Source organism: Aphelocoma coerulescens, chromosome 4A (assembly GCF_041296385.1).
Source record: "Aphelocoma coerulescens isolate FSJ_1873_10779 chromosome 4A, UR_Acoe_1.0, whole genome shotgun sequence".
In the NCBI taxonomy this organism is placed as follows: domain Eukaryota; kingdom Metazoa; phylum Chordata; class Aves; order Passeriformes; family Corvidae; genus Aphelocoma; species Aphelocoma coerulescens.
Genome location: NC_091018.1, coordinates 10,551 through 79,755, shown reverse-complemented (window position 1 = coordinate 79,755; position 69,205 = coordinate 10,551). Strand labels below are relative to the sequence as shown.

Here is a 69,205-nt window from a genome sequence, read left to right as displayed (position 1 = left end):
ATACCAGGTTCCAAAATACCAAAATAATTCCATTTCAAAATGTCAGAATATTAAGTTCCAAAAATATCAAAATGGCCCAATTTCAAGTATCAGCTTCCAAAATACCACTTTTCAGCTGTCTTAGATGTGCAAGATTCCCAAACCCAAAAGAGGGCATTACTGTCAAAATGGGATCTGTGCTACCAAAATGGATATTTTCTCTTCCAAAAAAGCTTTCCCCCCATGACCATCAATACTTGTATTTATTTTGATCATTTAGCCAGATGTAATAAGAATTTTACTTTAAAAGTCAACACTTGTAGCAGTTTTCTGCTTAGTTTGTGTCTGTGAGAACCGGCATTTGGGCAGGAGAGCTGTAGTCAGGAGCAAAGGGTGGAATAATCTGCTCCCTGGATGGACAGGGAAAGACTGAGTAGCAGGCAAAGGGAATATTTATAAACTATATCAATATTTCACTGAAGTTCAGGGTAGACCAGAGATGGGGCGCTCAGGTTCGGTTGGGGCCTGTCAGGATTAGCCATAAAAAACCCAGCCAAACCTTCAAGGGATGTGTCAAACACTTCCACAGAAACACAATTCAGTAATTGCAGAAGAAAAATTACTGGTGATCGCTTATGATCTGAGGGAAATTTCCTTGGTAATTACAAAGCTAGGACATAGGGAATTTTGGAGGCAGAATCCCAATTTTGGCCACGGGCACCCGGATGAGAAGGCCTGTTCTTTTCCACAGAAAGGAAAGCCCAGTACCCCAGTGTTCCAGCGGCAGACGATGGCCTGTGTATGGGAGGGAATGACCGGCAGGGCCTTTCTCCACCTCACCCCCGGCTCCAAGGCACAGCAGGTCCAGGCATGACCAGCTGCTTTCAGAGGGTTACCCGGGCACACCTGCACAGGGAGCTACTAGTTCAGAGGGGCTGATGAGGGTATCCCAAGTGTCCCTCCAGGAACAGCAGTTGGAGCATCCTAGCAGGAGCTAGGGAGCAGCCAGGTGCACCTGGGCACCTGAGCACGCCAGGCAGCATGTGGGGTGCCATGGGGAAACTTTTATCTTGTCAGTCCCTCCCCAGAGCCCCCAGAAAAGAGAGGTATTATTAGGAGAAAAGGGGCTTAAATTGAGGGAAAAAACTTCCTTTTCCATAATTGTCTCCATCAAAATTGAGGGGGAATCCCCTTCCCCTGCAATTTTAATAGTATCATTTGAAGGAAACCCCACCCCTTCTATGCTGTTAGGGCTATCAATTGACAGCAAATCCCCATTTCCCATTATTTTCTAGTTTAAATGGAAAGGGAAAACCTTGACTGTGCTATTTTATGGGTTTGAATTAAGGGTAACTCCTGCATTTTCATCATCCAAATGTGTAAATGGAGGGGGAAGCCCAGTTGTCCCCCCTTTTTAAGGGTTTGAGCTGAGGGAAAAATTACTCTTTCTGTATCATTTGAGAGATTTAAAGTGAGAAAACCCCCTCTTTTCCAAATATTTTAAGGGATTAAATTAAAGGGGAGAAGCCATTTATTTGCCATTGTATTAGCTTAAGTGGAGGTAAACACCCCATTTCCTTATTTTAGGGGTTCAGTTAAAGGAAGTGCTCCCTTTTTCAGCATTTTAAGGGTTTAAATCTGCATGTCAGGGCTCTTCTACCCATGCCCCGGTACCAAATATCTCATATGGGAGTAAGCCCAGCACATACGTAACCCTAACAGCACCCAGGAGTCTATTAGTTTTGTTATATTTATTTATAATGTATCTAGCCCTAATTAGAGGTCCCAATGAGAGCTTCACCATTCATATAATTACTATTCTTCTCCACCCTACTTAGTCACATGTGAAGTACTACTTACTAATCACTACAGAGCAACTGTGTAAATTAACAGCTAGTTATCCCACTTAGCTATCTACACTGCCAAAATACAAAGTCTTATTTCTTACCTGGTCTCTGCCCTTTTGCTCGATGTAGCTGTAGTAAAAAAGAAGGTATCATCAATTCCCTGAAGAGCTTTTTTTCCTCCTCTCCAGCCCTTTACTCATTTTGAACTTAAATCAGAGGAGGCAAGTAGCTATAGCTCCTTTGACAGCTTTTATACCTTGTGGTAATTACCTCCTCCCTTTTCTGGGGCATGATGGGAATGAGAGGCAGACCCGGCCAGGGGTATATTAACCCCAGCCTTTGCCAAAGGGATTCATTTCCTCCCTGGGATTGACTGGGTGGGAGATCTGCTCTCATTTTAATGAAGAGGGCCTTTCAGCTTATATCAGGTTGTTTTTTTTTTTTCCCCAGTAGATGCTTTTAGCCTCTAAAGCAACAGAGGTTTTGAAGACATTGTGAAGAAGATAGTGTTGAACACAGGGAGTATTTAGGCTCATAATTTTGGCTTGAGTGTTCAGGGGTGGTAAGGTGCTTTTCTAATTTCAGTTTTTCTTCTTGTTTTTTTTTTTTTTTTAGGAGCATTGTAACTTCCAGGTTGTATTGAGTATGAAGCTTCAAATTTTTTTAGTGCATTCATTGTGTTATAAAAGGGACCTTACCCATATCAAAGATGATATCCAAAATTGTGGCTTCCGATAGGTAAATTATGGATTGCAGCTGGGAGAGTGTGAGCAGGGTAGCTGGCTTAGGAAGTGCCAAAAGGGGTTTTGGAGGCCATAGGGTGGGAAAAGGTGTCTATTTGGGGCTACCTAAGGCTTTTTCCCAAGCACAGCAGATACATTTATACATCTTAAAGCACACAAATGCATCCACTGCACTCACAGAAATACCATATAACTTTGCCCCTTGCTGTCTCACGTGTCTATTGAAATAATGGCCACAGCTTTTGATTCTGGGTGAAGCCAGAGACCCGAGGACCTGGATGTGCTTAGGAGGTGGTGAGTAGCCAAATTGTGGGCATTTGGCCTATATGCCACTAGATTTGTGCATTGATCTTGATTTTTTTTTTTTTTAATTGTAGCTGACTAAGAGGCTAACCCGGCTATTATGGGGCCTTCCGAGACGACTGAGGAGGACTCATTTCACATCCAATGTGGCTTTATATTGCCAGTCATCCAAAAGATAAGTCAGGGGCTATGACCTGGAGGTGGGATGGCAGCATGGTAGTGAGTTGGAAATTCCTGGGAAAAACTTAATAATTAGTGCAGGGGTAAGGGATGCTCTCTAAGGGGCCTCTTAGGACAGCTAAAGGGAGAGGCTCCACATTTGATTGCAACCGTAGGGTATGCAGTGCAGAGCAGTTCCAGTCTGTTGTGTTGTCTGGTGTGTTGTGTTGTCTAGCGTGTCTTCAGGATCCCTTGGATCAGCTATGTCTGCCTTTTATCCTTAAGGACCTTATGGCAAGTGTCAGCCATCATCTCTAGGTTCTCAAACATTTGTACTTCTCGGCATATCACCGATATCATTTGTTCTCTTACCAATGGGCTCAGCCGTGTCTTGGAATCGCATCTCAGAAATGTTGAGTCAGATGTCTTTTGAGGCCTCATTCCCGGCTGTATTGCCATACATCCTTTCCAGCCGTGAGTTGTGATGTCCTGGGGCTTATAACATTGTAAGGATACAGGGAGCATTCTGAACATAGCATTGTTTTGTAGCCGTCTTGATCATCGTGACTGACAGTTCTTATAATAGGTCACTCTATTAAAGTCTTTTCTTCTGCTCCTTAGAGCCGCTTCTGTCTACTGTCACTATGCCATCGGTCATCTCTTTTGGCGTCATCTCGGTCCTCACCGTCATTCTTCTCTCCGAGAGCTTTTTTTATCATCCTTGCGTCCCACTGTTTGTAGCATAATGTGTTGTTTGAGTTTGTGTTTAGCCTGGAACTGCTCTGCCCTGTGGAATAGACTGGGGGGTAGGTGGAATAGAAAGAAGGCTTTACGGGTAACCTTTACCTTTGCATAACCACCTGAGCCACACCTCAGACGGAGCAACCACGGCCGGTCCATGCGGGGTTCGGCGGGAGTGGTATGGCGGCATCTTGCAGTTTTCTAGTCCCAAGTTATCATGCAGCCCTTTAACTTTTGTCATCACTTCCTTTCAGATGCAGATGGGTTAAATCGGTGGCAGAGTGCCCCATACCGGGTGAGAGGGCTTGCACAGGAAGGTCAGTCGCCATTTGTCTTTGCAGGCAAGTGTAAATGGTGACTGTGTTCCAGCATTGTTCTTTGTCTTTATTTTTAGGAGGGAAAGCTAGATCTCAGCAGTCAAGGTCAAGTGAGCAAGGTAAGCAGTGACCGGTGGAAAGAAAAAGTTGTTATTCCTTGGGTGTCAAGTTCTGGTACAGCTCTAAGCATCCACTGTCATTTGTGTGTTTTAGAGGGTCCACTTGTATTATACTGAGCCCCCTCACCGACTGGCCGATGTACCTGGCTCACTGCCCTCATGAGCCCTCCCAAAGCATTATGGGACTCTGCAATGAAGCCTTTACCTTTTCCATGCGAAGATACCATCCGGGCAGACTTTGGCAACGGCCGAGAAGTTGGGGCGAGTTGGGGAGGGAGGGGGGAGGAGCGAGGGTCTGCTCAAGTCTCAGCAATGCTGCATCACCTTGTCTCCTCTTAACCCTACGATGACGGTGCCATCCTTGGAGCGCAGCCAAAGTGTGTGGCCCCAGGACCCCGGGCTTCTTAGGAGATGGTGAGTAGTGGAATTGTTGGGTTTTGGCTAACATGCCACTAAGTTGAAGCCTTGATATTTGGTTTTCTTTATTGTAGCTGACTAAGAGACAACAGGCTGGCAATGGTAGGAGCTTCCTGGATGGCAAGGTGGCCCTCTTTTGCACCCAAAGAGGATTCACATCCCTGGATGTCTGAGAGATAAGTCAATGGGATGAAAGCGGGGTGTTGGGTAGGGGGTTGCTGGGAGCAATTTTTAAGTCAGCTTTGGAGACGGGGCTACCCCTTAGGCCACATAAAGGGAAAGTCTCACTTTTGATCACAGTGCTGAGGTGTGCAGGGCAGAGCAGTCCCAGTGCATGTTGTGTCACTTCTCTATTGTGTGTTCTGTGTCTTTTGGGCATCTTGTGTCTCATGTCTTTTGCTTTAGCCCTTTGATGTGCTTGTGGTCATTCTTCTTGCCGAGAGTTTTCTCTTCTCGTTGTGTCCCCTCCTTTGTCATCTGCTGCATGCAAATCCTGCATGGGATTTGGCCCGGAGCTGCTCTGCCCTACTGCACAGTCTGGCCTATAGGTGTAATAGGGCAAGGCTTGGAGACTTGGAATTTGTTTCGTAGGGTGTAGTTTGGCCTCTAGATGATATTCCTAGATTGACACAGGATGCCTGGAGCTGTTAAGTTCTCACGCAGCACTTTGACTTTTGTCATCACTTTCTTTCAGATGCAGTCGGGTTAAATCTGGGGCAGAGTGCCCCACACCGGGTGAGGGGGTTCCTGCAGGAAGGTCAGTCACCATTTGTGTTTGCAGGGCAAGTGTGAATGGTGACTGTGTTCCAGCATTGTTCTTTGTCTTTATTTTTAGGAGGGAAAGCTAGATCTCAGCAGTCAAGATCAAGTGGGTGAGGTAAGCAGTGACTGGTAGACAGAATGACTTGTTATTGCTTGGGTATCAATTTCTGGTGCATCCATTGTTATTTGTGTGCTTTAGGGGGTCCACTTGTATTATGCTCAACCTCCTCACCAACCGGCAGACAGACCCAGTTTGCTGCCCTCGTGAATCCTCCGGAAGCATTACAGGACTCTGCAATGAAGTCTTTACATTTTCTATTCGAAGCTACCATCCTGTTGCCTTTGGCAACGGCAGAGGAGTTGCAGCAAGTTGGGGATGGAGGGAGGAGGATTGAGGGTCCGCTCAAGTTTCAGCCATGCCACATTACCTTGTCTCCTCTTAACCCCAGTATACCCCGCAACAATGGTGTCAACCTCGGAGTGTGGCTGAAGTGTGCGGCCCGAGAACCCCGGCCTACGTAGGAGACGGTGAGTGGCAGAATTGTTGGGTTCTGGCCGAGGTGCCACTAACTTTGTGCACTGTTGTTTGGTTTGGTTTTGTTTATTGTAGCTGACTGAGAGAACAGCCCGGTGATGGCAGGAGCTTCCTGGATGGTGAGGCCGCCTTCTCTTATGCCTGAGGTAGATTTGCATCCCTGGATGTCCAAGAGATAAGTTGAGGGGGTGAAAGCAGAGTGTCAGGTCAGGGCTTGCCGGGAGGGAACATTGAGCCAGCTTCAGAGATGGGGATGTCTAAGAAGGGGCCCCTTAGGCCCCATAAAGGGGAAGTATCACTTTTGATTAAAACACTTATGTGTGCAGAGCAGTCCTGGTGCATGTTATGTCACTCGTCTGTTGTGCGTTCTGTCTCGTTTGGGCATCTTGTGTCTCATGTATTTAGTCTTAGCCCTTCAATGTGTTTGCAGTCATTCTTCTTGCCGAGAGTTTTCTCTCCTTGTTGTGTCCCCTTGTTTGTCATCTCCTGTGTCACGGGTGCCTGCATGGGTTTGGCCCAGAACTGCTGTGCCCTGCTGCATAGCCTGGCCTATAGGTGTAATAGGACAGGGCCCTGGGACTTGAGATTTGTTATGTAGGGTGTAGTTTGACCTCAAGATGTTATTCCTAGATTGACACAGGATGGCTGGAGCTGTTAAGTTATCATGCAGCCCTTTGACTTTTGTCATCACTTTCTTTCAGATGCAGATGGGTTAAATCCATGGCAGAGCGCCCCCCACCGGTTGAGGGGGTTCCCGCAGGAAGGTGAGTCACTGTTTGTGTTTGCAGGGCAAGTGTAAATGGTGGCAATGTTCCAGCATTGTTCTTTGTCTTTGTTTTTAGGAGGTAAAGCCAGATAGCAGCAGTCAAAGTGAAGTGAGCGAGGTAAGCAGTGACTGGTGGAAAGAAAAAGTTGTTATTCCTTGGGTGCCAAGTTCTGGTACACCTCTAAGCATCCACAATCATTTCTGTGTTTTAGGGGGTCCACTTGTATTATGCTGAAGCACCTCCATGACTGGCCAACAGACCCGGTCTGCCACCCTTGTGAGCCCTCCAGAAGTGTTACGGGACTCTGCGACGGAGCCTTTACCTTTTCCATTCAAAGCTGCTGTCCGGGCACCCTTTAGCAACGGCTGGGTAGTTGTGGTGAGTCAGGGAGGGAGGAAGAGTGAGGGTCTGCTCGAATTTGAGCAATGCTGCATCACCTTGTCTCCTCTTAACCCAGGAATACGTGGCGACGATGGCGTCGGCCTTGGAGCACGGCCAAAGCGTGTGGCCTGAGAACCCTGGCCTTCTTAGGGGATGGTGAGCGGCGGAATTGTTGGGTTCTGGCCGAGGTGTCACTAAGTTCGTGCACTGATGTTTGGTTTGGTTTTCTTTATTGTAGCTGACTGAGAGAACAGCCTGGCGATGGCAGGAGCTTCCTGGATGGCGAGGTGGCCTTTTTGTGTGCCTGAGGAGGATTTGCATCCCTGCACATCTGAGAGATAAGTTGAGGGGATGAAAGCGGAGTGTCGGGTTGGGGCTCACTGGGAGGGAATATTGAGTCTGCTTCAGAGATGGGGATGTCTAAGAAGGGGCCCCTTAGGCCCCATGAAAGGAAAGTCTCACTTTTGATCACAAGGTCAAGGTGCGCCAGGCAGAGCAGACCCAGTGCATGTCATGTCACTTGTCTATTGTGCGCCCTGTCTCTTTTGGGCATCTCATGTCTTCTGTCTTAGTTCTTCAATGTGCTTGCAGTCATTCTTCTCACTGAGAGTTTTCTCTCCTCATCCCTTCACCTCGTTTGTGATCTGCTGTGTCACAGGTGCCTGCATGGGTTTGGTCTGGAGCTGCTCTGCCCGGCTGCACAGTCTGGCATATAGTTGTAATAGGACAGGGCCCTGGGACTTGAGATTTGTGATGTAGGGTGTAGTTTGGCCTCTAGATGTTATTCCTAGATTGACACAGGATGGCTGGAGGTGCGAAGTTCTCATGCAGCACTTTAACTTTTGTCATCACTTTTTCAGATGCAGACGGGTTAAATCTGTGGCAGAGCGTCCCCCACCGGTTGAAGGGGATTCCCGCAAGAAGGTGAGTCACTGTTTGTGTTTGCAGGGCAAGTGTAAATGGTGGCAATGTTCCAGCATTGTTCTTTGTCTTTATTTTTAGGAGGTAAAGCTGGGTAGCAGCAGTCAAGGTAAAGTGAGCGTGGTAAGCGGTGACCGGTGGAAAGAAAGTTATTCCTTGGGTGTCAAGTTCTGGTACAGCTCCAAGCATCCATTGTCATTTGTGTGTTTAAGGTGGTCTGCTTGTGTTCTCCGAACCTCCATGACTGGCAGACCCGGCTCGCCACCCTTGTGAGCCCTCTGAAAGTATTATGGGACTCTTTGACCAAGCCTTCACCTTTTCCATTTGAAGGGTCTTTCTGAGCAGCCTTTAGCAATGGCTGGGGAGCTGCAGCATGTTGGGGAGGGAGGAGGAACGAGGGTCTGCTCGAGTCTCAGCAATGCCATATCACCTTGTCTCCTCCTAATCCAGGTAAACCCTGCAATGCCAGTGTCAGCCTTGGACCATGGCTAAAGCGTGTGGCCCAAGGACCCTGGCCCTATTAGGAGACGGTGAGTAGCAGAATTGTCGGGTTTTGGCTGAGGCGCCACTAAGCTAATGTACTGATGTTGGGTTTGGTTTTTTTTTTGTAGCTGACTGAGAGAGAACAGCCCAGTGACAGCAGGAGCTTCCTGGATGGCAAGGCGGCCTTCTTTTGCGTCCAAGGCAGATTCACATCCCCAGGCGTCTGAGAGATAAGTCGAGGCTTGTGACTCACAGAGGGGGTGACATCAGGTTGTTGAGTTGGGACTCACCAGGAGGTATTTTTGAGTCAGATTTGGAGGTGGGGATACCCAAGAAGGGGCCCCTTAGGACCTATAAAGCAAAAGTTTTGCTTTTGATCACAGAGCTGAGAGGTGCTGGGCAGAGCAGGCCTGGTACATGTCACCTGTCTATTGTGCGTTCTCGTTCTTTTGTGCATCTCATGTCACAGGTCTTTTGCCTTAGCCCTTTGAGATGCTTATTGCAAACTCTGGGCATTATTCTTAGCATCTCTCTTCTTGGTGTTCCTCAGTGTGGTGCCGATACCATTGATCCTTTGACTCGTGAGCTTGGAGCTGCATCAGAATCACATCTCTTTAGCAATGTTGAGTCAGGTGTCTTTTCAGGTCTTGTTCTGAGCTGCATTGACGGCTGTGCACCACAACAATCCACTAAAGGGGATGAGGACTTGTGAAAATGAGAAGATAGCTAGAGGATTCCACCCGTACAACTCAGGCATCCATTTTTGCGGTTCTTGGATAAAGCCTTTGTGTTAGCATCCTCTTCTGCCGGGGTTCTTGGAGCCCTGTCGGCTCACTGTCGGTCTCACCTAAGTTGTCTCATTCCTCATTCTCTTGGTCCTTGTGATCATCTAGCCCAGAGTTTTCCCTCCTTGTTGTGTCCCCTTGTTTGTCATCTGCTGTGTCACGGGTGCCTGAGTGGGTTTGGCCCAGAGCTGCTCTGCCCTGCAGCATACTGTGGAGTATGGGTGTAATAGGACAAGGCCTGGGGATGTGGAATTTGTGATGTAGGGTGTAGTTTGGCCTCAAGATGGTATTCTGAGATTGACAACAGATGGCTGGAGCTGTTAAGTTCTCATGCAGCACTTCAAATTTTGTCCTCAGTTTCTTTCCGATGCAGAGGGATTAAGTCTGTGGCTGAGGGCCCCCGTACCAATTAAGGGGGTTCCTGCAGGAAGGTCAGTCACTGTTTGTCTTTGCAGAGCAAGTGTAAATGGTGGCTGTGTTACAGCATTGTTCTTTGTCTTTGTTCTTAGGAGGTAAAGCCAGATCTCAGCAGTCAAAGTCAAGTTAGTAAGGTAAGTGGTGACCGGTTTACTGAACAGGTTGTTACTGTTTCGATGCCAAGTTCTGGCACTCTAAGCTTTAAGCATCCATTGTCATTTGTGTACTTTAGGCAGTCCCCATGTATTATGCTGAAACTCCTTGCCAGCTGGCTGATGGACCTGGCTCGCTGCTGTCGTTAGCCCGCTGGAAGTATTATGGGACTCTGCGACAAAGCCTTTACCTTTTCCATTTGAACGTGCCATCCAGGTTGCCTTCGGCAACGGCCGGGTAGTTGCAGTGAGTTGCGGAGGGAGGGAAGAGTGAGGGCCCCCTCAAGTTTTGGCAGTGCCGCATCACCTCGTCTCCTCTTAACCCAGGTATACCCTGTGACGATGACGATGGCGTTGCCCTCAGAGCGTGGCCAAAGCGTGCGGCCTGAGGAGGCCAGCCTTTTTAGGAGACGGTGAGTGGCAGAATTGACAGGTTTTGGCTGAGGTGCCGCTAAGTTCATGCACTGATGTTTGTCTGGTTTTCTTTATTGTAGCTGACTAAGAGCGAACGAGCCCGGTGAAGGCACGAGCTTCCCGCATGGTGATGCAGCCTTCTTTTGCACCCGAGGCAGATTGACATCCCCAGACATCCAAGAGATAAGTTGAGACCTGTGACCCACAGTAGGGGTGAAAGCGGGGTGTTGAGTTGGGACTCACCAGGAGGTATTTTTGAGTCAGACTTGGAGGTGGGGATACCCAAGAAGGGGCCCCTTAGGCTCCATAAAGCTTAAGCCTTGCTTTTGATCACAGTGCCGAGGTGCGCAGGGCAGAGCAGTCCTGGTATGTGTCACTTGTCTATTGTGCGCTCTGTCTTTTGTGCATCTCATGTCACAGGTCTTTTGCCTTAGCCCTTTGAGATGCTTATTGCAAACTCTGGGCATTATTCTTAGCATCTCTGTTCTCGGTGTTCCTCAGTGTGGTGCCGATACCATTGATACTTTGACTTGTGAGCTTGGAGGTGCATCAGGATCATGTCTGTCTTCAGCGATGTTGAGTTGGGTGTCTTTTCAGGTCTTGTTCTGAGCTGCATTGTCAGCTGTGCACTGCAATGATCCATTATAGAGGATGAGGACTCTTAAGAATGTGAAGATAGCTAGAGGATTCCACCCGTCCAATTCTTGGGCATCCATCTTTGCGGTTCTTGGAATAAGCCCTTCTGTTATCATCCTCCTCTGCCAGGGTTCGTGCAGCCTCGTTGGCTCACCGTCGGTCTCGCCGTGGTCATCTCATTGCTCATTTGCTCGGTCCTTGTGATCATCTAGCCCAGAGTTTTCCCTCCTTGTTGTGTCCCCTTGTTTGTCATCTGCTGTGTCACGGGTGCCTGAGTGGGTTTGGCCCAGAGCTGCTCTGCCTTGTTGCATATACTCTGGCATATAGGTGTAATAAAACAAGGCCCAAGGCCTTTAAATCTGTAATGTAGGGTGCAGTTTGTCCTCTAGATGATATTCTGAGATTGACACAAGATGGCTGGAGCTGTGAAGTTCTCATGCAGCACTTTGACTTTTGTCATCACTTTCTTGCAGATGCAGACGGATTAAATCCATGGCAGAGCGCCCCATACTGGGTGAGGGGGTTCGTGCAGGAAGGTCGGACACCGTTTGTGTTTGCAGAGCAAGTGTAAGTGGTGGCTGTGTTACAGCATTGTTCTTTGTCTTTGTTCTTAGGAGGTAAAGCAAGATCTCAGCAGTCAAGGTCAAGTGTACGAGGTAAGAAGTCACTGGTGGAAAGAACCACTTGTTATTCCTTGGGTGCCAAGTTCTGGTACAGCTCTAAGCATCCATTGACATTTGTGTGTTTCAGGCGCTCCTCTTGTATTACACTGAACCCCTCACCGACTGGCCGACAGACCCGTCTTGCCGCCCTCTGCAAGTATCATGGGACTCTGACGAAGCCTTTTCCATGTGAAGGTACCCATCCAGGTAGCTTTTGGCAACGGCCGAGGAGTTGCGGCAAGTCGGGGAGGGAGGGAGGAGGAGCAAAGGTCCACTCAAGTTTCAGCAATGCCGCATAACCTTGTCTCCACTCAACCCAGGTATACCCTGCGATGATGGCGCCAGCCTGGAAGTGTGGCCTGAGGATCCGGGCCCTCTTAGGAGTCGGTGAGTAGTGGAATTGTTGCATTTTGGCTGATGTGCCACTAAGCCTGTGTACCGATGTCTGGTTTTCTTTATTGTAGCTGACTGAGAGACAACAGCCTGGCAATGGCAGCAGCTTCTGGGATGGCGAGAGGTGGCCTTCTTTTGCGCCCCAGGAAGATTCACATCCCTAGATGTCCGAGAGATAAGTTGAGGGCTGCGACCCATGGAGGGAATGAAAGCGGGGTGTCGGGTCGGGGTTGCTGGGGGGGAGTTTTGAGTCAGCTTTGGAGATGGGAATACCCAAGAAGGGGCCCCTTAGCCCGCATAATGGACAAGTCTCACACTTGATCGCAATGCTGAGGTGCGCAGGGCAGAGCAATCAGAGTGCATGATGTGTCACTTGTTTATTGTGCATGCAGTGTCTTTTGGGCATCTTGTGTCACAGGTCTTTTGCCTTAGCCCTTTGATGTGCTTGCAGTCATGCTTTCTGTGGAATGTTCCCTCTCCTTGTTGCATCCCCTTGTTTGTGTCTTCTGTGTCGCGGGTGCCTGCATGGGTTTGGCCCAGAGCTGCTCTGCCCTGCTGCATACTCTGGCATATAGGTGTAATACAACAAGGCCCAAGGCCTTTAAATCTGTAATGTTGGGTGTATTTTTGCCTCTAGATAATATGCCTAGATTGTCACAAGATGGTTGGAGTTGTGAAGTTCTCATGCAGCACTTTGACTTTTGTCATCACTTTCTTGCAGATGCAGACGGATTAAATCCATGGCAGAGCGCCCCATACCAGGTGAGGGGGTTCCTGCATTAAGGTCGGTCGCTGTTTGTCTTTGCAGAGCAAGTGTAAATGGTTTCTGTGTTACAGCGTTGTTCTTTGTCTTTGTTCTTAGGAGGTAAAGCCAGATGTCAGCAGTCAAGGTCAAGTGAACAAGGTAAGAAGTCACTGGTGGAAAGAACCACTTGTTATTCCTTGGGTGCCAAGTTCTGGTACAGCTCTAAGCATCCACTGTCATTTGTGTGTTTCAGGCGCTCCCCTTGTATTACGCTGAAACTCCTCACCAACCGGCTGATGGACCTGTCTTGCCGCCCTCGTGAGTCCTCTGCAAGTATCATGGGACTCTGCGATGAAGCCTTTACCTTTTCCATGTGAAGGTACCATCCGGGTAGCCTTCGGCAACGGCCAAGGAGTTGCGGCAAGTCAGGGAGGGAGGAGGAGTGAGCATCCCCTCAAGTTTCAGCAATGCTGCATAACCGCATTTCCACTCAAGACAGGCATACCCTGCGATGATGGTGTTGGCCTCGGAGCACGGCCAGAGTGTGCGGCCCGAGGACCTGGGCCCTCTTAGGAATCGGTGAGTAGTGGAATTGTTGTGTTTTGGCTGACATGTCACTAAGCTCGTGTACTGATGTTCGGTTGTCTTTATTGTAGCTGACTGAGAGACAACAGCCTGGCAATGGCAGCTGCTTCTGGGATGGCAAGAGGTGGCCTTCTTTTGCGCCCCAGGAAGATTCACATTCCCAGACGTCTGAGAGATAAGTTGAGGGGCTGCGACCCACGGAGGGAATGAAAGCGGGGTGTTGGGTCGGGGCTCTCTGGGAGGGAGTTTTGAGTCATCTTTGGAGATGGGGATACCCAAGAAGGGGTGCCTTAGCCCACATAATGGAAAAGTCTCTCACTTGATCGCAATGCTGAGGTGCGCAGGGCAGAGCAATCGCAGTGCATGTTGCGTCACTTGTCTATTGTGCATGCCGTGTCTTTTGGGCATCTTGTGTCACAGGTCTTTTGCCTTAGCCCTTTGATGTGCTTGCAGTCATGCTTTTTGCTGAGAGTTCTCTCTCCTCATTGCATCCCCTCTTTTGTCGTCTCCTGTGTCACGGGTGCCTGCATGGGTTTGGCCCAGAGCTGCTCTGCCCTGCTGCATACTCTGGCATATAGGTGTAATAGAACAAGGCCCAAGTCCTTTAAATCCGTAATGTATGGTGTAGTCTGGCCTCTAGATGATATTCCTAGATTGTCCCAAGATGGCTGGAGCTGTGAAGTTCTCATGCAGCCCTTTGACTTTTGTCATCACTTTCTTGCAGATGCAGACAGATTAAATCCATGGCAGAGCGCCCCATACCAGGTGAGGGGGTTTCCTGCAGGAAGGTCAGTCACCGTTTGTTTGTGGGGCAAGTGTAATTGGTGGCTGTGTTACAGCATCGTTCTTTGTCTTTGTTTTTAGGAGGTAAAGCCACATCTCAGCAGTCAAAGTCGAGTTAGTGAGGTAAGTGGTGACCGGTGTACTGAACCGGTTGTTATTGTTTCGATGCCAAGTTCTGTCACTCTAAGCTTTAAGCATCCATTGTCATTTGTGTGCTTCAGGCAGTCCCCATGTATTATGGTGAAACTCCTTGCCAACTGGCTGATGGACCTGGCTCGCTGCTGTCGTTAGGCCGCCGGAAGTATTACAGGACTCCGTGACAAAGCCTTTACCTTTTCCATTTGAACGTGCCGTCCAGGTTGCCTTCGGCAACGGCCGGGTAGTTGCAGTGAGTTGCGGAGGGAGGGAGGAGCGAGGGCCCCCTGAAGTTTCGGCAATGCCGCATCACCTCGTCTCCTCTTAACCCAGGTATACTCTGTGACGATGACGATGGCGTTGTCCTCAGAGCGTGGCCAAAGCGTGCGGCCTGAGGAGGCCAGCCTTTTTAGGAGACGGTGAGTGGCAGAATTGACAGGTTTTGGCTGAGGTGCCACTAAGTTCATGCACTGATGTTTGTCTGTTTTTCTTTATTGTAGCTGACTAAGAGAGAACCAGCCCGGTGAAGGCACGAGCTTCCCGCATGGTGATGCAGCCTTCTTTTGCGCCCGAGGCAGATTGACATCCCCAGACATCCAAGAGATAAGTTGAGACCTGTGACCCACAGAGGGGGTGAAAGCGGGGTGTTGAGTTGGGACTCACTGGAAGATATTTTTGAGTCAGATTTGGAGGTGGGGGATACCCAAGAAGGGGCCCCTTAGGCCCCATAAAGCTTAAGTCTCTCTTTTGATCACAGTGCCGAGGTGCGCAGGGCAGAGCAGTCCTGGTACATGTCACCTGTCTATTGTGCGTTCTCTGTCTTTTGTGCATCTCATGTCACAGGTCTTTTGCCTTAGCCCTTTGAGATGCTTATCGCAAACGCTGGGCATTATTCTTAGCATCTCTGTTCTTGGTGTTCCTCAGTGTGGTGCCGATACCATTGATCCTTTGACTTGTGAGCTTGGAGGTGCATCAGGATCACGTCTCTCTTCAGCGAGGTTGAGTCGGGTGTCTTTTCAGGTCTTGTTCTGAGCTGCATTGTCAGCTGTGCACTGCAATGATCCATTATAGAGGATGAAGGCTTGTAAGAATGTGAAGATAGCTAGAGCATTCCACCCGTCCAATTCTCGGGCATCCATCTTTGCGGTTCTTGGAATAAGCCCTTCTGTTATCATCCTCCTCTGCCAGGGTTCTTGCAGCCTCGTTGGCTCACCGTCGGTCTCGCCGTGGTCATCTCATTCCTCATTTGCTCGGTCCTTGTGATCATCTAGCCTAGAGTTTTCTCTCCTTGTTGTGTCCCCTTGTTTGTCATCTTCTGTGTCACGGGTGCCTGAGTGGGTTAGGCCCAGAGCTGCTGTGCCCTGCAGCATACTGTGGAGTATGGGTGTAATAGGACAAGGCCTGGGGATGTGGAATTTGTGGTGTAGGTTGTAGCGTGGCCTCAAGATGGTATTCCTAGCCTCATACAGGATGGCTGGAGCTGTGAAGTTCTAATGCAGCTCTTTGACCTTTGTCATCACTTTCTTGCAGATGCAGATGGATTAAATCTGCGGCAGAGCGCCCCATACCGTGTGAGGGGGTTCCCACCTGAAGGTCGGTCACTGTTTGTCTTTGCAGGGCAAACATAAATGGTGGCTGTGTTATAGGATTGTTCTTTGTCTTTGTTCTTAGGAGGTAAAGCCAGATCTCAGCAGTCAAGGTCAAGTGAACAAGGTAAGAAGTCACTGGTGGAAAGAACCACTTGGTATTCCTTGGGTGCCAAGTTCTGGTACAGCTCTAAGCATCCATTGTCATTTGTGTGTTTCAGGTAGTCCCCTTGTATTACACCGAACTCCTCGCCGACTGGCTGACAGACTTGTCTTGCCGCCCTCGTGAGTCCTCTGCACGTATCACGGGACTCTGCGATGAAGCCTTTACCTTTTCCATGTGAAGGTACCATCCCGGTAGCCTTTGGCAACGGCCAAGGAGTTGCGGCAAGTCGGGGTGGGAGCTGGGGGAGCGAGGGTCCGCTCAAGTTTCCGCAGTCCTGCATCACCTCCTCTCCTTTTAACTCAGGTATACCCTGCGATGACGGTATCAGCCTTGGGGCGCGGCCAAAGCATGGGGCCCAAGGACCCCGGCCTTCTTAGGAGATGGTGAGTAGTGGAACTGTTGGGGGCTTGGCCAATGTGCCACGAAGTCCGTGTACTCATGTTTGGTTTTCTTTATTGTAGCCATCTAAAAGACAAAAGCCTGGCGATGGTAGGAGCTTCCAGGATGGTGAGGCGGTCTTCTTTTGTGTCCCAGGTGGATTCACATCTCAGGACGTCTGAGAGATAAGTCAAGGGGATGAAAGCGGAGTATCGAGTCGGGCCTCGCCGGGAGGGATTTTTGCGTCAGCTTTGGCGATGGGGATACCCAAGAAGGGGCGCCTTAGCCCGCATAAAGTGAAAGTCTCACATTTGATGACAATGCTGAGGTGCGCAGGGCAGAGCAATCCGAGTGCATGTTGTGTCACTTGTCTATAGTGCATGCCGTGTCTTTTGGGTGTCCTGTGTCACAGGTCTTTTGCCTTAGCCCTTTGATGTGCTTGCAGTCATGCTTTCCACCCTGAGTTCTCTCTGCTTGTTGTATCCTCTCGTTTGTCATCTCCTCTGTCATGGGTGCCTGCATGGGTTTGGCCCAGAGCTGCTCTGCCCTGCTGCATACCCTGGCATATAGGTGTAATAGAACAAGGCTTGGGGACTTGAAATTTGTAATGGAGGGTGCAGTTTGTCCTCTAGATGATATTTCTAGATTGTCAGAAGATGGCTGGAGCTGTGAAGTTCGCATGCAGCCCTTTGACTTTTGTCATCACTTTCTTGCAGATGCAGACAGATTAAATCCGTGCCAGAGCGCCCTATACCGGGTGAGGGGGTTCCCCCAGGAAGGTCAGTCACTGTTTGTGTTTCCTCAGCAAGTGTAACTGGTGGCTTTGTTACAGCATTGTTCTTTGTCTTTGTTCTTAGGAGGTAAAGCCAGATCTCGGCAGTCAAGGTCAAGTGAATGAGGTAAAAAGTCACTGGTGGAAAGAACCACTTGGTATTCCTTGGGTGCCAAGTTCTGGTACAGCTCTAAGCATCCACTGTCATTTGTGTGTTTCAGGCAGTCCCCTTGTATTACACTGAAAACCCTCACCGACTGGCTGATGGACCTGGCTCGCTGCCCTCGTGAGTCCTCTGCAAGTATCACGGGACTCTGCGATGAAGCCTTTACCTTTTCCATGCAAAGGTACCGTCTGGGTAGCCTTCAGCAACGGCCGAGGAGTTGCAGCATGTCGGGGAGGGAGGAGGAACAAGGGTCCCCTAAAGTTTCAGCAATGCTGCATAACCTCGTCTCCACTCAACCCAGGTATACCCTGCGATGATGGCGTCGGCCTTGGAGCGCGGCCAGAGCGTGCGGCCTGAGGACCCGGGCTCTCTTAGTGGATGGTGAGTAGTGGAATTGTTGGGTTTTGGCTGACATGCCACTAAGCTCATATACTGATGTTTGGTTGTCTTTATTGTAGCTGACTGAGAGACAACAGCCTGGCAATGGCAGGAGCTTCTGGGCCGGCGAGAGGCCGCCTTCTTTTGCGCCCCAGGAAGATTCACATTCCCCAGATGTCCGAGAGATAAGTTGAGGGATATGACCCATGGAGGGAATGAAAGCGTGGTGTCGGGCTGGGTCTCTCGGGGAGGGAGTTTTGAGTCAGCTTTGGAGATGGGGATGCCCAAGAAGGGGCCCCTTAGCCCGCCTAATGGGAAAGCCTCACATTTGATCGCAATGCTGAGGTGCGCAGGGCAGAGCAATCGCAGTGCATGTTGCGTCACTTGTCTATTGTGCATGCCGTGTCTTTTGGGCATCTTGTCACAGGTCTTTTGCCTTAGCCCTTTGATGTGCTTGCAGTCATGCTTTTCGCTGAGAGTTCTCTCTCCTCATTGCATCCCCTCTTTTGTCGTCTCCTGTGTCACGGGTGCCTGCATGGGTTTGGCCCAGAGCTGCTCTGCCCTGCTGCATACTCTGGCATATAGGTGTAATAGAACAAGGCCCAAGGCCTTTAAATCTGTAATGTATGGTGTAGTCTGGCCTCTAGATGATATTCCTAGATTGTCCCAAGATGGCTGGAGCTGTGAAGTTCGCATGCAGCCCTTTGACTTTTGTCATCACTTTCTTGCAGATGCAGACAGATTAAATCCGTGGCAGAGCGCCCCATACCGGGTGAGGGGGTTTCCTGCAGGAAGGTCAGTCACCGTTTGTTTGTGGGGCAAGTGTAATTGGTGGCTGTGTTACAGCATCGTTCTTTGTCTTTGTTTTTAGGAGGTAAAGCCACATCTCAGCAGTCAAAGTCGAGTTAGTGAGGTAAGTGGTGACCGGTGTACTGAACCGGTTGTTATTGTTTCGATGCCAAGTTCTGTCACTCTAAGCTTTAAGCATCCATTGTCATTTGTGTGCTTCAGGCAGTCCCCATGTATTATGGTGAAACTCCTTGCCAACTGGCTGATGGACCTGGCTCGCCGCTGTCGTTAGCCCACCGGAAGTATTACAGGACTCTGTGACGAAGCCTTTACCTTTTCCATTTGAACGTGCCGTCCAGGTTGCCTTCGGCAACGGCCGGGTAGTTGCAGTGAGTTGTGGAGGGAGGGAGGAGCGAGGGCCCACTCAAGTTTCGGCAATGCCGCATCACCTCGTCTCCTCTTAACCCAGGTATACTCTGTGACGATGACGATGGCGTTGTCCTCAGAGCGTGGCCAAAGCGTGCGGCCTGAGGAGGCCAGCCTTTTTAGGAGACGGTGAGTGGCAGAATTGACAGGTTTTGGCTGAGGTGCCACTAAGTTCATGCACTGATGTTTGTCTGTTTTTCTTTATTGTAGCTGACTAAGAGAGAACCAGCCCGGTGAAGGCACGAGCTTCCCGCATGGTGATGCAGCCTTCTTTTGCACCCGAGGCAGATTGACATCCCCAGACATCCAAGAGATAAGTTGAGACCTGTGACCCACAGTAGGGGTGAAAGCGGGGTGTTGAGTTGGGACTCACCAGGAGGTATTTTTGAGTCAGACTTGGAGGTGGGGATACCCAAGAAGGGACCCCTTAGGCCCCATAAAGCTTAAGCCTTGCTTTTGATCACAGTGCCGAGGTGCGCAGGGCAGAGCAGGCCTGGTACATGTCACCTGTCTATTGTGCGTTCTCTGTCTTTTGTGCATCTCGTGTCACAGGTCTTTTGCCTTAGCCCTTTGAGATGCTTATCGCAAAGGCTGGGCATTATTCTTAGCATCTCTGTTCTTGGTGTTCCTCAGTGTGGTGCCGATACCATTGATCCTTTGACTCGTGATCTTGGAGGTGCGTCAGGATCACGTCTCTCTTCAACGATGTTGAGTCGAGTGTCCTTTCAGGTCTTGTTCTGAGCTGCATTGTCAGCTGTGCACTGCAATGATCCATTAGAGAGGATGAAGGCTATGTGAAGCTAGCTCGAGGATTCCACCCGTCCAGTTCTTGGGCATCCATCTTTGCGGTTCATGGAATATGTCCTTCTCTTATCATCCTCTTCTGCCAGGGTTCTTGCAGCCTCGTTGGCTCACTGTCGGTCTCGCTGCCGTCATCTCATTGCTCATTTGCTCGGTCCTTGTGATCATCTAGCCCAGAGTTTTCCCTCCTTGTTGTGTCCCCTTGTTTGTCATCTGCTGTGTCACGGGTGCCTGAGTGGGTTTGGCCCAGAGCTGCTCTGCCCTGCTGCATGGTCTGGCATATAGGTGTAATAGGGCAAGGCCAAGGGACTTGTAATTTGTAATGTAGGGTGTAGTTTGGCCTCTAGATGATAGTCCTAGATTGACACAAGATGGCTGGAGCTGTGAAGTTCTCATGCAGCACTTTGACTTTTGTCACCCCTTTTTTGCAGATGCAGACGGATTAAATCTGCGGCAGAGCGCCCCATACCGTGTGAGGGGGTTCCTACAGGAAGGTCGGTCACTGTTTGTCTTTGCAGGGCAAGTGTAACTGGTGGCTGTGTTACAGCTTTGTTCTTTGTCTTTGTTCTTAGGAGGTAAAGCCAGATCTCAGCAGTCAAAGTCAAGTGAACGAGGTAAGAAGTCACTGGTGGAAAGAACCACTTGTTATTCCTTGGGTGCCAAGTTCTGGTACAGCTCTAAGCATCCATTGTCATTTGTGTGTTTCAGGCGCTCCCCTTGTGTTACGCTGAAACTCCTCACCAACCGGCCGACGGACCCGTCTTGGCGCCCTCGTGAGTCCTCTGCACGTATCAGGGGGCTCTGCGATGAAGCCTTTACCTTTTCCATGTGAAGGTACCATCTGGGTAGCCTTCGGCAACGGCCAAGGAGTTGCGGCAAGTCAGGGAGGGAGGAGGAGTGAGCGTCCCCTCAAGTTTCAGCAATGCTGCATAACCGCATTTCCACTCAAGACAGGCATACCCTGCGATGATGGTGTTGGCCTCGGAGCACGGCCAGAGTGTGCGGCCCGAGGACCTGGGCCCTCTTAGGAATCGGTGAGTAGTGGAATTGTTGTGTTTTGGCTGACATGTCACTAAGCTCGTGTACTGATGTTCGGTTGTCTTTATTGTAGCTGACTGAGAGACAACAGCCTGGCAATGGCAGGAGCTTCTGGGCCGGCAAGAGGTGGCCTTCTTTTGCGCCCCAGGAAGATTCACATTCCCAGACGTCTGAGAGATAAGTTGAGGGGCTGCGACCCACGGAGGGAATGAAAGCGGGGTGTTGGGTCGGGGCTCTCTGGGAGGGAGTTTTGAGTCATCTTTGGAGATGGGGATACCCAAGAAGGGGTGCCTTAGCCCACATAATGGAAAAGTCTCTCACTTGATCGCAATGCTGAGGTGCGCAGGGCAGAGCAATCGCAGTGCATGTTGCGTCACTTGTCTATTGTGCATGCCGTGTCTTTTGGGCATCTTGTGTCACAGGTCTTTTGCCTTAGCCCTTTGATGTGCTTGCAGTCATGCTTTTTGCTGAGAGTTCTCTCTCCTCATTGCATCCCCTCTTTTGTCGTCTCCTGTGTCACGGGTGCCTGCATGGGTTTGGCCCAGAGCTGCTCTGCCCTGCTGCATACCCTGGCATATAGGTGTAATAGAACAAGGCCCAAGTCCTTTAAATCCGTAATGTATGGTGTAGTCTGGCCTCTAGATGATATTCCTAGATTGTCCCAAGATGGCTGGAGCTGTGAAGTTCTCATGCAGCCCTTTGACTTTTGTCATCACTTTCTTGCAGATGCAGACAGATTAAATCCATGGCAGAGCGCCCCATACCAGGTGAGGGGGTTTCCTGCAGGAAGGTCAGTCACCGTTTGTTTGTGGGGCAAGTGTAATTGGTGGCTGTGTTACAGCATCGTTCTTTGTCTTTGTTTTTAGGAGGTAAAGCCACATCTCAGCAGTCAAAGTCGAGTTAGTGAGGTAAGTGGTGACCGGTGTACTGAACCGGTTGTTATTGTTTCGATGCCAAGTTCTGTCACTCTAAGCTTTAAGCATCCATTGTCATTTGTGTGCTTCAGGCAGTCCCCATGTATTATGGTGAAACTCCTTGCCAACTGGCTGATGGACCTGGCTCGCTGCTGTCGTTAGGCCGCCGGAAGTATTACAGGACTCCGTGACAAAGCCTTTACCTTTTCCATTTGAACGTGCCGTCCAGGTTGCCTTCGGCAACGGCCGGGTAGTTGCAGTGAGTTGCGGAGGGAGGGAGGAGCGAGGGCCCCCTGAAGTTTCGGCAATGCCGCATCACCTCGTCTCCTCTTAACCCAGGTATACTCTGTGACGATGACGATGGCGTTGTCCTCAGAGCGTGGCCAAAGCGTGCGGCCTGAGGAGGCCAGCCTTTTTAGGAGACGGTGAGTGGCAGAATTGACAGGTTTAGGCTGAGGTGCCACTAAGTTCATGCACTGATGTTTGTCTGTTTTTCTTTATTGTAGCTGACTAAGAGAGAACCAGCCCGGTGAAGGCACGAGCTTCCCGCATGGTGATGCAGCCTTCTTTTGCGCCTGAGGCAGATTGACATCCCCAGACATCCAAGAGATAAGTTGAGACCTGTGACCCGCAGTAGGGGTGAAAGCGGGGTGTTGAGTTGGGACTCACCAGGAGGTATTTTTGAGTCAGACTTGGAGGTGGGGATACCCAAGAAGGGGCCCCTTAGGCTCCATAAAGCTTAAGCCTTGCTTTTGATCACAGTGCCGAGGTGCGCAGGGCAGAGCAGTCCTGGTATGTGTCACTTGTCTATTGTGCGCTCTGTCTTTTGTGCATCTCATGTCACAGGTCTTTTGCCTTAGCCCTTTGAGATGCTTATTGCAAACTCTGGGCATTATTCTTAGCATCTCTGTTCTCGGTGTTCCTCAGTGTGGTGCCGATACCATTGATACTTTGACTTGTGAGCTTGGAGGTGCATCAGGATCATGTCTGTCTTCAGCGATGTTGAGTTGGGTGTCTTTTCAGGTCTTGTTCTGAGCTGCATTGTCAGCTGTGCACTGCAATGATCCATTATAGAGGATGAAGGCTTGTAAGAATGTGAAGATAGCTAGAGCATTCCACCCGTCCAATTCTCGGGCATCCATCTTTGCGGTTCTTGGAATAAGCCCTTCTGTTATCATCCTCCTCTGCCAGGGTTCGTGCAGCCTCGTTGGCTCACCGTCGGTCTCGCCGTGGTCATCTCATTCCTCATTTGCTCGGTCCTTGTGATCATCTAGCCCAGAGTTTTCCCTCCTTGTTGTGTCCCCTTGTTTGTCATCTGCTGTGTCACGGGTGCCTGAGTGGGTTTGGCCCAGAGCTGCTCTGCCTTGTTGCATATACTCTGGCATATAGGTGTAATAAAACAAGGCCCAAGGCCTTTAAATCTGTAATGTAGGGTGCAGTTTGTCCTCTAGATGATATTCTGAGATTGACACAAGATGGCTGGAGCTGTGAAGTTCTCATGCAGCACTTTGACTTTTGTCATCACTTTCTTGCAGATGCAGACGGATTAAATCCATGGCAGAGCGCCCCATACTGGGTGAGGGGGTTCGTGCAGGAAGGTCGGACACCGTTTGTGTTTGCAGAGCAAGTGTAAGTGGTGGCTGTGTTACAGCATTGTTCTTTGTCTTTGTTCTTAGGAGGTAAAGCAAGATCTCAGCAGTCAAGGTCAAGTGTACGAGGTAAGAAGTCACTGGTGGAAAGAACCACTTGTTATTCCTTGGGTGCCAAGTTCTGGTACAGCTCTAAGCATCCATTGACATTTGTGTGTTTCAGGCGCTCCTCTTGTATTACACTGAACCCCTCACCGACTGGCCGACAGACCCGTCTTGCCGCCCTCTGCAAGTATCATGGGACTCTGACGAAGCCTTTTCCATGTGAAGGTACCCATCCAGGTAGCTTTTGGCAACGGCCGAGGAGTTGCGGCAAGTCGGGGAGGGAGGGAGGAGGAGCAAAGGTCCACTCAAGTTTCAGCAATGCCGCATAACCTTGTCTCCACTCAACCCAGGTATACCCTGCGATGATGGCGCCAGCCTGGAAGTGTGGCCTGAGGATCCGGGCCCTCTTAGGAGTCGGTGAGTAGTGGAATTGTTGCATTTTGGCTGATGTGCCACTAAGCCTGTGTACCGATGTCTGGTTTTCTTTATTGTAGCTGACTGAGAGACAACAGCCTGGCAATGGCAGCAGCTTCTGGGATGGCGAGAGGTGGCCTTCTTTTGCGCCCCAGGAAGATTCACATCCCTAGATGTCCGAGAGATAAGTTGAGGGCTGCGACCCATGGAGGGAATGAAAGCGGGGTGTCGGGTCGGGGTTGCTGGGGGGGAGTTTTGAGTCAGCTTTGGAGATGGGAATACCCAAGAAGGGGCCCCTTAGCCCGCATAATGGACAAGTCTCACACTTGATCGCAATGCTGAGGTGCGCAGGGCAGAGCAATCAGAGTGCATGATGTGTCACTTGTTTATTGTGCATGCAGTGTCTTTTGGGCATCTTGTGTCACAGGTCTTTTGCCTTAGCCCTTTGATGTGCTTGCAGTCATGCTTTCTGTGGAATGTTCCCTCTCCTTGTTGCATCCCCTTGTTTGTGTCTTCTGTGTCGCGGGTGCCTGCATGGGTTTGGCCCAGAGCTGCTCTGCCCTGCTGCATACTCTGGCATATAGGTGTAATACAACAAGGCCCAAGGCCTTTAAATCTGTAATGTTGGGTGTATTTTTGCCTCTAGATAATATGCCTAGATTGTCACAAGATGGTTGGAGTTGTGAAGTTCTCATGCAGCACTTTGACTTTTGTCATCACTTTCTTGCAGATGCAGACGGATTAAATCCATGGCAGAGCGCCCCATACCAGGTGAGGGGGTTCCTGCATTAAGGTCGGTCGCTGTTTGTCTTTGCAGAGCAAGTGTAAATGGTTTCTGTGTTACAGCGTTGTTCTTTGTCTTTGTTCTTAGGAGGTAAAGCCAGATGTCAGCAGTCAAGGTCAAGTGAACAAGGTAAGAAGTCACTGGTGGAAAGAACCACTTGTTATTCCTTGGGTGCCAAGTTCTGGTACAGCTCTAAGCATCCACTGTCATTTGTGTGTTTCAGGCGCTCCCCTTGTATTACGCTGAAACTCCTCACCAACCGGCTGATGGACCTGTCTTGCCGCCCTCGTGAGTCCTCTGCAAGTATCATGGGACTCTGCGATGAAGCCTTTACCTTTTCCATGTGAAGGTACCATCCGGGTAGCCTTCGGCAACGGCCAAGGAGTTGCGGCAAGTCAGGGAGGGAGGAGGAGTGAGCATCCCCTCAAGTTTCAGCAATGCTGCATAACCGCATTTCCACTCAAGACAGGCATACCCTGCGATGATGGTGTTGGCCTCGGAGCACGGCCAGAGTGTGCGGCCCGAGGACCTGGGCCCTCTTAGGAATCGGTGAGTAGTGGAATTGTTGTGTTTTGGCTGACATGTCACTAAGCTCGTGTACTGATGTTCGGTTGTCTTTATTGTAGCTGACTGAGAGACAACAGCCTGGCAATGGCAGCTGCTTCTGGGATGGCAAGAGGTGGCCTTCTTTTGCGCCCCAGGAAGATTCACATTCCCAGACGTCTGAGAGATAAGTTGAGGGGCTGCGACCCACGGAGGGAATGAAAGCGGGGTGTTGGGTCGGGGCTCTCTGGGAGGGAGTTTTGAGTCATCTTTGGAGATGGGGATACCCAAGAAGGGGTGCCTTAGCCCACATAATGGAAAAGTCTCTCACTTGATCGCAATGCTGAGGTGCGCAGGGCAGAGCAATCGCAGTGCATGTTGCGTCACTTGTCTATTGTGCATGCCGTGTCTTTTGGGCATCTTGTGTCACAGGTCTTTTGCCTTAGCCCTTTGATGTGCTTGCAGTCATGCTTTTTGCTGAGAGTTCTCTCTCCTCATTGCATCCCCTCTTTTGTCGTCTCCTGTGTCACGGGTGCCTGCATGGGTTTGGCCCAGAGCTGCTCTGCCCTGCTGCATACTCTGGCATATAGGTGTAATAGAACAAGGCCCAAGTCCTTTAAATCCGTAATGTATGGTGTAGTCTGGCCTCTAGATGATATTCCTAGATTGTCCCAAGATGGCTGGAGCTGTGAAGTTCTCATGCAGCCCTTTGACTTTTGTCATCACTTTCTTGCAGATGCAGACAGATTAAATCCATGGCAGAGCGCCCCATACCAGGTGAGGGGGTTTCCTGCAGGAAGGTCAGTCACCGTTTGTTTGTGGGGCAAGTGTAATTGGTGGCTGTGTTACAGCATCGTTCTTTGTCTTTGTTTTTAGGAGGTAAAGCCACATCTCAGCAGTCAAAGTCGAGTTAGTGAGGTAAGTGGTGACCGGTGTACTGAACCGGTTGTTATTGTTTCGATGCCAAGTTCTGTCACTCTAAGCTTTAAGCATCCATTGTCATTTGTGTGCTTCAGGCAGTCCCCATGTATTATGGTGAAACTCCTTGCCAACTGGCTGATGGACCTGGCTCGCTGCTGTCGTTAGGCCGCCGGAAGTATTACAGGACTCCGTGACAAAGCCTTTACCTTTTCCATTTGAACGTGCCGTCCAGGTTGCCTTCGGCAACGGCCGGGTAGTTGCAGTGAGTTGCGGAGGGAGGGAGGAGCGAGGGCCCCCTGAAGTTTCGGCAATGCCGCATCACCTCGTCTCCTCTTAACCCAGGTATACTCTGTGACGATGACGATGGCGTTGTCCTCAGAGCGTGGCCAAAGCGTGCGGCCTGAGGAGGCCAGCCTTTTTAGGAGACGGTGAGTGGCAGAATTGACAGGTTTTGGCTGAGGTGCCACTAAGTTCATGCACTGATGTTTGTCTGTTTTTCTTTATTGTAGCTGACTAAGAGAGAACCAGCCCGGTGAAGGCACGAGCTTCCCGCATGGTGATGCAGCCTTCTTTTGCGCCCGAGGCAGATTGACATCCCCAGACATCCAAGAGATAAGTTGAGACCTGTGACCCACAGAGGGGGTGAAAGCGGGGTGTTGAGTTGGGACTCACTGGAAGATATTTTTGAGTCAGATTTGGAGGTGGGGGATACCCAAGAAGGGGCCCCTTAGGCCCCATAAAGCTTAAGTCTCTCTTTTGATCACAGTGCCGAGGTGCGCAGGGCAGAGCAGTCCTGGTACATGTCACCTGTCTATTGTGCGTTCTCTGTCTTTTGTGCATCTCATGTCACAGGTCTTTTGCCTTAGCCCTTTGAGATGCTTATCGCAAACGCTGGGCATTATTCTTAGCATCTCTGTTCTTGGTGTTCCTCAGTGTGGTGCCGATACCATTGATCCTTTGACTTGTGAGCTTGGAGGTGCATCAGGATCACGTCTCTCTTCAGCGAGGTTGAGTCGGGTGTCTTTTCAGGTCTTGTTCTGAGCTGCATTGTCAGCTGTGCACTGCAATGATCCATTATAGAGGATGAAGGCTTGTAAGAATGTGAAGATAGCTAGAGCATTCCACCCGTCCAATTCTCGGGCATCCATCTTTGCGGTTCTTGGAATAAGCCCTTCTGTTATCATCCTCCTCTGCCAGGGTTCTTGCAGCCTCGTTGGCTCACCGTCGGTCTCGCCGTGGTCATCTCATTCCTCATTTGCTCGGTCCTTGTGATCATCTAGCCTAGAGTTTTCTCTCCTTGTTGTGTCCCCTTGTTTGTCATCTTCTGTGTCACGGGTGCCTGAGTGGGTTAGGCCCAGAGCTGCTGTGCCCTGCAGCATACTGTGGAGTATGGGTGTAATAGGACAAGGCCTGGGGATGTGGAATTTGTGGTGTAGGTTGTAGCGTGGCCTCAAGATGGTATTCCTAGCCTCATACAGGATGGCTGGAGCTGTGAAGTTCTAATGCAGCTCTTTGACCTTTGTCATCACTTTCTTGCAGATGCAGATGGATTAAATCTGCGGCAGAGCGCCCCATACCGTGTGAGGGGGTTCCCACCTGAAGGTCGGTCACTGTTTGTCTTTGCAGGGCAAACATAAATGGTGGCTGTGTTATAGGATTGTTCTTTGTCTTTGTTCTTAGGAGGTAAAGCCAGATCTCAGCAGTCAAGGTCAAGTGAACAAGGTAAGAAGTCACTGGTGGAAAGAACCACTTGGTATTCCTTGGGTGCCAAGTTCTGGTACAGCTCTAAGCATCCATTGTCATTTGTGTGTTTCAGGTAGTCCCCTTGTATTACACCGAACTCCTCGCCGACTGGCTGACAGACTTGTCTTGCCGCCCTCGTGAGTCCTCTGCACGTATCACGGGACTCTGCGATGAAGCCTTTACCTTTTCCATGTGAAGGTACCATCCCGGTAGCCTTTGGCAACGGCCAAGGAGTTGCGGCAAGTCGGGGTGGGAGCTGGGGGAGCGAGGGTCCGCTCAAGTTTCCGCAGTCCTGCATCACCTCCTCTCCTTTTAACTCAGGTATACCCTGCGATGACGGTATCAGCCTTGGGGCGCGGCCAAAGCATGGGGCCCAAGGACCCCGGCCTTCTTAGGAGATGGTGAGTAGTGGAACTGTTGGGGGCTTGGCCAATGTGCCACGAAGTCCGTGTACTCATGTTTGGTTTTCTTTATTGTAGCCATCTAAAAGACAAAAGCCTGGCGATGGTAGGAGCTTCCAGGATGGTGAGGCGGTCGTCTTTTGTGTCCCAGGTGGATTCACATCTCAGGACGTCTGAGAGATAAGTCAAGGGGATGAAAGCGGAGTATCGAGTCGGGCCTCGCCGGGAGGGATTTTTGCGTCAGCTTTGGCGATGGGGATACCCAAGAAGGGGCGCCTTAGCCCGCATAAAGTGAAAGTCTCACATTTGATGACAATGCTGAGGTGCGCAGGGCAGAGCAATCCGAGTGCATGTTGTGTCACTTGTCTATAGTGCATGCCGTGTCTTTTGGGTGTCCTGTGTCACAGGTCTTTTGCCTTAGCCCTTTGATGTGCTTGCAGTCATGCTTTCCACCCTGAGTTCTCTCTGCTTGTTGTATCCTCTCGTTTGTCATCTCCTCTGTCATGGGTGCCTGCATGGGTTTGGCCCAGAGCTGCTCTGCCCTGCTGCATACCCTGGCATATAGGTGTAATAGAACAAGGCTTGGGGACTTGAAATTTGTAATGGAGGGTGCAGTTTGTCCTCTAGATGATATTTCTAGATTGTCAGAAGATGGCTGGAGCTGTGAAGTTCGCATGCAGCCCTTTGACTTTTGTCATCACTTTCTTGCAGATGCAGACAGATTAAATCCGTGCCAGAGCGCCCTATACCGGGTGAGGGGGTTCCCCCAGGAAGGTCAGTCACTGTTTGTGTTTCCTCAGCAAGTGTAACTGGTGGCTGTGTTACAGCATTGTTCTTTGTCTTTGTTCTTAGGAGGTAAAGCCAGATCTCGGCAGTCAAGGTCAAGTGAATGAGGTAAAAAGTCACTGGTGGAAAGAACCACTTGGTATTCCTTGGGTGCCAAGTTCTGGTACAGCTCTAAGCATCCACTGTCATTTGTGTGTTTCAGGCGGTCCCCTTGTATTACACTGAAACCCCTCACCGACTGGCTGATGGACCTGGCTCGCTGCCCTCGTGAGTCCTCTGCAAGTATCACGGGACTCTGCGATGAAGCCTTTACCTTTTCCATGCAAAGGTACCGTCTGGGTAGCCTTCAGCAACGGCCGAGGAGTTGCAGCATGTCGGGGAGGGAGGAGGAACAAGGGTCCCCTAAAGTTTCAGCAATGCTGCATAACCTCGTCTCCACTCAACCCAGGTATACCCTGCGATGATGGCGTCGGCCTTGGAGCGCGGCCAGAGCGTGCGGCCTGAGGACCCGGGCTCTCTTAGTGGATGGTGAGTAGTGGAATTGTTGGGTTTTGGCTGACATGCCACTAAGCTCATATACTGATGTTTGGTTGTCTTTATTGTAGCTGACTGAGAGACAACAGCCTGGCAATGGCAGGAGCTTCTGGGCCGGCGAGAGGCCGCCTTCTTTTGCGCCCCAGGAAGATTCACATCCCCAGATGTCCGAGAGATAAGTTGAGGGATATGACCCATGGAGGGAATGAAAGCGTGGTGTCGGGCTGGGTCTCTCGGGGAGGGAGTTTTGAGTCAGCTTTGGAGATGGGGATGCCCAAGAAGGGGCCCCTTAGCCCGCCTAATGGGAAAGCCTCACATTTGATCGCAATGCTGAGGTGCGCAGGGCAGAGCAATCGCAGTGCATGTTGCGTCACTTGTCTATTGTGCATGCCGTGTCTTTTGGGCATCTTGTGTCACAGGTCTTTTGCCTTAGCCCTTTGATGTGCTTGCAGTCATGCTTTTCGCTGAGAGTTCTCTCTCCTCATTGCATCCCCTCTTTTGTCGTCTCCTGTGTCACGGGTGCCTGCATGGGTTTGGCCCAGAGCTGCTCTGCCCTGCTGCATACTCTGGCATATAGGTGTAATAGAACAAGGCCCAAGGCCTTTAAATCTGTAATGTATGGTGTAGTCTGGCCTCTAGATGATATTCCTAGATTGTCCCAAGATGGCTGGAGCTGTGAAGTTCGCATGCAGCCCTTTGACTTTTGTCATCACTTTCTTGCAGATGCAGACAGATTAAATCCGTGGCAGAGCGCCCCATACCGGGTGAGGGGGTTTCCTGCAGGAAGGTCAGTCACCGTTTGTTTGTGGGGCAAGTGTAATTGGTGGCTGTGTTACAGCATCGTTCTTTGTCTTTGTTTTTAGGAGGTAAAGCCACATCTCAGCAGTCAAAGTCGAGTTAGTGAGGTAAGTGGTGACCGGTGTACTGAACCGGTTGTTATTGTTTCGATGCCAAGTTCTGTCACTCTAAGCTTTAAGCATCCATTGTCATTTGTGTGCTTTAGGCAGTCCCCATGTATTATGGTGAAACTCCTTGCCAACTGGCTGATGGACCTGGCTCGCCGCTGTCGTTAGCCCACCGGAAGTATTACAGGACTCTGTGACGAAGCCTTTACCTTTTCCATTTGAACGTGCCGTCCAGGTTGCCTTCGGCAACGGCCGGGTAGTTGCAGTGAGTTGCGGAGGGAGGGAGGAGCGAGGGCCCCCTGAAGTTTCGGCAATGCCGCATCACCTCGTCTCCTCTTAACCCAGGTATACTCTGTGACGATGACGATGGCGTTGTCCTCAGAGCGTGGCCAAAGCGTGCGGCCTGAGGAGGCCAGCCTTTTTAGGAGACGGTGAGTGGCAGAATTGACAGGTTTTGGCTGAGGTGCCACTAAGTTCATGCACTGATGTTTGTCTGTTTTTCTTTATTGTAGCTGACTAAGAGAACCAGCCCGGTGAAGGCACGAGCTTCCCGCATGGTGATGCAGCCTTCTTTTGCGCCCGAGGCAGATTGACATCCCCAGACATCCAAGAGATAAGTTGAGACCTGTGACCCACAGTAGGGGTGAAAGCGGGGTGTTGAGTTGGGACTCACCAGGAGGTATTTTTGAGTCAGACTTGGAGGTGGGGATACCCAAGAAGGGACCCCTTAGGCCCCATAAAGCTTAAGCCTTGCTTTTGATCACAGTGCCGAGGTGCGCAGGGCAGAGCAGGCCTGGTACATGTCACCTGTCTATTGTGCGTTCTCTGTCTTTTGTGCATCTCGTGTCACAGGTCTTTTGCCTTAGCCCTTTGAGATGCTTATCGCAAAGGCTGGGCATTATTCTTAGCATCTCTGTTCTTGGTGTTCCTCAGTGTGGTGCCGATACCATTGATCCTTTGACTCGTGATCTTGGAGGTGCGTCAGGATCACGTCTCTCTTCAACGATGTTGAGTCGAGTGTCCTTTCAGGTCTTGTTCTGAGCTGCATTGTCAGCTGTGCACTGCAATGATCCATTAGAGAGGATGAAGGCTATGTGAAGCTAGCTCGAGGATTCCACCCGTCCAGTTCTTGGGCATCCATCTTTGCGGTTCATGGAATATGTCCTTCTCTTATCATCCTCTTCTGCCAGGGTTCTTGCAGCCTCGTTGGCTCACTGTCGGTCTCGCTGCCGTCATCTCATTGCTCATTTGCTCGGTCCTTGTGATCATCTAGCCCAGAGTTTTCCCTCCTTGTTGTGTCCCCTTGTTTGTCATCTGCTGTGTCACGGGTGCCTGAGTGGGTTTGGCCCAGAGCTGCTCTGCCCTGCTGCATGGTCTGGCATATAGGTGTAATAGGGCAAGGCCAAGGGACTTGTAATTTGTAATGTAGGGTGTAGTTTGGCCTCTAGATGATAGTCCTAGATTGACACAAGATGGCTGGAGCTGTGAAGTTCTCATGCAGCACTTTGACTTTTGTCACCCCTTTTTTGCAGATGCAGACGGATTAAATCTGCGGCAGAGCGCCCCATACCGTGTGAGGGGGTTCCTACAGGAAGGTCGGTCATTGTTTGTCTTTGCAGGGCAAGTGTAACTGGTGGCTGTGTTACAGCTTTGTTCTTTGTCTTTGTTCTTAGGAGGTAAAGCCAGATCTCAGCAGTCAAAGTCAAGTGAACGAGGTAAGAAGTCACTGGTGGAAAGAACCACTTGGTATTCCTTGGGTGCCAAGTTCTGGTACAGCTCTAAGCATCCATTGTCATTTGTGTGTTTCAGGCGCTCCCCTTGTGTTACGCTGAAACTCCTCACCAACCGGCCGACGGACCCGTCTTGGCGCCCTCGTGAGTCCTCTGCACGTATCAGGGGGCTCAGCAACGAAGCCTTTACCTTTTCCATGTGAAGGTACCATCCGGGTAGCCTTCGGCAACGGCCAAGGAGTTGCGGCAAGTCAGGGAGGGAGGGAGGAGGAGTGAGCGTCCACTCAAGTTTCAGCAATGCTGCAACTACTCGTTTCCACTCAACCCAGGCATACCATGCTATCATGGCATTGGCCTTGGAGCGCGGCCAGAGCGTGCGGCCAAGGACCCGGGCCCTCTTAGGAGACGGTGAGTAGTGGAACTGTTGGGTTTTGGCTGACATGCCACTAAGCTTGTGTACTGATGTTCGGTTGTCTTTATTGTAGCTGACTGAGAGACAACAGCCTGGCAATGGCAGGAGCTTCTGGGCCGGCGAGAGGCCGCCTTGTTTTGTGCCCCAGGAAGATTTGCATCCCCAGATGTCTGAGAGATAAGCTGAGGGGCTGCAACCCATGGAGGGAATGAAAGCGGGGTGTTGGGTTGGGGCTCTCGGGGAGGGAGTTTTGAGTCAGCTTTGGAGATGGGGATATGCAAGAAGGGGCCCCTTAGCCCACATAAAGGAAAAGTCTCACACTTGATGGCAGTGCTGAGGTGCGCAGGGCAGAGCAATCAGAGTGCATGTTGTGTCACTTGTCTATAGTGCATGCCGTGTCTTTTGGGCATCTTGTGTCACAGGTCTTTTGCCTTAGCCCTTTGATGTGCTTGCAGTCATGCTTTTTGCTGAGAGTTCTCTCTCCTCGTTGCATCCCCTTGTTTGTGATCTCCTGTGTCACGGGTGCCTGAGTGGGTTTGGCCCAGAGCTGCTCTGCTCTGATGCATACCCTGGCATATCGGTGTAATAGAACAAGGCCCAAGGCCTTTAAATCTGTAATGTATGGTGTAGTCTGGCCTCTAGATGATATTCCTAGATTGTCCCAAGATGGCTGGAGCTGTGAAGTTCTCGTGCAGCACTTTGACTTTTGTCATCACTTTCTTGCAGATGCAGACAGATTAAATCCGTGGCAGAGTGCCCCATACCGGGTGAGGGGTTCCCTGCAGGAAGGTCAGTCACCGTTGGTCTTTGCAGAGCAAGTGTAACTGGAGGCTGTGTTACAGCATTGGTCTTTGTCTTTATTTTTAGGAGGTAAAGCCAGATCTCAGCAGTCAAGGTCAAATGCACGAGGTGAGAAGTCACAGGTGGTAAGAACCACTTGTTAATCCTTGGGTGCCAAGTTCTGGTACAGCTCTAAGCATCCATTGTCATTTGTGTGTTTTAGATGGTCTGCTTGTATTGCATCAAAACCTCTCGCTGAACGGCTGACAGACCCGGCTTGCCGCCCTAGTGAGCCCTCCAGATGTCTTACGGGACTCTGCGACGGAGTTTTTTCCTTCTCCATGTGAAGGTACCGTCTGGGAAGCCTTCGGTAATGGCTGAGTAGTTGCAATGAGTTGTGGAGGGAGGGAGGAGCGAGGGCCCCCTGAAGTTTCGGCAATGCCGCATCACCTCGTCTCCTCTTAACCCAGGTATACCCTGTGATGATGACGATGGCGTTGGCTTCAGAGCGTGGCCAAAGCGTGCGGCCTGAGGAGGCCAGCCTTTTTAGGAGACGGTGAGTGGCAGAATTGACAGGTTTTGGCTGAGGTGCCACTAAGTTCATGCACTGATGTTTGTCTGTTTTTCTTTATTGTAGCTGACTAAGAGAGAACCAGCCCGGTGAAGGCACGAGCTTCCCGCATGGTGATGCAGCCTTCTTTTGCGCCTGAGGCAGATTGACATCCCCAGACATCCAAGAGATAAGTTGAGACCTGACCCACAGTAGGGGTGAAAGCGGGGTGTTGAGTTGGGACTCACCAGGAGGTATTTTTGAGTCAGATTTGGAGGTGGGGATACCAAGAAGGGACCCCTCAGGACCTATAAAGCAAAAGTTTTGCTTTTGATCACAGTGCCGAGGTGCGCAGGGCAGAGCAGTCCTGGTACATGTCACCTGTCTATTGTGCGTTCTCTGTGCATCTTGTGTCACAGGTCTTTTGCCTTAGCCCTTTGAGATGCTTATTGCAAACTCTGGGCATTATTCTTAGCATCTCTCTTCTTGGTGTTCCTCAGTGTGGTGCCGATACCATTGCTCCTTTGACTCGTGATCTTGGAGGTGCATCAGGATCACATCTCTCTTCAGCGACGTTAAGTCGAGTGTCTTTTCAGGTCTTGTTCTGAGCTGCATTGTCAGCTGTGCACTGCAATGATCCATTAGAGAGGATGAAGCCTATGTGAAGATAGCTAGAGGATTCCACCCATCCAATTCTCGGGCATCCATCTTTGCAGTTTTTGGAACAAGTCCTTCTGTTATCATCCTCTTCTGCCAGGGTTCTTGCAGCCTCGTTGGCTCACCGTCGGTGTCGCCGTGGTCATCTCATTCCTCATTTGCTCGGTCCTTGTGATCATCTAGCCCAGAGTTTTCTCTCCTTGTTGTGTCCCCTTGTTTGTCATCTCCTGTGTCACGGGTGCCTGCATGGGTTTGGCCCAGAGCTGCTCTTCCCTGATGCATACTCTGGCGTATGGGTGTAATAGGGCAAGGCCTGGGGATGTGGAATTTGTGGTGTAGGTTGTAGTTTAGCCTCAAGATGGCATTCCTAGACTGATACAGGATGGCTGGAGCTGTGAAGTTCTAATGCAGCTCTTTGACTTTTGTCATCACTTTCTTGCAGATGCAGATGGATTAAATCTGCGGCAGAGCGCCCCATACCGTGTGAGGGGGTTCCCACATGAAGGTCGGTCACCGTTTGTCTTTGCAGGGCAAACATAAATGGTGGCTGTGTTACAGCATTGTTCTTTGTCTTTGTTCTTAGGAGGTAAAGCCAGATCTCAGCAGTCAAGGTCAAGTGAACGAGATAAGAAGTGCCTGGTGGTAAGAACCACTTGTTATGCCTTGGGTGCCAAGTTCTGGTACAGCTCTAAGCATCCATTGTCATTTGTGTGTTTCAGGTAGTCCCCTTGTATTACGCCAAACTCCTCGCCGACTGGCTGACAGCCTTGTCTTGCCGCCCTCGTGAGTCCTCTGCAAGTATCATGGGACTCTGCGATGAAGCCTTTACCTTTTCCATGTGAAGGTACCATCCCGGTAGCCTTTGGCAACGGCCGAGGGTTGCGGCAAGTCGGGGAGGGAGGGAGGAGGAGCGAGGGTCCGCTCAAGTTTCAGCAGTCCCGCATCACCTCCTCTCCTCTTAACTCAGGTATACCCTGCGGTGATGGTATCGGCCTTGGGGCGTGCCCAAAGCGTGTGGCCTGAGGACCCCAGCCTTTTTAGGAGACGGTGAGTAGTGGAACTGTTGGGGTTTGGCCAATGTGTCACAGAGTTCCTGTCCTGATGTTTGGTTTTCTTTATTGTAGCCGTCTAAGAGACAAGAGCCCGGCGATGGTAGGAGCTTCCAGGATGGTGATGCGGTCTTCTTTTGCGTCCCAGGTGGATTCGCGTCTCAGGACGTCTGAGAGATAAGTCAAGGGGATGAAAGCGGAGTATCGAGTTGGGCCTGCTGGGAGGGAGTTTTGCGTCACCTTTGGCGATGGGGATGCCGAAGAAGGGGCGCCTTAGCCCGCATAAAGGAAAAGTCTCACATTTGATGACAATGCTGAGGTGCGCAGGGCAGAGCAATCCGAGTGCATGTTGTGTCACTTGTCTATAGTGCATGCCGTGTCTTTTGGGCGTCTTGTGTCACAGGTCCTTTGCCTTAGCCCTTCAATGTGCTTGCAGTCATGCTTTCTGCCAAGAGTTCTCTCTCCTCGTTGTATCCTCTTGTTTGTCATCTCCTGTGTCATGGGTACCTGCATGAGTTTGGCCCTGAGCTGCTCTGCCCTGCAGCATACTCTGGCATACCGGTGCAAGAGAACAAGCCTTGGGGACTTGAAATTTGTAATGTAGGGTGTAGTTTGGCCTCTAGTTGATAGTCCTAGATTGTCACGAGATGGCTGGAGCTGTGAAGTTCTCATGCAGTGCTTTGACTTTTGTCATCACTTTCTTGCAGATGCAGACGGATTAAATCTGTGGCAGAGTGCCCTATACCGGGTGAGGGGGTTCCCGCAGGAACGTCGCTCACCGTTTGTGTTTGCAGAGCAGGTGTTAATGGTGGCTGTGTTACAGCATTGTTCTTTGTCTTTGTTCTTAGGAGGTAAAGCCAGATCTCAGCAGTCAAGGTCAAATGAACGAGGTAAGAAGTCACTGGTGGAAAGAACCACTTGTTATGCCTTGGGTGCCAAGTTCTGGTACAGCTCTAAGCATCCACTGTCATTTGTGTGTTTCAGGCAGCCCCCTTCATTACCCTGTACCCGTCCCCGACTGACAGGCCTGTCTCGTTGCCCTTGTTAGTCCTCTGCAAGTATCATGGGACTCTGTGACGAACCCTTTACCTTTTCCATGTGAAGATACCATCTGGGTAGCCTTTGGCAACGGCCGAGTAGTTGCAATAAGTTGGGGAGGGAGGAGGAGCGTGGGTCCGCTCAAGTTTCAGCAATGCTACATCACCTCGTCTCCACTCAACCTAGGTATACCCTGCAATGATGGTGTTGGCCTTGGAGCGTGGCCAGAGTGTGCGGCCCGAGGACCCCAGCCTTTTTAGGAGATGGTGAATCGCAGAGTTGATGGGTTTTGGCTGAGGTGCCACTAAGTTCATGCACTGATGTTTGTTTGGTTTTGTTTATTGTAGCTAACTAAGAGATAACCAGCCCGGTGAAGGCACAAGCTGCCTGCATGGTGAGGTGGCCTTCTTTTGCACCTGAGGCAGATTGACATCCCCAGACATCCAAGAGATAAGTGGAGACCTGTGACCCACAGAGGGGGTGAAAGCGGGGTGCCGAGTTGGGACTCACTGGAAGATATTTTTGAGTCAGATTTGGAGGTGGGGGATACCCAAGAAAGGGCCCCTTAGGCCCCATAAAGCTTAAGTCTTGCTTTTGATCACAGTGCCGAGGTGCGCAGGGCAGAGCAGGCCTGGTACATGTCACCTGTCTATTGTGCGTTCTCTGTCTTTTGTGCATCTCATGTCACAGGTCTTTTGCCTTAGCCCTTTGAGGTGCCAAGCATGTACCTTTTCACTTTGCGCGTATCGTCCAGGCCACCTCCAGAGTCGGATGAAGATTTGAGGTGCGCCGGGGCTGCAGTGTAGAGGAGCCCTGGGGATTAATCTTCTGGAGGCTGATAGTCATATTTTCTGTTTTGTCGTCTTAGGTTCCATGAGCTGGTGTGGAGCTGAAGTTTGGAAACGGCCGGTAAGCGATTAGCCTCGGCAGTTAGGAGGGAGGGGTTGTTGCAGAAGGGGTCATTTTTGGGACGTCTCATCGCAGTCTGAAGTTTCTTTCTGAATTTTCGCAGCCTCCAAAGCAGACTACAGGGAATGTACTGATGTCCACAGTGCCCACGTGTTCTTTTCTGTCGAGGATGGATTTTTTCCTCTCATCTCTGAAAGATAAGTGTTGAGACTGGTGGTTGGGAGAAGGGAAAAACCTTTGGAATCACAGGAGGCAATCTGAAGTTAGCTTAGAGGAGAGGGCTGTAGTGGGATGGGCCCCTTGGAAGTAAAGGGAGAGGGTTTCTCCTTAGCATCACCTGACCCTTTGCCGGGCAGGGCAGTTCCATACCCATGTTTTTGCAAGCTTTGTGCTTTGAGTCTTGATGTCATCGCAGATCTTTTTGCCTGAGGAGCCTGCCTTTGGGTCCGGAGCGGTCGCCCAGCAGTCATCACCTCTTTCTCTAGGCCTACTGACCTTCTTGAACATCCTCTTAACAGCTTTGGCACTAACTTCTCGTAAGGAGTTGTTTCACTGTCACGTGCTATTGCCATAGAGCTGTCTTTCCTTTGGCATCATCACTTTCTGGCTCATCTTGCAGCAGGAATCTTGGGTCCATCAGGTGAAACTGCTGGGCAGTTTTAACTTCTCTCTGTGTTACGTAGTTTGCGTCTATGTTGTGTAGTTTGTGTCCACCCTCTTCTGTGTCCTAGGGCTTTGTTATGTCTCGATGCTTTATCGGCATTGTTCTGGGCTGTATTGGCAGCGGGGGGGGGGGGGGATCTCTGCTTGTGTACTTTCCCAGATTGGGCTTATTCCGGCATCTTTACATTTTTACTTTTTGAGACCAGAGGAAGTGCAGGAGATGTTCTCATCCATCTTCCTTCTCACTTTTGGTAGTGCCTTCTGTTCACATCCTATTCCCTTAGACTTCTATATGGAGCATATTAGACCCTCCTCACATGACCGTGGTAGTTCTGTAGGTTTTGTTGCCTTGAAGCATATCGGGCTCAAGAATTAATCTTCCAGAGAGTTATCTCAAGCCCTCTTGTCATCTTTGCTTATATTTGGCGCACCACCTTGTCCATGTGCTCTTTGCAGTTGGAGCTGCCCTGCCCTGGCAGGGTAATGGTTAAGAAGAACAGTTATAAAACTTAAAGGTTCATATCTTTTCTATGGGGTTTTGGGTAGAAAATTTATGGGCCTAGTGTGGAGATAACTCCTAGCCTTCAGCCCCTCACTGACTGCCTCATGTTGTCTCTCAGGTCCCTGAGGTGGCTTTGGATCTCTGTGGTCATTGATGCTACCAATTTTCCCAGCATCTGCCGTTTGATGTTGAGGAGCAGCAGCTGCAAGATGTGCTGAAGCATCTTCATCAGTAGAGTTTTTTGAGTAAGAGCTGCAGTCAGTGTGTAAGCTGAAGAGTGTGTGACTGTGTGTGTCTGTGTGTGAGAGTTGTCTGTCTTTCTGCTTCTGTCTGCCTGTGAGAGCATGTGTGTTGATGGGTTCTAATGTTGTATGTGAGATTTTTGCCTTTCAGGTTTTTCAACACATTTTTAAATTTTGAATTAAAAAAACCCCAGCCAGGTTTGTTCCCCCCCCCCCCAGTTTTTTTTTCCTTCAGTCCTGGCCGGTCTGCGAGGCGACGTTCATCGCCAAGGTTTGGGTGCGGACCGTGCCGGCGATGGGGTTTTGTGAGGCAGGATGATTTGGAGGCTCCTGGGAACCACATTCCCATAGAACGCCGAGGGTTAGTGGAGCGGTCAAGATGAGAGCAAGGGTGGGTTTGTGTGTAAGCTAAAGGAGGTGTGGGTGGTGGATGACTGTTATGTTCTCTACATGTTGCTGTTTTGGGTTTCTTATAACAATAAAAGAAAATGTAATAAACTTTCCAGAAACAGTAGCATTGTTTTATTGTATTGATATGTATTTGGCTTGCATTGCCCTGTATTGTTCTGTATTGGTGTTTGCCACTGAATTTCCATGTATTGCTCCGTGTGTAAATTGGACTTTTGCCAGCAGGTATATGGATTGTATTCGTACTTGTGTTTGTATACGTTATTTCCACATTTTGCTGAAGTGTAAATAAAAAAATTCAATGAAGAAAGAAGTTCAAAAGAACTCGCTCAGAACAGGGAAAGAAGAGAAAGCGCACAGACTTTCAATGCAGTACTCTAAAACCGGCGAGAGATTTAGTCTCTGTCGGAGCAAAAGCTCCTCTGGACTCAGGCCCAGAGGGAAGCCAAAGAACGGGGATTGAATTTAAACCTTTGGACAGGCTGAGATACATGAAGCCACACCAAAGTGAAATAGAAACATAGATTTTTAACTTCAGTAGAAATATATGCTAAGTGCCTTAAACATTAAAAAGCTGTAGCAGAGACCTTAAACACAGTTCTTGCTGCAGCAGTGTTACCTTTTCACAGAATTCTTTACTTTAGACAAAATATAGATAGAATTACACTGTTCATATTTTTTAGATAGACTGTTCACATAAACAATAAGAGCCGATAGAAACTGCATACGCAAATCTGTGTAATACATATGTAGTACTTGTGTAAGGCTTACGACTGTTAGAATCAGGCCAGGATAGGTTAAGAAAAACTGGAATCGTGTATTAATCTTATTGGTCAGTTAACAAATATAATCCACACTTCCGTAAGAAAAAATATAGAGTGTATAGTACATTGTATAGAGTGCATCAAGTATAGTGTGTATAGTATATAAAGCATATAGAACATATAGAAGAGGCTGTTTTTGCCTGCTGTTGCTGCTTGGCTTTATCATGTAACCCCCTCTGAACTCTGCCTTCAAGAAAACTGAGACTATGAAATAAAGAACTTAGCAGAACAGCAGCCTCCTCTGCTCCGTTACCCCGGTCCGAGAAGGAAGGGTACCCCGTCAAAAGCTCAACAAGTCTCGTATATCAAATCTCAAAAGTCACATGCATACTTATGGAACACTTTCTAGTTTAAAAAAATATTTCAAAAACCAACCCTGACAGTTTACCTGCACCTGGCATCAACTATCTATTATCTATGGAAAGGAAAGCCCAGTGCCTCAGCGTCTCAGGTGCAGACAATGAGCCGTCCAGGGAAGGAGCAGCAAATCCTTTCTGCACCTGCCCTCACACTTGGACCGGCAACAACCCCAGGTGTGAGCCGTGAGAACGATGAGGGGGCAGAGCAGCCCCAGGTGTGAGCTGTGACGGTGAGGAGAGGGCGGCTCCTGCCGGGGCCTGTTTTAGGAGGGGTTACCTCAGCTCACTTTTGCAGGGCTATGTTGGAGGAGAGGGGCTTACGGTGAGGTCCTGGGGGGGTCTCTCACGAAAGGACGGTGAGAGCATCTCACAGGGTCTGGGGGAGCACTCGGATGCAGTTAGATGCGGAGCATTGCCAAAGGAGGCGCCAGGCAGCTGCAGCTAAGCAGGTGAGCCGGTGAGTGGGTTTGCGGGGGGGGGTTCTTTCTATTTTTCCCTTCTGATTTCATCTTGCCAGTCCCTCCCCCCGTGCCCTCAGAAAAAATGGGGATTACGAGAACAAAAGGAGTTTAAATGGAGGGAAGAAACTCCTCCTTCATTATTGTCTGTGTTTGAACGAGGGGATCCCACTTCCATTTAAAATGGAAGGGGAAAGCACAGATGTTACCATTTTATGGGTTTGAATTGAGGGTAACCCCTCCATTTTCATCAACCTAAGTTCTAAATTGAGGGGGAAGCCCTGCTGCCCCTGCTTTTTGAGGGTTTTAATGAAGGTAACAATCGCCCTTTCCCCATCATTTGAGAGTTGAGGAAAACTCCTCTCTTTCTGGTATCTTAGACCATTAAATAGAAAGGGAGAACACATTTATTTATTTACCATTGTATTGGTTTGAATTGAGGTGAACACCCCCCGTTGCCTCACTTTCAGGGGTTAAATTGAAAGAAACTCCGGCTTTTCCAGCATTTGAAAGGTTTGAATCGGAGCGTGCCACCGCATTTGAGGTCGCTTCCGGCCATGCCCCGGCACCGAATGTCTCGCGCGGGAGCACTCCCGGCCCCTGGGGAATTTCTGAGGAGGAGTGGGAATTTGGGGGCTGGGCCGCCGACAGGGACCGACGGAGCCGCGCCGGTCCGAGCCGCGCGGAGCCGAGGTGAGCGCCGCCGGGCCGGCAGGCGGGAGATGCGGCACGGAGCCGCGCCGCCCCGGGTCGTCCCGCCCGCTCCGTGCCGTCCGTGCGCGGGGCTCGGGCGCCGCCGGGTCCCCTTCGGTCAGGCGCCGGTGCCGGTGCCGTTCGGCAGGCGCCGGGGGCGGGCGGGGGTCTCCCGGCGCGGGACCGCCCCCGCCTGCCGGAGGAGGCGCTTTCGTGCCGCGAGCCGCGCGCCGCCGGGTCCCCCTCGGCCCGGCGCCAGTGCCGCTCGGCAGGCGCCGGGGGCGGGAGGGGTCTCCCGGCGCGGGGCCGCCCCCGCCTGCCGGAGGAGCCGCTTCCGTGCCGCGAGCCGCGCTCCTCCCGGTTCCGGGAGCGCGGGGCCGTCCCCGGGCGGCGAGTGCCGCCGGTTCCGTGGGTCGCGTGGCTTTTCCGGTCCCCTCGCACCGTGGAACAGCGCCAGCCCGGAGCGAGTCCCAGCAAGGGGCGCTGTAGCACGCTTGCGGCTTGTCCGCTTCATAGTTTGCTTGCAAAAAGCCACCGAAAGGAACAATGGAAAAAAACCCAACCCCGATCTCCCAGGCTTTTTATCCAGGAGCTTAATTGGTATTGCTCTTTAACTGAGCCACGGCTTTAAATAATGAATGATTTAGCAGCCTCTGAGATAATCCTTGTCCCCTCTGTGATTGACGGAGGCAGACAAGGAGGTTTAATCAAATTAGAGAATTTATTAATTACAGCAAGCAAGGCATAAGCAAAATCAGCGCTGGGCGACAGGGGAGTTCCCGCTCCACCGACTGCCGCAGGGGTTTGCAAATTTCAGTCCTTCTTTTATGCAGGATCATTTCCTATTAACTTATCTTTAAGGGAGTACTCTACGCATGTGTGAGCTTGTTGCTAGGGGGTCGTTTTCTGCCTTCTGGTGGTCGATGGCTGAAGGCAAGTAGTCTTCTTCAAGTGCCCTCTGGGTGACCCTTTCCATATTTGGTCAGTTAGTATCCCCCGCTTTTCTTCCTGGAGCTTAAACAATAGTACACTTACAGCACTTACAACCTTTACATATGGATTTGTTAAGACATTTCCTGTTATGTACATTGTGGCCTGTGTCAGCTGTTTTCAATGAACAAAATACCCTTATTTATTACAATCCCCCCTTTTTCTCTTGTTCATTTTTGTTCATTGAATCTTTTTAGCTCTTGTTTAGCTAATTCTAACATTTCTTCTTCATGATTTTCTGGTATCTGCTGGTATTTAGCCCTAAGGAGCATTAAATGTGCTACTTCTAAGCGCCCTTTTACTATGGAGATCAGCTTATTGAATATACACGGCCCAAATGTGAGTCCTAGGACTAACAGAATTAGAGGCCCTGCAATGGTAGATAACAAAGTGGTTAACCAGGGTGAATGATTAAACCAGGATTCATACCAGCTCTGTTGTGCCTCTCTTTCTCTTTTCCGTTGTTCTAGCCGTTTTCTTAGTTCAGTCATGGTGTCTATCACTACCCCAGTGTGGTCTGCATAAACACAGCATTCTTCTTTGAGTGCTACACACAGTCCTCCCTGCTGAAGGAATAATAAGTCTAATCCCCTCCTATTTTGTAGGACTACTTCTGATAGAGATCTTACTGATTTTTCTAGGCCATCAATTGCTTGTTCTATTCGGCTTAGATCTTCATCTACTGAGACCCTTAGTGCTCTTAATTCTTTTTGCTGGGTGACTAAGGATGCTACTCCAGTTCCTGCCCCAACTCCTCCTATAGTGAGAAGGGTTGCTATGGTTAATGCAATAAAAGGTTCTCTTTTTACTAGGTGATGATCTGCTGTGGTGTGTTGTTGGTACATGTATTCACTAGGATGATACGTGATTCGGGGTATGATGGACACTTGAATACAATAATCGTGGGTGTAATTAAATAGTTGAATTCGATGTAGTTTAAGTTCTAGCGGGGGCCTTTGAGTTATCATGCTCTTTTTCCATAATTCTTCTCTATATTTCATTAAGGTAATAATGTAATGATTCATGTTTTGGTCTCTTAAATTTGGGTGATCTTGAGGTTCCCCCATATTATAAGGCATTCCATACAGCATCTCAAAAGGGGAGATTCTCATGTCAGATCTTGGTTGAGTCCATATGTTTAACAAAGCTAATGGTAGACATTTCACCCACGACAACTTGGTTTCAAGCATAAGCTTTGTCAATTGCTTCTTTATTTCCCCATTCATTCTTTCTACTCGTCCTGAACTTTGGGGATGCCAGGGGGTATGATATTCCCACTTTATTCCCATAATTCCCATTACTTCTTTGATGATTTTAGATACAAAGTGGGGTCCTCGGTCGGAGTCAATAGTCTCAATTATTCCGTATCTAGGGATAATATTTTCTAATAGAACTTTGACCACTGTCTGTGCTGTTGCCCTTGCTGTGGGAAATGCTTCGACAAAATGCGTTAGATGGTCTACTATAACTAATAAGTATTTACTTCTTCCTACTTTGGGCAATTCGGTGAAATCTAGTTGTACGTTAGCAAAGGGCCTGTGTGCTAGTGGTCTCCCTCCCAATGGGTGTTCTCTTAAATAAGCCTTATTCACTTTAAGGCAAGTTATGCAGCCTTTAACAATTTGTTTTGCCAAATTATATATTCCAATACACATATACTTGGTGGCAAACTGGTCTGCTAGTGCTTGTGTTCCCCAATGAGTTTGGCTATGTAACCTTGGTAAAATTTCTACTGCTATTGATTTAGGTAGTACTACTCTTCCATCTGGGAGTTTCCATTCTCCTTCTGAATTTTCTTTTAGCCCCATTTGTGATAGTTTCTCTTTTTCTTGTTCTGTAAAACTATACATTCTAGTTTTATTGAGGAATTTCTCCTTTGGTTGTTCCTTATCCTGAACTTGTTGTATAACCAAAAGTGCTGCCCTTTTTGCTTCTTGGTCTGGCCCATTATTACCTCTACTCCTAAAATCTAATCCTTTCTGGTGTCCTTTAAGATGTACTACAGCAATTCTTCTAGGCTCCCGTAAGGCCTGGAGTAGCTGTCTTATTAGCTCCTGATGGACTAAGTCTTTCCCTTGAGAGTTTATTAACCCTCGTTCTTCCCATATTTTTCCAAAGGTATGTACCACTCCATATGCATATTTGGAGTCTGTATATATTGTCCCTGTTTTATTTTTCAGCCATCTCAGAGCTCGTAAGACTGCATACAATTCACAAGCTTGAGCTGACCAGGATCTACTTAGAGGTCCTGACTCTAAGACTTCTGACCCTTCCTCTTTAATGATTGCATAGCCAGATACTCTCTTTCCCTCGATTACCCGAGATGATCCGTCTACAAACAGCCTCTCCCCTTCTTCTAATTCTTCTTCTTCTAAGTCCGGTCGGATTTTGGTTTGTTCTTCTATGGTTAACATGCAATCATGGGCTAATTTTTTCTCATTTGGTTCTCCGTATAAGAACTGGGCCGGATTTTGTAGTGTAGTGACCTCTAGTGTTAGCTTTGGGGAATCTAATAAGATCCCTTCATACTTTAAAAGTCTCGAATCTGTTATCCATTTTTCAGCTTTTTGTTGCAATATTCCCCTAATATTATGTGGAGATAGTACCTTGAGTTCCCCATTAAAAGTTATTTTACGTGCTTCTTCTACCAAGAGAGCACAGGCTACCACTGCCTGTAGGCATGTAGGCCATCCCTTGCTTACTGGGTCTAATAGCTTTGACAAGTATCCCACCGGTTTCCTTCTCCCAGCCCAATATTGAGTTAATACTCCATATGCTGTCCCATTTTCAATGTTTACAAATAGATAAAATGGTCTTTTAAAATCAGGTAAACTTAGTACTGGAGCGTTAATTAAATCCTGTTGCAGTTGTTCTAAGCTCTGCTCATCCTTTCTGCTCCATTTCAATAACCCGTCATGACTGAGCTTGTTATACAGAAATTTAACCTTGGTACTATAATTATCAATCCATTGTCTACAGTAGCCTACTAATCCTAGCAATTGCCTTACTTGTCTCTTGCTCCTTGGTGGCGGGAGTGAGAGGATTCCTTTCACTCTTTCAGGGTCTATTTTTTTCTCTCCTTTACTCAAATAATGGCCTAAATATTTTACTTCTTCTTCTACAAACTGTAATTTTGCCTTTGATACTTTTAGTCCCTTCAAGCTTAAAAAGTTTAACAGTTTAATGCTCTCCTCCTGAACTTCTTCTTCTTTTTTTCCTGCAATCAGGAGGTCATCCACATACTGAATCAAAGTAATGTTTTCTCTTGTTTGATATTCTTGGAGGATTTGTTCTAATGCTTGTCCAAATAAATTTGGTGATTCTGTGAACCCTTGTGGCAGCACGGTCCATCGCAACTGTTGTCGCCTATGAGTATCTGGGTCCTCCCATTCAAAGGCAAAATAATCTCTACTATTTTCGTCTAAGGGGCAGGCCCAAAATGCATCTTTTAGATCAATTACACTACACCAGTGATTTTCTGGCCCTAGTCTACTTAATAGGGTGTATGGGTTAGCAACCACCGGGAACCAGGCCACTGTCCTCTTATTAATTTCTCTTAAATCATGCACCGATCGATAGGATCCATCTGGTTTCTTTACTGGTAAAATGGGTGTATTAAAAGGGGACATACAGGCTTCTAGGAGTCCCTTGCTTATTAGTCTGTGTATTTCAGGCTTTAGTCCTCGTTTCCCTTCTGGGGATATGGGATACTGCTTGATCCTTATTGGAATTTCTGGATCTTTTATGGTTACGGAGAAGGGCGGAATGTTCAGTTGGCCCACACTGTCAGGCGTGTACCATACCTCAGGGTTAATTTCCTTTTCATCCTCTACTCTAAGGGGGCATAGTTTGATTCTCAATTCTTTATTAATTACCTCTAGGTTTATTCCCAATTCTACTATGAGATCTCTACCCATGAGGTTATACTCTGCTTCTGGTGCCAACAAAAGGCTTCCTATTCCTATTTTTGATTCGGTTTCTATCAGGACATCTTTAATAACAGGGACCTCAAAAGGTTCACCCTTGGCGCCCACTACAAGGGCGGTGTCTCGGGAGACTTTACATCCAGATGGTAAAACTTGGATAGTTGATCTTTCTGCTCCCGTATCTACCAGGAATTCAAATTCCTGGCACTGGGGACCGACTTTTATTTTTATCAAGGGCTCTGGATGTTTCTTGGTCCCCAGTAAGTAGAGCCCCTGACCCCTCTAATCTTCTTTGAACATCTTTTCATCTCTTATCCTCTTTCTACAATCCCTTCTGATGTGTCCCTTCTCCCCACAATAAAAACATACGACTGCTTCCCTCCTTTCCACTCTCTGATTTCCCTCTGTGTTCCTAGGGGCCTTTCTGGGTATTTGCCCCATTCGGCGGGGAGAGTCTTGTTTTCTGCTTTCCCTTACTGCTGCCACCATCATTCTGACTTGTCTCTTGTGATTCTCTTCATCCCTCCTGACATATACTTTCTGTGCTTCCCTCAACAATTCATCTAATCCTCTCTCCTGCCAATTTTCTAGTTTTTCTAGCTTCCTCCTGATGTCATCCCATGATTTGGCTACAAATTGAGTTTTCAGAAGTGCCTGACCCAACTGTGTGTCTGGGTCCAGGCCTGAATACAGCTGTAGATTCTTTCTTACCCTTTCTAGCCAATCTGTTGGAGTTTCCTCCTTTCTCTGCCTCTCATTAAAGGCCTTATTTATGTTTTGTCCTCTTGGTACTGCCTCTCGGACCCCTTGTATAACTATTGTCCTTAAGTCCTGCATATGAGTTCTGTGTGCTGGATCCTGATGATCCCAATTAGGGTTTTGTAAAGGCCATTTGATATCTGCCTGTGGGCCTTGGGCATGTTGGGCATCCCAAATTTGCATTCCCGCTCGCCTAATCATGTTCTTTTCTTCTGCAGTAAAAAGAATATTTAGAATTGACTGCAACTCATCCCAGGTCTATATATTAGGGCCTAAAAATTGATCTAGCTTCTCTGCAACTCCCAGGGGGTCTTCTAATAGGTTCCCCATTTCCTTCTTAAAGTCCCGTACATCTCCAGAGCTAAGGGGAACTGAAATAAAGCCAATTCCTGGTTGGGGTCCCCCCATAGGCACTTCTCTTAATGGATAGAGGTTATGACGTCTAGCTCTGCCCCTTGTCATTGGTCCCTCCCGTTCGGGTTCAGGATTCCCTTCCTCTTCCTCTAGGGGCTGCTCAGGGAGTGGGAGTGGGGGTGCTTGCGGGGCCTGCGGAGGTATACAGGGGGGTGGAATCAACGGGACTTCCTCTTTCTTTTTATCTTTTCTTCTTACCCCCGAGTTTTCAGATTTTTCCTTTAAAGTAAACAGGAGTACCCCGGGGGTCTCTATCCATATTTTTGCATATTCACTCTCTTCTCGACTAAAAGGAGTTTTGGAATTTACCCATAAATTCAAATCCTGTCTCACCCAGTCCTCGTAGGACCCAAATATAGGCCAAAATACATTTTGTGATATCTGCTTTCCTCCCCAGACCTCTATACAATAATAAATCATCTTGGCCTTATCTTTATTCTGTGTACTCGAATAATGCCTCCAATTATTCAATAAAAGCCCTAACGGACTATCCTCAGGTACTGGGGGAAACCTCATGGAACTAGAGGGCTTGCTTTTCCCCTGTCCCATCCTCTGGAGTGCCTTCAGGCGTTCTGTGTGTGGAATCACTCGCTTCCCCTGGTTCGTGGCCCACGCCCTCGCGGGCAATGGGAACCGCACTACTGAGGGTCCACACTCGCTTGGGGAGTCCGGCTGCCGGCCCCCCTCTCACACACCGCACTCGCCACACTCCAGGATACCCGACCCCGACCGAACGGATCCCTTTTCCGCAAATACTCACGCTTCCAGCGTCTTCGTCCGGACCTCTGCGCACAAAGTTTATGGGGCCGACCGGTTCCCTTTGTTTAATGCCTTGAGTTTAGGTTCGTCGGTGGGAGCGAGGTAAAGACTGAGGATACCGAGGCCACCAGAGGTGGGGCGCCTCCCCTATCTCTGTCTCACCGTACCATTCCCATCCAAGTCACGGCACCAAATTGTGATTGACTGAGGCAGACAAGGAGGTTTAATCAAATTAGAGAAGTTATTAATTACAGCAAGCAAGGCATAAGCAAAATCAGCGCTGGGCGACAGGGGAGTCCCCGCTCCACCGACTGCCGCAGGGGTTTGCAAATTTCAGTCCTTCTTTTATGCAGGATCATTTCCTGGTAACTTATCTTCAAGGGAGTACTCTACGCATGTGTGAGCTTGTTGCTAGGGGGTCGTTTTCTGCCTTCTGGTGGTCGATAGCTGAAGGCAAGTAGTCTTCTTCAAGTGCCCTCTGGGTGACCCTTTCCATATTTGGTCAGTTAGTATCCCCCGCTTTTCTTCCTGGAACTTAAACAATAGTACACTTACAGCACTTACAACCTTTACATATGGATTTGTTAAGACATTTCCTGTTATGTACGTTGTGGCCTGTGTCAGCTGTTTTCAATGAACAAAATACCCTTATTTATTACACCTCTATCTTGACAAGATTAAGGTGAATTTGGCTTCTTAGGTTGTGTAATTAGCATCTGCTGTCTGAACTAACATTTGCTGTCTCCAGCTAGTTAACTTGTGCTTACGTGAGTTAGTTATTGACTGCCCCTTCTTCAATCCCCCCCTTTTCTTTGGGTATTTGTAATTCTTTACAAATCTTGCATGTCTTTAAAGTAAGAACCCTTCTCTATCTTAGTTCTAAGTTTATGCTTGTGCCATGGAGCATAGGCATCTCGATTCCAGGTACATAATATCATACAACAGTAACTACTAATACAAACACTAAGTAACAATGCAATAACACAAATAGCTATTACAAACAATTGTTTAAGCCAGGTAAGTTGGGTAACCATGCTGTAAGTTTGTCTCATACCTCCTCAAACCTTCAAGAACTGTAATCTAAGGTGATCTGATGCAATGTTCGCTTTGGATAAATAATTTTAAGAGTTCTCTGGGTATGATTATGAGACCCTTTATCCTAGCCCACCCATCTGTGCTCATTTGTCCCTTGTCTTCTTGTATCCAATTTAAATCATCAGTGTCATATGGTGTTTTTTTTTTTTTTCTACTTATAAGGATGCTAGAAGGAATTAGAGCTAGGGCTTGGATCTGAACCCCACTGGCCATTGCCTTTGCTGTTTTGTCTGCCATAGCATTTCCCAGTTCAGGGATAGTGTTACCCTGGGACTGTCCCTTACAATGCATTATAGCCACTTTTGAAGGTTTTACCACTGATTCCAGTAACTGTACAATTTCAGTAGCTTGCTTGATTTCTTCTGTGAGGTTAATAAACCCCTTTCTTTCCAGATAGCCCCGTGAGCGTGTACCACCCCAAAAGTATACCTCGAATAAGTCCAAATGTTGATAGGTTTTCCTTCGGCCAATGCCAAGGCTCGAGTTAGGGCTATTATTTCAGCCTTTTGAGCTGATGTCCCCACAGGTAATGGTTTTGCCTCAATGACAGCGTCTGTGGCTGTTAACTGCATACCCAGCGAGCCGCTTACCATTCTTGACATAACCGCTCCTATCGGTGAACCAGTTTGCCGCATTTTCTAGCGGAGAGTCCTTTAGGTCCGGGCGGCCGGAGTAAACCGCCTCCACGGTTTCGATGCGGTCATGCCGTACAGGCTCCTCAGCAGCCTTGCCCCAGGTAAGCTGCTGGGTTTAAAATGTTAGTTACTTGGATACTCACATCCTCCGATTCTGCTAGGATAGCCTGGTATTTGAGAAAGCGAGATGGGGTTAACCAGTGATTTCCTTTCTGTGTGAGCACTGCTGACACCGTGTGAGAGACAAAAACAGTTATCTGCTGTCCCAGTGTGAACTCGCGAGCTTCTACGTTCAGGATCACGGCTGCCACTGCACGCAGTGCAGGCTCTCCGTGGCTGACCACGTCCAGCTGCTTGGAGAAATAAGCCACCGGCCTTTTGTAGGGTCCCAGCTTCTGTGCCAAAAGTCCCAGCGCCAGTCCTTGTCTCTCATATCAAAACAACAGAAAAGGTTTAGTGACATCTGGTATGCCCAGTAGAGTTACAAATACATTATTAGTCTCTGGTGTCCAGCATAGGTGAGTTCCCCTAGTCTCTTTTAGGAGTTGGTATAAAGGTTTCACAATGAGTCTATAGTTGCAGATCCGTAATCTACACCATCCTGTCATTCCCAGAAAAGTTCTCAGTTCTTTGGTTCTTCAGTTGGCCAGGGCAATTTGACAAATTGCCTCCTTCCTGTTGTCTCTCAAGGCTCTCTCCCCTCCTGCCAGTTCATACCCCAGATATGTAACATTGTGGAGGACTAGCTGAGCCTTTTCAGGAGAGACTCTATATCCACTTAGTCTCAGAAAATTTAAAAGACTTACAGTCCAGTTCTTGCAGTCTTCACAGGTCCTTGTTGCTATTAATAGATCATCAATGTACTGCAAGAGCGTACCTTCCCTTTCCCAAGCGGCGGCGTCCAGGCTTCCAGTTCCTCGGCTAATTGATCTCCAAATATCACGGGTCTATTTTTGAATCCTTGTGGCAATACAGTCCACGTAAGCTGGCTTTTTCTCCCTGTTCTGGGGTTTTCCCATTCAAAGGCAAAAATCTCCTGACTGCTTTCAGCTAATGGCAGACAAAAGAAAACATCCTTTAAATCTAAAACTGAAAACCACACTCAGTCACTTGGTAATTTTGTGAGTAAAGTGTCCTCAGGTCCTGAACTAATCAATAACTTCCATTTGGCTTTTGTACTGGTAGAATTGGGGTATTGCAGGAAGGTCTACACTCTCTCAACAACTTCTGATCAATAAATTTACTATTATTGGTTCCATTCCTACTCATGCTTCATGCCTTAGTGGATATTGTTTAACTGACACTGGTTGTACCCCTTCCAGTAGTTCAATAATCACTGGGGGAGCCCGTTTTGATCTCCCTGGAATTTCAACATCTCTTACTAATGGGATCATCTGATTTGTTATTTTACTATCTATGGGTATTTCTCTTCTTTCAGTCTTGTTTGTTTTGTCGTTTTTTTTTGGTTTTGTTTTGTTTTTTTTCCTAGGCCTGAGTTGGGCAAAGAATGGGTTTTCCCTTTATCTAATCTTAGTGGTTTAACTTACACTTCAAAGTCCTAGTCAGGTATCTTCAGGAGGCTTCTTTGGTTGTAACTTCTTTATACAGTTTTTGTTATAATAATATTCTTACTCTGCTATATAATTCTATACATTATGAAGGATTAGTTTTTATGATACCAAACTAACACACAAAACATTTTCATACAAAATATTCTCATGCAAACATATCTTTACATCAGGGCTATGCTCTGTTTTCCAGGAGACAGATTATAGCACTCTCGTCATTTAATCTTGACACAAACTACAAACTGTGGCTTTATTTTTGGTGGGATTAAAAATGAAATGAATTCTCTTTCAAACTTAGGGTTTGTTTTTTTTTTCTTTTTACCTCATGTAGCCTTTTTTTTTTTCGGTGAATAAATTGCCTTCATCCCATTCTGCACCTACAACTGAGATTGCAGAATATGCTATAAATAGGAGGGGCGAGGAAAAGTTAAAACATCCTCTTAAGACATATGGCATGAGATTGAACAGCACTTTAGTTTGAGAGCTGGTAGAAGGCTTTTCTGTATCCCTCCTGGTTTAGGAAGGGGGATTCAATCATTTCTCATGTAGCATTTGCTTGTGTTTTGTCACGATTCTTTAATTCACTAATTAGAAAATCCAAAAAATTTAGCCAGATTATAATAATTTTGAAGCCTTCTGAGGCAGAACCGGGAGGGTTAGTCCATATTTGTAGGATTTCAAATATGTATAAATTCTTATACCAACTCTCAGGATCATATTGGTTGAAACAAATTATACATCCATAAGACCTGAGCCACACCATTTTTCAGTAAAAAGACAAAACAAGTTAGACAAAAATTAAACTCAAGAATATGTAGAATGCTTTAACTACTATTTGATCTGTCACTTGCAATGAAAACACAAACAAATTACAAACATTAACCAACTGACAATGCAAGCAATTATGGTGACACTTTCAATTTCATTGGTGTTCACACAGCTCCATCTCATGTGTTGGTAGATTCCTATAAAAGAAAAGTGAAAATTTGGCCCACTAGACCGATTATTAAAAAAGAAGTAAAACTTTATAGGGCTAACACAAAGTGACAGCGAAGCAACGGTTATCACATTTAGGTGTGATTTTGCTGCTTGCAGTTTCCTTGCTCTCAAACTGCTTGCTTTATCTTTGATGTCGGGACATTTGACATTCCTAGAAAAGAGAAAAGAAACAAACTTCCCCCAAAAAAATATGTCTGAGTGAAACAAGAGTTTAATTGCATTAACTTATTCAAGTGGAGTTTTAGTTTTTATTCTATGAAGTGCTTGTCGCACCACTTTTGTTGTCTCCCACAGGTTTTCGGTGGGGTTTCTTCCAATTGATTCTTCAGCGGAGGGAGCGAGACTGCTTTTAAAAGTTTTGCAAGAGTTGCAGTCTGTGAATCGGGCATTTGAGTCGCCTTTTTTTTTTTTTTAAATAACCAATCACATTTTTAGTAATCAATCATCTTTTAGTAACCAATTGTTCCTTATCTCAATATTTTTTTTTTTACCAAGTCCACCCCAGGAGTAGAGAGGTGACTAACAAATTAACCAAGGAAGGACAGCAAAACATTCTCCCCATAGGTTTCTTTACAGCCCCCGCAGATGAGGCTGCATGACAAATACCTGGGCCTGCACAGGGACAACACCATCCCCACAAGGCAGCAGCTGCAGAATTGGCCGCAGGATTAGAATCTGCCAATTCTAGTTCTCCACAATAAACCACAGACCGGTGGCAGGGGAGGGTTCCCCACAAGATAGGAGCTCCGGATTCACCTCAGAACCGAAACCTGCCAATTTTGGCTTTTCACAACAAAACACAAAAGGCACAGGGGCACGGGTCCCCTCCAAACAGGAGCCTTTCAGCTCTGCACAAGCACCACATAACAGGAGCCTCGCAGCTCCGCACAAAACACCAAGCAGAAAAGGGAACTAAACACCCAAACCTATTAACCACAATGTCCACAATTCTTACAACCTCTGCCATCACCTTTGCCATTGCTTTTGCCTTTTCCTCATCTCTTCTTCCGTACGCTTGCTGTACTTTTCTAACCAGCTCCTCTCAAATTTCTCACTATTCTCTGCCACTCTCCCCTTTAACATTATCTGCACTTTCCTTTTCTGCCAAGTTCTTTATTCCTGCTCTTTCTAGTCTGATACCAAGCTCTCTCCTCTGGCAGCTTGGACACCACCCACTCCATCTAGTAGAAATACAATACCACTTTCTCTCACAATTAATACATGCTCACAAAGACAAGCTTTAGAACCGTTTTCTCACACTTAACACGGGATTTCAAAAGGGAAATCAGATGGAGCTATATCAGAAAGGCGTTGGGGGTCTGCATGTTTTCAATTCAATAGCTAAAATCTTTCTCCTCTAAAATCCACCCCCTTTGGACAGTAAGGTTGAATTCCAAACCGACAGTTTATGTGATTTATGCTCATTCGCTCTTTGCCAAACGCTTCGCTTTCCTCCGGTCGAGCCCGTCGCCGGGGTACGGAACCGCAGATAGAGCCTCTCACTCGCTTTGTACTTTGACAGCACGTCTCATCCACTCTCACTCACACAGCAGCAGAATAGCGACAGACAAAACAAAAATAGCAGTACAATAGCACACGCCAGTGGGGTCCAGCCCCTTAAAGGTACCTTTCCCAGTGGGGTCCAACCCCTTTGAAAGTCGGGGTCCAACCCCTTAAAAGTACTTTTTTTTCTTGCCCAGGACTAATTTTGGGAGACCCAAAAGTCCCGAGTCTTCTTCGGGACTTTCAACCCACCCTCAGGGACTCGAACCCTGGACCTGCAGGTATTTCTGTGTTTAAAAGGAATAGCAAATACCTTAATTTGGTGCAGATGGTCCTTGTCCGCCCCCGCCGCGAGCCAAAGGACAGCCGAGCTCCCCCTGAAAATTCAGGGTCGTGACCGGGAGGTCCGCTTACCCCTGGATCCGGCAGCCGGGCAGAGAGGGTCCCATCTCGGGGCACCAGATGAATCGCGCCGCAGCCGGGCCAGGAGATTGGCTTGAAATTGGGGGTCACGAATTGGTCTGGATTTGATGATTCTGCATGAGATGTCATGGAAATGAAACTCTTGGATATTTCTGAGACGTACCTGGGGACACTCCAGGCGGTTTCATGTCTCAGCCATACCCAGTGACACAGGCTTCTGAGCTGCACTGAAATAACTGAATTGTAAATAAGTAAATTTACTTACCTAATTCCCTTTGGTCCCAGTGGAGACCTTCACAACAAGAGACAATTACTTGTAATTAGTTTCTTGGCTGTGCAGCTATAAAAACTCCCTGAGACTCCCTGAAACTTTGTCCTTGGAATTTAAGTCAGTCCTTCTGACTGGTGTATCCAAACTAAAACTGTTCCCAAACCCTGTTTTTGCAGACCCAGGAAACTCGGGAGATTCTGCACTTTCACTACACCACCTGGCCCGACTTTGGGGTCCCAGAGTCGCCGGCCTCGTTCCTGAATTTCCCGTTCAAGGTGCGGGAGTCGGGCTCGCCGAGCCCCGGGCACGGCCGGGTCGTGGTGCACTGCAGCGCTGGCATCGGGAGGTCGGGCACCTTCTGCCTGGTGGACACCTGTCTGCTGCTGGTAAGGGCCACCTGCAGGGCCACCTCTCCTGCACAGGCACCTTCAGGGGAGCTTTGGTGCAGCCTTAAAGGAGCTGGAGCAGGGGCTGGAGGGGTTCCCTGTGATTTCCTGTTGTTTTACTCTGCTGTTTTGGGAGTGTATTCCAAGGCAGGTCTCATTCCTAAGTGGCCATTTTGAGTTAGGGGAAGAAAAGTCTCCAGTTTTCAGAGTGATTCGCAAAGACAGGCTTTGCTTTCAGGGAAAGCAGCATTTTTGAGGCCCAGTGTTTTCCCCTGTGTGTTTTTGGAGACCCAGTAAAGAGCCGTTGATACCAATTGTATGTGAGTTCATTCGTTCTGTAATGTGGAGGGTGGTGTGAAGGCCTTACCACAAAGTGAGTCATTGTAGTGAACCTCATCAGAGCAGAAAACACGTTTCACGTTTTTATCTGCAGATGGACAAACGGAAAGACCCTTCTTCCGTGGACGTTAAGCAGGTTCTCCTGGAAATGAGGAAGTACAGGATGGGGCTCATCCAGACTGCAGATCAGCTCCGGTTCTCCTACTTAGCTGTTCTTGAAGGGGCAAAATTCATCATGGGAGATGCTTCAGTGCAAGTAAGTGCTCCTGGCAGCTCCCAGGGAACTGCAGCAAGTGGGTGGAAGGAACAGGATGGAAAGAAGCTTCAAATGTGGTGCTTGCTTCAGCTTCAGTACATGTTTATGTTATGGGGCTTTTAGGTACAGTGCTTTACAATCTGTCACAACCTAAAGTGCTGCGTTTTATTTATTTCCACAAGTACCTGTGATGTAGCAGGTGCCTCCTGTGCTTTCCAGCACAGTGACTGGGGTGGAGCTGCTGCATCAGCCTCCCCTGACATTTCAGACAGTACAAGTTTTCTAATATGCCTGAAGTTTAAGTGTCATGATTAAATTAATCAGGGTTTTTTATGGTAAGCAGAACTCTAGCAAAATAGATTTTATTTTGTGCTGCTTAGGTTTTTTAGAAGCAGATGGGAATTTCTTGCTTTTATGGCCAATATGTTTTGTGTAGTGGATGTAGCTTGGGCTTGGAGTTCTTGTGTTTTTCTTGCCTTTTTTTCAATTCTGCCAAGCCTCCAGATCTGTGTAATTCCCTTGCCAAACTATCCTCCTCCCCAACAGTGCAGCGCTTGTTCCCTTACACCTTTAGTTCATTGTGGAAAGCATTTATTTCAGTGAACAAATGTTGTTGTGGCAGGTGCAGCGAAAAGCAGAAGAATTCTCGGTAAGTTCATCTCGGAGACCTCAAGTGCCGGCCAAAACCTCGCCGCATTCTGCCGTGACGCCACCGAGGGAGGAAAGAGCGTGAGGTGCAAAGCCCCGAGCAGAGCGGTAGGAAACGGAAGGACCGAAGAGTCGGGCTAGGTACGGATTTAAACCGGGCCAGGTATAGGAACTGCAGAGCAGGAAGAGTCATTTAGCTGGAATTAATTTGTTTCAGGAAGCGTCTCATCATATAGTCTGTAATTTAACAGTTCCCATGCCAGGAACTGTTAATCGTAGCGGAAGACAGCAAACGAAGCCTAGAGACTCGACTGGGATGCCCCAGGTCCCTGCCAGGCGCAGATTACAAAAAACCAAACCCCGAGGTTACAAAAACAGTAAAAGCTCATCATACAATACACAGGGAAAAAAAAAAAAGCCTACAAATACACCAAAAAAACAGCCTACAGAAAAATTTTGTTCTTTGTTTTGTTTGTTATTTGTCTGGTATTTTGGAACAAAATACCAGAATAACCTAGTTCAAAATCATAGAAACCCAAATTTCAAAATACCAGAAAAACAGTTTCAAACAACCACAATACCCAGTTCCAAAATATTAAAATAGCCTAGTTTCAAAATACCAGAACACCACGTTCAGAGGTAGCAAAGTAACCCAGTTTCAAATTGCCAGAACACGTTCAGAAATACCAAAGTAACCCAGTTACAAATTACCAAGTTCCAAAATACCAAAGTTACCCGGTTTCCAAATATCAGAATACCAGGTTCCAAAATACCAAACTAATTCCATTTCAAAACAACAGAATATCAAGTTCCAAAATATCAAAATGACCCCGTTTCCAAATATCAAATTGTAAAATACCGATTTTCAGATGTCTTGTACAGGCAGGATTCCCAAACCCGCAAAAATGCAGTATTGTCAAAATGGGATCTGTGCTACCAAAATGGGTATTTTCTCCTCTGAAAAGCTTTCCCATAATGACCATCAATAGATGCATTTTTTTAAATTGTACAGCCAGATGTACAATAAGACTTTTACTTCAAAAAGCCAACACTCGTAGTAGTTTTCTGCTTAGATCGTGTCCGCAAGCATCGGCATTTGGGCCGGAGAGCTGCGGGTGGGATCAAGGGATAGAGTAAACCCTCTCCCTGCAGATACACGAGGAAAGACCGAGTAGCAGGGAAAGGGAGTATTTATAAACAATATCAATATTTCACCAAAATTCAGGGCGGACCGGCGACGGGGGCGCTCGGGTTCGGTCCGGGCCTGCCGGGACGGGCCATAAACGACCCGGCCAAACCCTCGACCCCCTCGAGGAACACGTCAAACACTTCAAAGGAAACGGAAGTCAGTAACAATTATGGAAGAGCCATTACCGGTAATCGCTTGCGATCGGCAGGGAATTTCCTCGGTAAGTACAAGCCTAGGACATAGGGAATTTTGGAGGCGGGATCCCAATTTTGGCCACGTGCACCCGGACGAGAAGGCCGGTCCTTTTCCACGGAAAGGAAAGCCCCACACCCCGGCATTTCGGGGGCGGACGACGGCCCACGTAGGGGAGGGAGCGACCGGCAGGACCTTTCTCCGCCTCATCCCCCCGCTCCGAGGTGCGGCAGCACCGAGCGCGACCGGCGTGGATGAGGAGGGGGCGGCTCTGCCAGAGGTCGCTTTCAGAGGGTTCCCGAGGCACACCTACACGGGGAGCTGCCGGTCGAGAGGGGCCAACGGAGGCGTCCCGAGAGACGCTTCGGGAACAACGGTCGCAGCGCTCCGCAGGAGCCGGGGAGCGGCCGGATGCACCCGGGTAAGGAGCATCGCTTCAAGAAAACACCCAGGGAAAAGCTCTCGTGCCAAGGGGCAGCACCTGAGCGGGCAGGGCAGTATGTGAGGTCCCTTTCATCTCCCCCTTTTCCATCATTGTAAGGTTTAAATTGAGGGGGAAGCCCAGTTCTCCCTCCTTTCTAAGGGTTTGAATTGAGGAAAAATCCCCCTTTTTCCAGCACCAGAGAGTTTTAAAGTGAGGAAAACCCCTCTTTTCCCAATAGGTTAGGGGATTAAATTGAAGGGGAGAAGCCATTAATTTGCCATTGTATCGGTTCAAGTGGAGGCAACTCCCGCCCGTTCCCTCATTTTAAAGGCTTCAGTCAAAGAAAGCTCTCCCTTTTTGAGCATTTTAAGGATTTAAATTGCATCTCAGGGTGCTCCTACCCAAGCCCCGGTACCGAACGTCATACGGGAGCGAGCCCCGCACGGACGTAACCCTAATAGCAGCTAGGAGGGTATTAAGAAGTCTTATTTTTATTTATAATGTATATAGCCTTAATTAGAGGTCCCAAGGAGAGTTACATCGTTAATAAAATTACTATTCTTCTCTACCCTACTAAGCCACAGGTGGAGTACTACTCAGTAATTACTAGGGAATAATTATGCAACTTAACAACAAATTACCTAGCTGAGTTCCCAAAACACAAAGTTTGATTTCTTACCGGCCGGCCACCCTTTTGCTCAATATAAAAGCAAAAAAAGAAAGCATCGTCGTTTCCCTGAAGAGTTTCCTACCAAGCCCTTTACTCACCTCAAATTTAAGTCAGAGGAGCCAAACAGTGGCAACTCCTAGGAGGGCTTTTATACCTTGCAGGATTTGGCTCCTCCCTTTTCCCTGGGCATCATGGGAACGAGGGGCGGACCCGGCCAGGGGTATATTAAGCCCAGGCTTTTGCAAGGGGAGTCATTCCCTCTCTGGGAGTGAGTGGGGTAAGAGCTCTCCTCTCATTTCAGTGATGGGGATCTTTCTGCTTATCTCAGCTTGCTTTCAGCAGGCTCTTTTAGCCTCTAAAGCGACAGAGGCTTTGAAGACATTGGGAAGAAGATACCATTGAATACAGGTAATATTTAAGTTCACTCATTTGGGTTACATGTTTAGGGTTGGTAAGGTGGTTTTATAATTTCTGGTTTTGTGCTAAGGTTTTTTTTTTTGGAGCAGTGCAACTTCCTGCTATTCCAGGTTGTGTTGAGTGGGATACTTCAAATTTTTTCAGTGAATTCATTGTGTCCAAAAAGGGATCTACCTCGTGCCGTAGATGGCGTCCGAGATTGAGGCTTCCGATAGGGAAGTTGAGCATTGCGACCGGGAGAGGGAGGACGAGCAGGGTAGCGGGTTAGGAGTTACAGCAGGGGGCTTTTGAAGGCGGCACGGTGTATTTGGGAGCCGCTTAAGGCCTTTCCATAAGCATAGCAGCCGCATTTACAAGTTTTATGGCATGCAAACACATCCCATGCATTTATGGAAACGCCTTGTAACTCTGTCCCTTGCTACCCTGGGTGCCTATCATAATAGCAGCCGCAGCCTTAGACTAGGGATAAAGCTAGGGCCTTGAGAATCTAGGGGCACTTAGGAGCGAAGCGAGCCGCCGACTTGTTGCAATTTGCCACTAAACTCATAGTTTGATCTTGGTTTTCTTTATTGTATCTGACTAAGAGACAACAGCCCAGCAACAGCAGGACCTTCCCGGGTAGCGAGAGCCAGCCTTCTTTTTGCACCCGAGGCACGTTCGCATCCCCGGACATCCGAGAGATAAGTCGAGGGCTCTGACCTACGGAGGGGATGAAAGCGGGGTGTCGGGTTGGAACTTGCCGGGAGGGATTTTTGAATTAGCTTTGGAGATGGAGATATCCAAGAAGGGGCCCCTTAGCCCACCTAAAAGGAAGTCTCGCTTTTGATCGCAATGCCGATGTGCGCAGGGCAGAGCAATCCCGGTGCATGTCGTGTCACCTGTCTATTGTTACGTTCTGTGTCTTTTGGGCATCTTGTGTCTCGTGTCTTCTGCCTTAGCCCTTTGATGTGCTTGCAGTCGTTCTTTTTGCAGAGAGTTTTCTGTCCTTGTCGTGTCTCCTCATTTGTCATCTCCTGTGTCACGGGTGCTTGCACGGGTTTGGCCCGGAGCTGCTCCGCCCTGCCGCATAGTCTGGCACATAGGTGTAATAGAACAAGGCCTGGGGACTTGAAATTTGTAATGTAGGTTGTAGCTGGGCTCTAGATGATATTCCTAAATTCACACGAGATGGTCGGAGCCGTGAAATTCTCATGCAGCCCTTTGACTTTTGTCATCGCTTTCTTTCAGATGCAGATGGATTAAATCTGTGGCAGAGCGCCCCATACCGGGTGAGGGGATTCCCGCAGGAAGGTCAGTAACTGTTTGTCTGTGCTGGGCAAGTGTAAATGATGGCTATGTTATAGCACCGTTCTTTGTCTTTTTCTTTTAGGAGATAAAGCCAGATCTCAGCAGTCAAGGTCAAGTTAGTGAGGTAAGCGGTGACCGGTGGAAGGAAAAAGTTGTTATTGCTCGGGTGCCGAGTGCCGGTACTCTAAACTTTAAGCGGCCATCGTCATTTGCGTGTTTTGAGCAGTCCACTCGTATTATGCCAAATCCCCTCACCGACCGGCCGACAGAGCCGGCTCGCCGCCCTCGTGAGCCCTCCCAAAGTGTTATGGGACTCTGCAATGAAGCCTTTACATTTTCTGATGTTTTGGTTTTCTTTGTTGTAGCTGACTAGGAGATGGCAGGAACTTCCCGGACAGCGAGGTAGCCTTATTTTGCACCCGAGGCGGATTCACATCCCGGACGTCCGAGAGATAAGTCGAGGGTTACGACCCACTGAGGGGATGAAAGCAGGGTGCCGGGTCGGGCCTCGCCGGGAGGGATTTTTGAGTCAGCTTTGAAGGCGGGAATGTCCAAGAAGGGGCCCCTTAGCCCACATAAAGGGCAAGTCTCACTTTTGATCACAATGCCGAGGCGGGCAGAGCAGTCCCGGTGCGTGTCGTGTCACTTGTCTGTTGTATGTTCTGTGTCTTTTGGGCATCTTGTGTCTTAGGTCTTTTTCCTTAGCCCTTCGAGGGGCCAGCTTATCGGAAATGCCAGGCATCATCCTTAGCATCCGCGTTCCTCGGCCGGGTGCCGATACCGTCGGAGCTTTGACCGACGAGCTTGGATGCACATTGGAATCGCATCTCCCTTCAGAGGCATTGAGTCAGAGGTCTTTTATGGTCTTGTTCTGAGCTATATTCACAGCTCTGCACCGCAGTGATCCATTACAGAGGATTAGGACTTGTCAGAATGCAAAGAGCGGTAGAGGATTCTGACCGGACGATTCTCGGGCATCCATCTTTGCGGTTCTCAGAATAAGCCCTTCCGTTAGCATCTTCTTCGAGCCTCGTCGGTCTCGCCGAGATCATCTCGCTCCGCATTCTCTCGGTCCTTGCGGTCATTCCTCTTGCCAGAGTTTTCTCTCTTCATCGCATCTCCTCGTTTGTCATTTCCTGTGTCACGGGTGCCTGCATGGGTTTGGCCCGGAGCTGCTCTGCCCCGCCGTGTAGTCTGGTGTATAGGTGCAGTAGGACAAGTCCCAAGGCCTTGAAATCTGTAATATAGGGTGTAGTTTGGCCTCTAGCTGGTATTCCTAGATTGACACAGGATGCCTGGAGCTGTTATCATGCAGGACTCTGACTTTTGTCATCGCTTTCTTTCAGATGCAGACGGATGAAATCTGTGTCAGGGCGCCCAAGACCGGGCGAGGGGGTTCCCGCAAGAAGGTCAGTCGCCGTTTGTGTTTGTGGGGTAACTGTAAATGGTGGCTATGTTACAGCATTGTTCTTTGTCTTTGCTTTCAGGAGGTAAAGCTGGATAGCAGTAGTCAAGGTCGATGGAGCGAGGTAAGCGGTGACCGGTGGACAGAACGAGTTGTTATTGCTCGGTTATCAATTTCCGATGCAGTTCTAAGCATCCATTGTCATTTGTGTGTTTTAGGGGGTCCGCTTTTTTTATGCCGAACCTTCTCGCCGACCGCCCGACAGACCCGGTTTGCCACCGTCGTGAGCGCTCTGGAAGTATTACGGGACTCTGCAACGAAGCCTTTACATTTTCTCTTCTGAGGTACCTTCCGGTACATCCACGGCCGTGGAGTTGCGGTGAGTCAGGGAGGGAGGAGGAGGGAGGGTCCACTTAAGTTTCAGCAATGCCACACCACCTTGTCTCCTCTTAACCCAGGCATACCCCGCGACGACGGCGTCGGCCTCGGAGCGCGGCCGAAGCGTGCGGTCGGAGGACCCCGGCCTTCTTAGGGGACGGTGAGTAGCGGAATTGTCGGGGCTTTGGCCGACGTGCCACTAAGTTCCTGTAGTGATGTTTGGTTTTCTTTATTGTGGCTGACTAGGAGACGACAGCCCGGTGATGACAGGAGCTTCCCAGAGGGTGAGCCGGCCTTCTGTTGTGCCTGAGGAGGATTCCCATCTCCAGATGCCTGAGAGATAAGTTGAGGGCTACAATCCACTGAGGGAATGAATGTGCGGTGTTGGGTCAGGGCTCGCCGGGAGGGATTTTTGAGTCAGATATGGAGGTGGGGATGTCCAGGAAGGGGCCCCTTAGGCCACATAAAGGGCAAGTCTCACTTTTGATCACAATGCCGAGGTGTGCAGAGCAGAGCAGTCCCGGTGTGTGTCACTTGTCTATTGTATGTTCTGTGTCTTTTGGGCATCTTCTGTTGCAGGTCTTTTGCCTTAGCCCTTTGAGATGCTTATTGGAAATGTTGGGTGTTATTCTTAGCATCTCTGCTCTCGGTGCTCTTTGGCCTGGTGCCGATACCATCGATCCTTTGACTCAAGAGCTTGGAGGTGTATCAGAATCGCATCTCTCTTTAGAAGCGTCGAGTCAGATGTCTTTTATGGTCTTGTTCTGAGCTGTATTCACAGCTGTATGCCGCAATGATCCATTATAGCGGATTAGGACTTGTCAGAATGCAAAGAGCGGTAGAGGATTCTGACCGTACGATTCTCGGGCATCCGTCTTTGCGGTTCTCGGAATAAGTCCTTCCGCCGGGGTTCTTCGAGCCTCATCGGCTCACCGTCGGTCTCGCCTAGGTCATCTCATTCCTCGGTCTCTCGGTCCTTGCGATCGTTCTTCTCTACGAGGGTTTTCTCTCTTCATCGCATCCCCTCCTTTGTCCTTTCCTGTGTCACAGGTGTCTGCGTAAATTTGGCCCGGAGCTGCTCTGCCCTGCCGCACGGTCTGGCATATGGGTGTAATAGGACAAGGCCTGGGGACTTGTAACTTGTGGTGTAGGCTGTAGTTTGGCCTCTAGATGGTATTCCTAGATTGACACAAGATAGCTGGGGCTGTGAAGTTCTCATGCGGCACTTTGACTTTTGTCATCGCTTTCTTTCAGATGCGGAGGGATTAAATCCGTGGCAGAGCGCCCTGGACCGGGTGACGGGGTTCCCACCGGAAGGTCAGTCACCATTTGTGTTTGTGGAGCAAGTGCAAATGGTGGCTGTGTTACAGCATTGTTCTTTGTCTTTATTTTTAGGAGGTCAAGCTGGATCTCAGCCATCAAGGTGAAGTGAGTGAGGTAAGTGGTGACTAGTGGACTGAACTAGTTTTTCTTCCTCACTTATCAATTTCTGGTGCAGCTCTAAGCATCTGTTATTTTTTGCGCATTTTAGGCGGTCCACCGGCAAGATGTCCCGGTCGGGGATGCTGGCAGCCAGGTGGGTGCGAGCTTAAGCTATAGGTGCAGTGTACTTTAATTGGAGGGGGGAGGTTGTGATTTCAGAGTCTTTCAGGATGTTTTTTGCTTTGTTTCTTTGCAGGTGCTGCTGCTGCCTTGGATGTGCCAAGAAATAGAGACAATCAGGTGAGTTGGCCTTTAAGTGGGGCAAGTAATAGGCGAGCGGTATGTGGCAGTGTGCTAAGCATGTACCTTTTCGCTTTGCAGGTATTTTCTGGGCTGCCTCTGGAATCGGATGAAGATTTGAGGTGAGCCAGGGTACTGGTGCGGAGGACCCCTGGGGATTAATATTCTCGAGGGCCACAGTGACGTTTTCTGTTTTGTTGTCTTAGGTGCCGTGAGCAGCTGCGGAGGTGAAGTTTGGAAGCGGCAGGTAAGCGAGCCTGGGCCCTTAGGAGGGAGGGAGGCCTTGCGGAAGGGGTCGCTTTTGGGACGTCTCACTGCGGTCTGAATTTTTTTTCTGAATTTTTGCAGCCACCAAAACAGACCCTGGGGACCGTATCAACATCCATGGCGCCCGTGTGCTCATTTCCATTGAGGATGGATTCTGTCGGCTTGTCTTCCAAAAGCTAAGTGTTGGGACCGGTGGTGGGGACAAGGGAAAACCCTTTGGACTTGCAGGAGGCAATTTGAAGTTAGCTTAGAGGAGAGGGCTGTAGAGGGATAGGCCCCTTAGAAGTAAAGGGAGAGGGTTTCTCCTCAGCATCACCCGACCTTTTGCCGGGCAGGACGGTTCCGACCCGTCTCCGTGTTCTCACGAGCTTCACGTCATCGGCCCTCTCTGAGTCTTGATGTCATCGCAAAACCTTTTGGCCCAGGAGCTTGCCTTTGGGTCCGGAGCGATCGCCCCGGTCCCCCAGCAGTTGTTGCCTTCTTCTCTAGGCCTACTGAGCTTGAGCATCCTCTTAACAGCTTTGGTACCAACTTCTTGTAAGGACTTATGTTTTGCTATCATGTGCTCTTGCCATAGAGCTTTCTTTCCTTTGGCATCATCGGCCTCTGGCTCATCTTGCAGTAGGAATCTTGGGTCCATCAGGTGAGACTGCTGGGCAGTTTCAACTTGTGTCTATGTTCTGTAGGTTGTGTCTATGTTATGTAGTGTCCATTGTCCTCTGTGTCACAGGGCTTTGTTGCATATCAGTGACTTTTTTTGCATTGTTCTGGGCCGTATTGGCTGTACTCTACTTGCCTACTTTCCCAGATGGGGCTTATTCTGGCATCTTTACCTTTTCACTTCTTGAGACTGGAGGAAGTACACAAGATGTTCTCATCTATCTTCCTTCTCAGTTTTAGTACTGGCTTCTTTTCACATGTCATTCCCTTGGACCTCTAGAGGGAGGGTATCGGACCCTCCCTCCATGACCGCAGTATTTCAGTAGGTTCCATCGCCTCTAAGTGTATTGCGCTCAAGAATTAATCTTCTGGAGACTCATCTCAAGCCCTCGTGTCATCTTTTCTTAATTTGGGGTGCCGCCCCTCTGTGCGCCGCTTAGGGTCGGAGCCGCCCTGCCCTGGCATGTAGAGTCACAGTTAGGTAGAACAGTCATAAAACTTAAGGGTTCATTTATTTTCTGTGGGGTTTTGGGTAGAAAATTTATGGGCCTGGTGTGGGGATAACTCCTAGCCACGGGCCACTCTCTGACTGCTTCACATTTTCTTGCAGGTCCCGAGGCGGCTTTGGATCTCCATGGTCACCGATGCTACCGATTTTCCTGGAATCTACGGCTCGATGTCGAGGAGCGGCAGCCAGGGAAGATGTATCAAAGTATTTTCATTGGTGGAGTGTTTTGATGAATGGCTACAGTCAGTGTGTAAGCTGAAGAGCGTGTGACTGTCTGTATCTGTGTGTGAGAGGTTGTGTGTGCTTATGTGGTTGTGTCTGCCTGTGAGTGTGTGTGTGTGGAATGGTTCTAACCTTGTGTGTTTGGTTTTTGCCTTTCAGGTTTTTCAACACATTTTTAAATTTAGAATAAAAAAACCCCAGCTGGGGGGTTTTTTTTTTTTTCCCCCCCGGCTGGGTTTTTTTTTCCTCGGTCCCGGCCGGTCTGCGAGGCGATGTTCATCGCCAAGGTTTGGGTGCGGACCGTGCCGGGCCGGGGTTTTGTCAGGCAGGACGATTTGGAGGCTCTCGGGAACCCCGTTCCCGAGCAGCCAGGGTGGGGAGAGTGGTTGAGATGATGGTGGGATTGTGTGGAAGCTGAAAGAGGTGTGTGTGTGTGTGTGTGGTGGAATGGTTCTAACCTTGTGTGTTTGGATTTTGCTTTTCAGGTTTTTCAACACATTTTTAAATTTAGAATAAAAAAACCCCAGCTGGGGGGGTTTTTTTTTTTTCCCCCCCGGCTGGGTTTTTTTTTCCTCGGTCCCGGCCGGTCTGCGAGGCGATGTTCATCGCCAAGGTTTGGGTGCGGACCGTGCCGGGCCGGGGTTTTGTCAGGCAGGACGATTTGGAGGCTCTCGGGAACCCCGTTCCCGAGCAGCCAGGGTGGGGAGAGTGGTTGAGATGATGGTGGGATTGTGTGGAAGCTGAAAGAGGTGTGTGTGTGGTGGAATGGTTCTAACCTTGTGTGTTTGGTTTTTGCCTTTCAGGTTTTTCAACACATTTTTAAATTTAGAATAAAAAAACCCCAGCTGGGGGGGTTTTTTTTTTTTTTCCCCCCCGGCTGGGTTTTTTTTTCCTCGGTCCCGGCCGGTCTGCGAGGCGATGTTCATCGCCAAGGTTTGGGTGCGGACCGTGCGGGGCCGGGGTTTTGTCAGGCAGGACGATTTGGAGGCTCTCGGGAACCCTGTTCCCGAGCAGCCTGGGGGGGGGAGAGTGGTTGAGATGATGGTGGGATTGTGTGGAAGCTGAAAGAGGTGTGTGTGTGGTGGAATGGTTCTAACCTTGTGTGTTTGGTTTTTGCCTTTCAGGTTTTTCAACACATTTTTAAATTTAGAATAAAAAAACCCCAGCTGGGGGGGTTTTTTTTTTTTTTCCCCCCCGGCTGGGTTTTTTTTTCCTCGGTCCCGGCCGGTCTGCGAGGCGATGTTCATCGCCAAGGTTTGGGTGCGGACCGTGCCGGGCCGGGGTTTTGTCAGGCAGGACGATTTGGAGGCTCTCGGGAACCCCGTTCCCAAGCAGCCAGGGTGGGGAGAGTGGTTGAGATGATGGTGGGATTGTGTGGAAGCTGAAAGAGGTGTGTGTGTGGTGGAATGGTTCTAACCTTGTGTGTTTGGTTTTTGCCTTTCAGGTTTTTCAACACATTTTTAAATTTAGAATAAAAAAACCCCAGCTGGGGGGTTTTTTTTTTTTTTCCCCCCCGGCTGGGTTTTTTTTTCCTCGGTCCCGGCCGGTCTGCGAGGCGATGTTCATCGCCAAGGTTTGGGTGCGGACCGTGCCGGGCCGGGGTTTTGTCAGGCAGGACGATTTGGAGGCTCTTGGGAACCCCGTTCCCGAGCAGCCTGGGGGGGGGGAGAGTGGTTGCGATGAGAGCAATGGTGGGGTTGTGTGGAAGCTGAAAGAGGTGTGTGTGGTGGATGACTGGTATGTTCTCCCTGTGGTGCTGTTGTTTTGGGTTTTCTGTAACAATAAAACAAAATGTAGCAAGTTTTCCAGAAATAGAGTAATTGTTATATTGTATTGATATGTATTTGCCTTGTGCTGCTCTGTATTGGTCTGTATTTGTGTCTGCTGCTGTATTTCCATGTATTGCTCTGTATGCAAATAGGACTTTTACCAGTGTGTATATGGATTGTATTTGTACTTTATTTGTATACATTGTTGTTTCTGTATATTGTGCTAGAGTGTAAATACAAAAATCCATTCAATAAAGTTGAATAAACTCTAAAACCCTAATAAAGATCCCCAGCCCCCCCCTCCTTCCTTGGCTCCTGTCTTTCTTTGGTGTGGTTTAGTCATTTATTCACTGTATTTCTTGCTTTGCTTCACTTTACTTTTCTCTGTCTATTTCTGTGTCTGCTTTTCTTTTTCTCATTGTTTCTACCTCTGTCTCTCAGTTTCTCCTCACTCTCTCCAATTATGTTTCTCTCTAGGTTTATTTCCCTATTTCTCTTTAACTATTTCCTTGTTTGTCTCTGACTCCATTTCTTTGCTTCTCTAGAACTCTGTTTCTTTGCTTTCCTATTTCTCCTTATTGCTTTGTCTCTCTCTTTTTCTCTTTAACTCTGTTTCTGTCCCTCTCTATTTTTCTCTTTTAACTCTTCTTTGTTCCTCTGTTTGTCTTTATTCCTGTGTTTTCTCTACTTTTCTCTTTCCTCTTCTCTCCAACTCTACTTTTCTGTCTTTAACTTTGCTTTCTCTCTCTCTCTAACTTTTTAACTTTACTTTTCTCTTTCCCTCTGACTCTTTTGCTTTACTTTCCCCTTTCTCTTTAACTTTTCTACTTTACTTTCCTATTTCTCTCTAACTTTTCAACTTTGCTTTTCTCCTTCCCTCTAACTTTTCTACTTTGCTTTACTCTTTTTCTCTTTCTCTCTAACTTTAACTTTTCTACTTTGCTTTTCTTTTTCTCTCTCTCTAACTTTAACTTTTCTACTTTGCTTTGCTTTTCTCTTTTTCCCTTTCTCTCTCTAACTTTAACTTTTCTACTTTGCTTTTCTCTTTCCCTCTAACTTTAACTTTTCTACTTTGCTTTTCTCTCTCTTTAACTTTTCTACTTTTTCTCTTTTTTCCTTCTCTTTAACTTTAACTTTTCTACTTTGCTTTTCTCTTTCTCCTTCTCTTCAACTTTAACATTTCTACTTTGCTTTTCTCTTTCTCTCTAACTTTTCTACTTTGCTTTTCTCTTTCTCTTTCTCTCTAACTTTAACTTTTCTACTTTGCTTTCCTCTTTTTCTCTTTCTCTCTAACTTTAACTTTTCTACTTTGCTTTTCTCTTTCCCTCTAACTTTTCTACTTTGCTTTTCTCTTTCTCCTTCTCTTCAACTTTAACATTTCTACTTTGCTTTTCTCTTTCTCTCTAACTTTTCTACTTTGCTTTTCTCTTTCTCTTTCTCTCTAACTTTAACTTTTCTACTTTGCTTTCCTCTTTTTCTCTTTCTCTCTAACTTTAACTTTTCTACTTTGCTTTTCTCTTTCCCTCTAAC

The 69,205-nt window shown here is 48.5% G+C and overlaps 1 protein-coding gene and 4 long non-coding RNA genes across 9 annotated transcripts; all 5 read left to right on the top strand.

Moving 5' to 3' along the window:
* The first annotated feature begins 3,373 nt into the window (after positions 1-3,373).
* On the top strand, positions 3,374-4,844 carry LOC138110172 (uncharacterized). The gene is made up of 4 exons (XR_011150806.1): positions 3,374-4,089; positions 4,167-4,208; positions 4,303-4,622; positions 4,700-4,844. It is a non-coding gene; the product is annotated as an uncharacterized lncRNA (long non-coding RNA).
* Positions 4,845-33,312: 28,468 nt separating this feature from the next.
* Positions 33,313-34,180, top strand: LOC138110171 (uncharacterized). The gene is made up of 4 exons (XR_011150805.1): positions 33,313-33,371; positions 33,466-33,591; positions 33,713-33,798; positions 33,880-34,180. It is a non-coding gene; the product is annotated as an uncharacterized lncRNA (long non-coding RNA).
* An 846-nt stretch (positions 34,181-35,026) lies between these two features.
* LOC138110170 (uncharacterized) lies at positions 35,027-35,771 on the top strand. Its single transcript, XR_011150804.1, has 3 exons — positions 35,027-35,293; positions 35,417-35,496; positions 35,574-35,771. It is a non-coding gene; the product is annotated as an uncharacterized lncRNA (long non-coding RNA).
* A 1,036-nt stretch (positions 35,772-36,807) lies between these two features.
* On the top strand, positions 36,808-39,366 carry LOC138110169 (uncharacterized). The gene is made up of 3 exons (XR_011150803.1): positions 36,808-37,320; positions 37,405-37,445; positions 37,549-39,366. It is a non-coding gene; the product is annotated as an uncharacterized lncRNA (long non-coding RNA).
* Positions 39,367-40,672: 1,306 nt separating this feature from the next.
* On the top strand, positions 40,673-58,714 carry LOC138110272 (tyrosine-protein phosphatase non-receptor type 1-like). 5 transcript variants are annotated; one of them, XR_011150849.1, is made up of 7 exons: positions 40,673-40,892; positions 41,405-41,594; positions 54,440-54,523; positions 55,113-55,322; positions 55,756-55,917; positions 56,540-56,706; positions 57,791-58,714. XR_011150849.1 is itself a non-coding variant. In XM_069014975.1 (4 exons), the coding sequence occupies exons 1-4, from the start codon at positions 40,836-40,838 to the stop codon at positions 56,648-56,650; spliced, it is 540 nt and encodes a 179-aa protein (XP_068871076.1). In that variant the 5' UTR covers positions 40,674-40,835; the 3' UTR covers positions 56,651-57,574. The 5 variants fall into 5 exon arrangements, 1 of the variants encoding a protein (XP_068871076.1); XR_011150848.1 differs by lacking the exon at positions 57,791-58,714 and having other exon boundaries at positions 56,540-57,574; XR_011150850.1 differs by lacking the exons at positions 41,405-41,594; positions 54,440-54,523.
* Positions 58,715-69,205: the final 10,491 nt, after the last annotated feature.

What these genes read in the sequence shown, in the direction of transcription:
- LOC138110272 (XM_069014975.1), top strand. Translation starts at nt 40,836, where the DNA reads ATGCAGTTAGATGCGGAGCATTGCCAAAGGAGGCGCCAGGCAGCTGCA. An exon ending in TGGACACCTGTCTGCTGCTG is followed by an intron (nt 55,323 to 55,755) that starts GTAAGGGCCACC and finishes TTTTATCTGCAG; the next exon opens with ATGGACAAACGGAAAGACCC. An exon ending in TGGGAGATGCTTCAGTGCAA is followed by an intron (nt 55,918 to 56,539) that starts GTAAGTGCTCCT and finishes TTGTTGTGGCAG; the next exon opens with GTGCAGCGAAAAGCAGAAGA.